Source organism: Saccostrea cucullata, unplaced genomic scaffold, assembly GCF_032062105.1.
Source record: "Saccostrea cucullata isolate Sc308-1 unplaced genomic scaffold, CSIRO_AGI_Scuc_v1 ctg2133, whole genome shotgun sequence".
Taxonomy (NCBI): domain Eukaryota; kingdom Metazoa; phylum Mollusca; class Bivalvia; order Ostreida; family Ostreidae; genus Saccostrea; species Saccostrea cuccullata.
In genome coordinates this window covers 33321-93490 of record NW_026924360.1, presented here as the reverse complement: position 1 = coordinate 93490, position 60170 = coordinate 33321, and the positions used below count along the sequence as shown (strand labels likewise).

At 37.1% G+C, this 60170-nt stretch overlaps 6 protein-coding genes across 6 annotated transcripts; 3 read left to right on the top strand and 3 right to left on the bottom strand.

The window, feature by feature from the left end:
* Positions 1–11480: 11480 nt before the first annotated feature.
* On the bottom strand, positions 11481–12260 carry LOC134266275 (uncharacterized). The gene has a single exon (XM_062748490.1). The coding sequence runs from the start codon at positions 12258–12260 to the stop codon at positions 11481–11483; it is 780 nt and encodes a 259-aa protein (XP_062604474.1).
* Positions 12261–12296: 36 nt separating this feature from the next.
* On the bottom strand, positions 12297–13669 carry LOC134266274 (uncharacterized). The gene is made up of 2 exons (XM_062748489.1): positions 13627–13669; positions 12297–13492 (listed from the first exon to the last, which is right to left on the bottom strand). The coding sequence occupies exons 1-2, from the start codon at positions 13667–13669 to the stop codon at positions 12297–12299; spliced, it is 1239 nt and encodes a 412-aa protein (XP_062604473.1).
* A 12441-nt stretch (positions 13670–26110) lies between these two features.
* Positions 26111–27169, top strand: LOC134266273 (uncharacterized). The gene has a single exon (XM_062748488.1). The coding sequence runs from the start codon at positions 26111–26113 to the stop codon at positions 27167–27169; it is 1059 nt and encodes a 352-aa protein (XP_062604472.1).
* Positions 27170–27442: 273 nt separating this feature from the next.
* LOC134266272 (uncharacterized) lies at positions 27443–28442 on the top strand. Its single transcript, XM_062748487.1, has 2 exons — positions 27443–27746; positions 27835–28442. Exons 1-2 carry the CDS (start codon positions 27443–27445, stop codon positions 28440–28442), a joined length of 912 nt encoding a protein of 303 aa, XP_062604471.1.
* Position 28443: 1 nt separating this feature from the next.
* LOC134266271 (uncharacterized) lies at positions 28444–28962 on the top strand. The gene has a single exon (XM_062748486.1). It carries the CDS (start codon positions 28444–28446, stop codon positions 28960–28962), a length of 519 nt encoding a protein of 172 aa, XP_062604470.1.
* Positions 28963–34399: 5437 nt separating this feature from the next.
* LOC134266266 (mucin-5AC-like) lies at positions 34400–37107 on the bottom strand. Its single transcript, XM_062748485.1, has one exon. It carries the CDS (start codon positions 36692–36694, stop codon positions 34997–34999), a length of 1698 nt encoding a protein of 565 aa, XP_062604469.1. The 5' UTR covers positions 36695–37107; the 3' UTR covers positions 34400–34996.
* Positions 37108–60170: the final 23063 nt, after the last annotated feature.

Below are 60170 nucleotides of genomic sequence, written 5' to 3'. Positions count from 1 at the left end.
CAAGGGCCTTGAATCACTCTTCTGATAAATTATACAACCTATCAATTGTATTTGAAGCCTCTAACCCTAAGTATTCTAAGACCCAGGTTGCATCACCTGACAAAGTTTGGTGATTCTTAGCCAATAAGGACTACTTTTTGGTCTACATTTTTGGAAAACACAAAATGCATCAACTGACAAAGTTTTATAATTCTAAGCCAATAAATACCTAAGATACTTAAATATAGCCATAAAATGTCACCGTGACCTACTTTTTGGTCGACACTCTTTGAAAACCCCAAGATGCATCAACTGACAAAGTTTGATGATTTTAAGCCAATAAGTACCGGAAAATATCAGGTACTTAAATATAGCCATAAAATGTCAAAAGTAGGTCATCGTGACCTACATTTTGGTTGACATTTTTCCCAAGATGTCCCAAGATGCATCTGCTGACCAAGTGTAATAATTCTTAGCCAATAAATACCTGAGATATTCAAAAGTAGGTCACCATGACCTACTTTTTGGACGAAATTCCCGAAAACTTAAGATGCATCAACTGACAAAGTATGATGATTCTAAACCAATTAGTACTAGAGATACATAAATATAGCCATAAAATGTCAAGAGTAGGTCACTGTGACCTACTTTTTGGTCGACATTCTCGGAAAACCAAAGATGCATCAACTGACAAAGTTTGATGATTCTAAGCCAATAAGTACCAGAGATACTTAAATATAGCCATAAAATGTCGAAAGTAGGTCACTGTGACCTAATTTTTGGTCATCACTTTCTTAAAACCCAAGATGCACCAACTCACAAAGTTTGATGATTCTAAGCCAATAAATACCTAAGATACTTAAATATAGCCATTAAATGTCAAAAGTAGGTCACCGTGACCTACATTTTGGTCGACATTTTTCAGAGTCCCAAGATGCATCGCCTGACCAAGTTTGATGATCGTAGGTTTGAAGGTAATCAAAATATGCCTTTTAAACAATTTGAAAACAAATGCCTGTAAAATTCTAAAAGTAGGTCATAGTGACCTACTTTTTCTTTAATATGTTAATAAGTCCCAAGATGCAGCAACTTACAAAATTTGATGATTCTAACCCTTTCAGTGCCTGAAATAATGAGATTAAATGTTTTAAAAAGGATAGGTCATAAAGTTCAAAAAGTAGGTCATGGTGACCTACTTTTAAGTTTACGTTGTTCAAGGGCCCAAGATGCATCAACTGACTAAGTTTGATGATTATAGGCCTTAAAGTGTCCAAAATATGCCTTCAAATCAATTTGAAAACAAATACCCATAAAATTAAAAAAGTAGGTCATCGTGACCTACTTTTGAGTTAACATGATGTGAAGTCCTAAGATGCATCAACTTACAAGATTTGATGATCCTAGTCCTTATAGTAAGCAAAATATAAACATTTTCATTAATTGTAAATTTAGGTCAACTTTAAAGTGACTTTGAGACCACGCCCTTTGCCCCAGGGTCATGCCTTGAACAATTTTTCATCTTCAACATATCCTGATCCTTGTAAGTAAGTTTGGTGAAAATCTGCCTGGTAGTTCTGGAGAAGAAGATTTTTTAGCAACCAGTACTTTTGGTTTTGTTTTCCTGATTATCTCCCCTTGTTTTAGGGTCCCAACCCTTATTTTAGTATAAATGGTAGCTCTTGGGCCAAGGATACCCTGTGACAAATTTGACACTGATTGGCCAAGGGGTTCTTGAGTTATGGCCCATATTCTACAAAGTTAACGCACACCGCACACCGCACAAATGGCCATAGCATTAGCTCTTTGAGCCTTTGGCTCAGAAGAGCTAATGATGGAACAAAACCGTGGAACAAAATTGGATTAGATTTCTTCCAAATCAAGAATCGTACTTACCTTGTCAGTGTTGACTATTTCAGCAACTATATTGACATTGCTCTCATGCCAACTACAACTTCAGTGAAGTTAATCAAAACCTTGAAGAAGCAATTCTCTCATTTTTGAATCCCGTCAGTTATCGTCACAGATGGAGGACCACAATTAACTTCAAGTGAGTTCAAGAAGTTCACCACTGTATGGGGAATTACACATGTAACTTCATCACCAAACCATCAGAGAGCAAATGGAAAGGCAGAATCCGCCGTCAAGATTATGAAACATTTGATCATGAAGTGTGACAAGGAATCGACAGACCAATTTGAGGAACTGTTGGAACAGAGAAATACGCCAAGACAAGACACAGGTCTTAGTCCCTGCGAGATGATGTTTGAGAGACATACGCGAACAAAACTTCCAAAGCTAGATCGACAAAAGACTTCGGCGAATAGGAAACGAGAACAACGGAAGAAGTCGGTGAAACGCTATTACGACGCTAACAGCACATGAGAAAACTCAACTCAAGAAAAACCAAAATGTGTTCTTTGAAAGAAAGTCGAATGAGAAATGGATTCTTGGTAAAATCGTTGATTGTCTATACAACCAAACCTACATAGTTCAGTCAGAGGATGGTACAACTTACCGTAGGAATCGTCTGCATGTCCTACCAACAAAATTGAAATTAGTTATTCGTGACAAATCTCCAGTACGTTTTGAAAGCAGGGAGCAACCAGTGGAATCTACACAAGAGGATATTTTCGATAAGCGAACGACAGATTTTCATCATGAGCCACGTGTTTGCGTAGAAAAGAAAAATCTGGTTGATCGTAACCCCAGTACTATGACCAACTTACCGCTTGACAATTCCGAATCACTAGATGAGACCGTACAACAATCTCAAGCAGATATTGTACCGGAACCTATTCCATTGCGTCGATCGGCAAGAGCTCGAAGGGAACCAGAAAAGCTCAAAGACTATGTGCGTTATTGACTGTTAAATTTATTTTGATACTTGATTAATTTTAGCAAACATTGTCTGATGATGTTAAGAAATTAACAAAGAATTATTTGAAGACAATTTTTATTAGATTCAAAGTTTAGTTCTAATGATGATCAAATCTAATCAGTTACAACTTACAAATGTGTTCTAGTCAATTCAATCTGTCTTAGTGTATTTAATGTATGTCCATATAATCAATTTATCATTTGAAAAGTCTGAATTGTTTAAGCTCTTTAAAGAAAAAGGGATGTTGATGTTTTATGTATTTCTGTTATGTCACAAATGTTTCTTCGTACTTGTGTTTTATGCGCATGCTCAGTCTTATATAAATTCATGTCTTCCGTCAGCTTGTTGTCTGTCTCTAACTTCAGTCTAAGTCAATCACTGGTCATTATCAACACTCGGGATCTCGTATAGGTAATTGTGAGTGGAATCGATTGGGACATTCCCCCTTAGCTACATCCTCTGCGGATGGAAAGACTGTGTCTGGAGGCACGTTCCCCCCAGAAGTTATCCATACGGGGATCATGCCTTACCTGTCTTTCTATCGCTGCTGCGTCAAATTCAATATTCTGTTCCCATGCAGGCAGCTGTCCAGTTGATGTTAATTCAACCATTACATTCTGAAAGTAGGTAAGACACAAAATTCAGCATGAACCCCTAGGACAAGTTCGGAGGAAACAAGGCCCAAAGTCACAGTCCTCGTGATTTACTCACTAGAGAATTAGTATCTCCGGACTGATCATAGGAACCTTGCAGATAATGATATACATGTGTATGAAGTAACCAGTCTTTATTTTCCTTTATTTTGATTTCATCATATATGTAGTTTATTTGAAAGAAAGGCTTATACACATAAACATTATCCTATTTCAATACAAGATCAGGCGAAGTAAAACCAGTTAACTTGACAAAACTAAAAAACATAAAGTTGATATTTAAAGTCACGTGCTATCGAACAATAAGCTCCTACAAACTTCTTGAAAATTGGTACTTAACATGTTTTCTGAAATAGATTGAATACGTTTCGCTAAATCCAAAGAGTAGTCGTGCAACACATATTCAATTCAATGAAAATGAACATTTTACTTCTGTTGTTTCATAGCTTTCAATTTTGCTCAGTCCTTTATCAGGTGCCCCATTCCATCACAGAACAGACACGGCCCAAGCTGTCGGGGTGAAATAATAGTAGATTGCTGTCTCCGCCCATAGGAAGGTCTAGGCTGGCGCATTCCATTGTAGGCGTAGGGGTAACCATATGTTTGGTAAAAGTAGGCATCGGATTCGGCTGATACTGATATGCATTCGCTAAGGGGGACTGCCATTCCCGCTTCGTCTTTTCTGCTGGGTTTCGTCCTTTTCCTGTTCTTTCTCTTTCATGTATTTTGACAGACCTTTAGTTATAATATCAGACGCTTTACCACATAATACGGTCAACGCAAGTGACACTATATTAATTAGGGCCCCGCTTGGCGGGCGCCCTTTAGTGATCAGTCTGTCCGTCCGTCCGTCCGGCTGTCCGTCCGTCCGTCCGAGATCTCTTGTCCGGGGCATATCTTCTCTCTCCTTGGCCCAATCTGGCTCATACTTCACCCACAGAGTGCCTTTGGGTAACCGGTGTGCAGTGACCTTGAACCAGGTTTCATAGTCAAAGGTCAAGGTCATAGCTGAATTATATGCAAAATCCTTGTCCGGAGCATATCTTCTCTCTCCTTGGCCCAATCTGGCTCATACTTCACCCACAGAGTGCCTTTGGGTAACCGGTGTGCAGTGATCTTGAACCAGGTTTCAAAGGTCAAGGTCATAGCTGAATTATATGAAAAATCCTTGTCCGAAGCATATCTTCTCTCTCCTTGGCCCAATCTGGCTCATACTTCACACACAGAGTGCCTTTGGGTAACCAGTGTGCAGTGACCTTGAACCAGGTTTCTTGGTTAAAGATCAAGGTCATACCCGAAATATATGAAAAATCCTTGTCTGGAGCTTATCTTCTCTCTCCTTGGCCCAATCTGGCTCATACTTCACCCACAGAGTGCCTTTGGGTAACCGGTGTGCAGTGATTTTGAACCAGGTTTCAAGGTCAAAGGTCAAGGTCATAGCAGAATTATATGAAAAATCCTTGTCCGAAGCTTATCTTCTCTCTCCTTGGCCCAATCTGTCTCATACTTCACCCACAGAGTGCCTTTGGGTAACCAGTGTGCAGTGACCTTGAACCAGGTTTTTTGGTTTAAGGTCAAGGTCATAGCCGAAATATATGAAAAATCCTTGTCTGGAGCATATCTTCTCTTTCCTTGGCCCAATCTGGCTCATACTTCACCCACAGAGTGCATTTGGGTAACCGGTGTGCAGTGACCTTGAACCAGGTTTCTAGGTCAAAGGTCAAGGTCATATCAGAATTATATGAAAATCCTTGTCTGGAGCATATCTTCTTTCTCCTTGGCCCAAACTGCCTCATACTTCACCCACAGAGTGCATTTGAGTAACCGGTGTGCAGTGACCTTGAACCAGATTTCTAGGTCAAAGCTCAAGGTCATAGCAGAATTATATGAAAAATCCTAGTCCGGAGTATATTTTCTCTCTCGTTGGCCCAATCTGGTTATTACTTCAGTCATATAGATCCACTGGTAAATGGATTTGCAATGACCTTGGTCGAAGTTTCTAGGTCATGGTCAGAACTACCCTTTCTGTTTAAAATCTTTGTTTGGTGCATAATTCTTTGCCTTTAATTCCAGTAAATTTATATAACTCGGGATACAAGATAACTAAATGACTTTTACTGTATAACACAAATGGTCCTCTTCAAAATAATCCCTTTTAAACGACCTTACATTTTCATGTTCATTGTTGAATGCGGGGCCCTTTGAGATGGCCACCATCTCAATGATATCTAGTTTTCCCTTGGTTTCTCGTCGCCTGTCTTGACAGTTCCTCAAACGTATCTGCATCCTCATGATTCAAGGATTTACCTTTGCAGCTAATTCTTCTAAAGTTAGGAGCAGAAGAGCTTTGCTATGTTTATTCTGTGAAGCAATAAGGCGTACCTTTTGTTTTAAGCCTTGCAGGTCCTCCTCTTTGTCGTTGGCTTTCTTCTTTTTCTTTGGTTTCACCTTCGTCCTCGTCTTCGCCATCTTCATCCTGAAGAAGACCCCATATGTTACAAAATCTAACTTCTACATAATAGAATACATAATTTTATTCATGTTATTACTATTAATAAGGTATAACTATCCAAAATAGCATTATATTTCTTATGGTTGTTCGAAGTACTGAAAATTCCCTTTCTGTTTTAGATCAATATCTCTGTCAGGCATTAATTTACCTTATTCTCTGTCAAATGTTGTCCGTCCGGAGCTCCAGTTTCGTTCGCAAAATGTAGTAGAACTCTGAGATTTTCTGCTGATATCTCCTTTGTGGCCATCTCCAGGATATCGCAGGCCTTTTCGCTGGTTAGATCCTTAAACTTCTGGGCCAATTCACCCCCAGAAAGTTCTTCAATAGGCATAGTAGATTTTAGTTTGGCAAAATTAAGCCGTTGGCCGGAATAATTCTTGACCTTTTCTACGACCGGTAAGATGTTCTTTCCGACTAACGTATGGCGTCGTTTCAGAATAACTGGAGGAGGCATTTCAAGTTATTCTAAAAGTATAAATAAATCAAATATGTTTATAACCATCGCCCACCAGTAGAACCATTACCTTGGTAAGACTGAAGAGGGGTTTGAAAATCTATCACAATTAAATGCATACACCGACATTAATCTAATCAACGTTTATTTATATGTGGATTATTTATTTTCCTTGTTAGTTAAATTAAACTTTAAAAAGTTCTCTAAAATAAGATGTAGAAAAAATGCAAACGAATATATATAATTTTTTTTTCAAAGCGCAGGGACAACGCTACATAAGAATGTCTGACACCTAGGGCAGCAAAAGATAACCCAATCGAGCATTTAATGCTTAAACCAAACAGCTCAAAGGAAAATCTTGTATTGTGTACAAATTCAAATACTTTTTAACATCCTCTAACAAAACTGAACTAATCATCTCAAGAAAAATAACATCATCTCACGAAACTGAACTAATCATCTCTAGCAAAATATGATTAACCAAAATGTGACGTCTTAATGTACCTATATCTTGTCCTGAGTGACAAAGTTTATGCGTACATGCAGTAAAATCATGCTCCCGTCCACCAATTTGTGTCTTTCTGACACCCGGCTATATATTGACCATGTGTGCCCGCTAAGCACTATACCATTCCAAAATACGAACTTATGCCATATACCACATAGCCTCAAGATGTAACTGTGTTTCTGAATCACTCTCATCGATATCACTGTTATCGGAATTTGCGTCAGTGCTTTGATTTGACGGACATGAGTTTCTTGCCGGAAAAAATTCCGAATGTAAATTGTCTAGCTCCTAAAATTACAAATAAAAAAAAATAAGTTCTGCTATTGGAAGGTCTCTGTCATTTCATGTTTTAAAATGTAATCTTGCGTTTTATGGTATGAAAATTAATTTTGAATTTTTAAATGTTAAGGAATGTTTCTGAAATATTTAAAAAAAAAAAAAGAATGGAAAATAACTTATGAAGAAAGGAAGGAATAAGTATTGAATAAGAATTATTCTTTTCGGTTCAGTGAATCATATAAAATTTTGTTTTATTTATTTCTACGATAATTATGTGGGTTATCCGTTTTTGTTTTGTTTTTTGTTTATAAACATGATAAAGTGAATATAGAAAAATTACCGAAACTCAAATCTAGCTAAAGAACCGTAGCTCTCCGAAAAAAATATACTGTAGAGAGCTAGGCGAGCTACAACGCAACCCATTGAAAAAAAATTGTATATTTATTTTGTTCTGGATCAACTCTATTACATTCTTATCTCATCAATCACAAAAAACTAGATTTCAAACGATTCCTTACTGTATCTAGTACTCTTGTAGCTGACATTGAATTGGATTGAAAACTAAAATGGCAGGTTATCGGTAAATAGACTAAATATTCGATTATCTCAATGTCAGGGCCATGGGAGCTATTATTTAACAACAATTGTAAGAAATGTTTTGTTGTGGAAACAGTGAAAGAATATGTTAGTAACTAAACTTTAAATAATATTTTGAGATTACAGTTTTATAAACACGGATAAATAAGTTGAGAATCATCGCACTTTTTCGTTTGCAATAAATATATAGTTTTTTTTTAAATGGGCGGCACTGTAACTCTCTGGTCTTTCAATTTACAAAGGTTGATAATGTATTGAAATATGCGGGGGCTGGTGAAATTATCACTAATCATTTTGCTGTGTTTTCTTTTTTTAAATTAATGAATTAATCAGAAACAAATAACGTTCGAAATTATTTTTGAACAAATGAACAAATCTACAAATTAAAATGCTACTCACAGACAATTCCATCATCAGAAATTATACATGACGCACCTAGAAGAAAACGTCGCGAACACCAGCTTTATGCCGTCACGCCTTGAAATTATTACGTTAACTTTAGCGCTCATTTTCTCGATAACGTCACAATGCAGATAAGGGTGGTTTTCGCTTGACGGGCATCATATGTAACATCAATACTTCAAGTCAATGTACTAAAATCGCGTGACTGCCGCATCACGTGACTAGTCCAAATATAAAATATAATCGTCCTCGATATGTAGTTATTAATCATAATTACAATTATCCGATATAAATAATGTACTAAAAATAATCGCCATCCCGATTATGAATACATTTTTAAATACAAAATTTAGCCGATATTTCCATTGCGCACCATAACTGTACTGCGTAGTCGCCATTTTAAAGTTACGTGCAAAAATATAGTTCTTACTCTCAACCGCTTTTGAGATAATACAAACGCTAAATAAACCAACAAAAATAAAACGAAGTTTTATCTATATAAAATAAACATTAGTAGTAATGACTTTGAAAACTTCATAAGTCAAAGAACATAGATTTTTAGCGTAAGGATTTTTGATATGCAGTGTTACCGTAGTTCTCAACACATACGAGGTAAAGCAGGAGAGGGAACCAGACTGGCCTGTTTGTTTACATTCAGCCGCGGTACCAGATTAATTCTGATTCTGACAAAATCGGACCGTGGTATTAGGATTGAAAAACTCACTGTCAGTGTCTTATCATTTATATTGATAGTTTTAAAATATTTTTTTCATCAGAATAAAAACGTGATTCATGTAAGAAATCCATTCTACTCTGTAAATGAGCCGGCCGTCTCTCTGTACTTCTGCCTCACTGATGGCACTCATCATGTTTCCAATCTTGTGCCTAAACACTACATTATTGAAGTATATGTTATACTTTGGTGCTGCACGCGACTGTTGAAATAAAAATGGACACAGTGGGTTCAATCTTCGGATAAGTTTCACAAAGCTCCTCAACGGACAGCGATCATTATTTTTGAAAAAAAAAAATTATTAGTACCAGTTTTTTCCGCAATGTTCTTACATTTTATGAAAACACATATTTTTTTGAACTTTTTTAGTATTAGAACATACCTTTAAAGGACTCCGATCCTCAGCCAGGAAGGACAACTCTGTAATTGTCAATTTAATTTAAAGAGTCTCAAAATGAAGCTTGAAATTAAAACTTTTCATGCAACAATTTTCATTATATTCCTCTCAATGTGCTTTAAGGTTCTTTGAATTTCTCAGAGAGATCTAATAAAAAGTTGAAATTTTTACCCCGCAAAAGCATTTTAAACTAGTGGGTACTGTTTTTTTTAAAACAAAAACACGTTTCCCCTTCTTTACCAACATTTGCAAATGCAGTTTTACTATCAAGGTAAAAAATGATAATGCATTGCCAAAAATGATCTTAAGTTATGGTCTGGTCTTGTTTTTTTTTTCTTAATATAACCTGAAATGAAGAAAGTGGTCAAGGTCAAATAATTTGATGTAGTGTATTTAGGCTTAATGTTGTCTTAATTTCTTCCAAATTTTAATTCCTAACGTCAAGAAAGGTCTCAAGCTATGACTTAGGATATTTTTCATATGAACCTTTGACCTTGACCCAATTATAATTTTTAAATCATACCTGTTGTAGCCTTTCCTTAATACTATTCAAAACATTATAAACGCATCAATAATAAGCGTAAATTAACTCAAAGCATGTGTTTACCCCATGTTAATGTTTACAGATAAACTCGATTACTTTAAATGATCCAATTTATCAGAATGAAGATGATCCAAATGAATCTTCAACTGGTACTTTTTTTTATTTCATACATCCATTTCATGTATACGAAGAACCGATATCAAGTTTAAACAAGACAATATAGGCGTTTAAATGTTTCAGTTGCATAAAAATTTTATTATGCACGCTTTTATTATCCATTGTTGCTTTATATCCTTTGTTTACGTCTTTTCTTTTTTGTGTAGTTGTATCTATCGTCATCAGTATATCGTCCTCCCACCCTTGTATTTGTCGTCATTTGTGTACTGTATCGCCTCCGCCGCCACAATGTAGTGGCGTTGGCTCCAATGGACGACGATGAAGAGGAAGAGACCGAGTTGATTGTAGAATTTGGCATTGGGAACAAATAAGAGAAACCCCGAGAACCCTCTGAGGCCAGCCCAGCGGTTATTCGATCTCTGTCTAAATATAAGCTCCTGTGATTTTTTTTGTCTTTTTTGGTCTTCTGTTAATTTGTTTTATAGTAAAGTGATCATATAAGTTATATGCGATTTATACAGTCTAATGTTATATTCCTTTTTTTCTTAGTTTGTGTAAAGCCTTTTTAGTGAAGAACTAATGTGCTTTTCTTCATTTGATTTATTGTTGAATAGAAAATGTATGTTGTAGTAAGAAATTGAAAAATAAACAACACAGTTATACAGTACAATGTTACAAAAACATCAAGTAAAACAGCACAATAAATGCAACTCAGGCAGACTAGTACATATCACTATGTGTTTCATTCTATAAATGACTCAATAAAAATATCTCTCTTAATACAAACTTGATTCTTATGACATTTTGTAAAAAAAACAAATTGCTAAACTTAATATGTAATGAGACTTAATGTTTTGATTAGATAATTCGAATTGACAATACTTATAATCTGTCGTACATGAATTATGCGACTGAGTACGTGACATACAAAGACCATGTGCGCCGTAACCTTGACATTAGCTACCGTTTCTAAATTTAGACAAAAGTACCGAATCATGTTTCATAAAATTCCACACATACTACAAATGCATACATCTTTAACTTGCACAAGGTTTATAATAAATCACTAAGACATATAATAAACAAGAAAAACTTACTCTATGCGGGACTAAAACAGCCAAACATGACATAAAGCTTGCAGATTTGATGCGGGCGCCATGCCGTACACAAAACTCAAACGGAAATAGTATGTAAAAATCAAACAGATAACGGATTCAATCCGGAAAGCTATCAAAGGGAAACAACTCAATTTCATGTAACACTACACTCCCCGTCTGATTTATCACTCTTTACAAACTCTGCCCTACATTTACACTGATAGCACAAAAAATACTACTTGTATGTAGAAAATACATGTTAAACAAAAATATCAAAACATGGTATACACAAAGAACGTTACATGTAAATCAAGTTCGTGTACTACATGGTTACACAGTAATTAATGGAATCACTTCCGTAGCGGGCCTGATGAAGACGCATGGCTTTCCTTCCTTGATGATACGTACTTCGATTTTGCGTACCCGACCGTCCGACTCACTTGGAAATACACGGTTTATGATACCTACTGGCCAGTCATTGCGCGCACTTTCTTTGCATTTCTTTACATTCCCATCCTTAAGATTGTCCGTTGAATCCTGCCATTTCTGCCGAGGTTGTGGCGTGGAAAGGAACTCGGTTTTCCATCGCTTCCAGAAAGTGTTAGCCATAACCTGGACCATTTTCCACTGACTTCGGTACATGTCCTTGACATCAAGATCCTGGAATTCACTTGGTACTTCATGAGTTTTCTGTGTCAGTAAATTCTGTGGCGATAGAACGAATGGTGCTTCAACATCTGTTGACATAGGCACCAAAGGCCTTGAATTCATTATAGCCATGACCTCTGCCATAAAGGTCGTCAAAGCCTCATGAGTCAGCTTCCCATGTTTGGTATCCATAAGCATTGCCCCAAGGATGCGACGGGCAATGCCTATCATCCTTTCCCATGTGCCTCCAAAATGGGATGCGTGGGGAGGATTAAACCTCCATACAATCCTCTTGTGCGCTAGAAATGTCTTCAGACTGTGGTCTTCCACGTTCACTACATTCATCTGCAGCTCAGCAGCAGCCCCTACGAAGTTAGTCCCTCTATCTGACCTGAATTCAGAGACCGCACCACGAACTGCAACAAACCTTCTTAAGGCGTTGATGAAAGAAGACGAGGTCATCTCCTCAATGACCTCGATGTGGACTGCTCTACTATACTAACAGGTGAACAACACTGCCCAACGTTTTGAGTCTGCGCTGCCCCCTCTTGTTCGTCTCGTGATGACACTCCAAGGGCCAAAAACATCCACATCAACAAAGGTGAAGGGTGTTGACCTTGTAAGGCGGACTTTAGGAATGTCAGCCATTTTCTGACATAATGGCTTCCCTCTCATCTTGCGGCAGGTCACGCAGTGATGAATGATTGATGACACGAAGCGTTTCCCTCCAGAGATCCATAGGCCCTCACTTCGTATAGCACCTTCTGTCAGATGACGCCCTTGGTGGTAGATTTTCTCATGATGATGATGCACCAATAGTCGGGCAACATGGCTCTTGCCAGGTATAAGGATGGGTGTCATCTCCCCTTCAGGTAAGTCCGACAATTTGATTCGTCCACCAACTCGCAGCAAGCCGTCATCAAGGTAAGGAGACAGAGTCAGAATTGTACTGTCTCTTGGAAGGGGTTTTCCTGCACGTAATGCGCATAGTTCTTTCTGATAATACTGTTGATGAACCTCTTTAATGATCATCATCTCAGTTTCTCGACGAGATATTTCATCCACCTTCCCTGCTTTCTTCCTGATGCATTTTTTGATGAAGATAATGGCCCTCACAAGGCTCAGCCAACTACCAAAACGACTGAAACGTGATGTTCCTAAAAATGGCTTGGTTGATACTGAGACAGTCTTAAGGGTCACTATCTCTGGTCGTACTTCACTATCTTGATCTGGGTTCACCAAAGAAAATGTCTCATTCTGGAAATTGTTTGTATTTACTTTGAGGAAGTCTGGTCCCTTTAACCACAAACTATCACTGAGTTGTTCTGGCAAAAGTCCACGAGTTCCTTGATCAGCAGGGTTTTCATCTGTTGTTACATAATTCCATTGGTGTTGAGAAGAACTCTTACGTATCCTAGACACACGGTTGCATACATATACATAAAAACGTCGGCGCTCATTTGACAGATACCCCAGCACTACTTTGCTGTCAGAGTAATACCTGATGTCCTCTAAGGGTAAGTCAAGTTCTTTTGAAAGCATCTCACCAAGCTCCACGGCTAGGACGGCAGCACAGAGTTCCAATCTTGGAATCGTGTGTCCACTTTTTGGTGCAACTTTACATTTGCCGAATACGAATCCTACAGAGATCTTCTCATCCACGGTTCTACCTCTCAGGTAAGCACATGCAGCTACTTCCGATCAAATAAAAGATATATTTTATAAGTAAAAGGATTTCAAGTTGTCCTCTCAGAATCCACTGTTACCAGCATTTATGTCCCACAACCTTAAACGTCTGCACAGAATGCAAAAATAGGCCTGTCAATACTTCTGTCAATTTCAGATGTGTTTCCTGTGCTACTTAGATTCATTTTAGTCTGACCTTAGTACCATTGTTACATATATACCACTGTTAGCTTCGTTGGTGTGATTTCTACGTACAAATTAGAGAATATTTCTACTTGTATTTCTTTTTCTTGACTTTAAGTCCACCACTAGATAAAACAATACAATAAAACGTTTAAGGAAGTATCGTTTGGAAAGGTGGAGACTTTCATCAAATTAAATGTTGATGGAAGGGGTGATTTCTTCCTGGCTGTGGTGAGGATTATGGACAAATACGATACTGTAGCTGACCATCCTCGAAGTTCTTCAACCACTCACAAGGTTCAATTGAAACCACCATCCGGACACCTGTAAGCAGTTCTTGTTCAGGACATTTTGGATGTGTGCGTTTGTGTTACTTTGAGTGACGCTCTTAGTTTGTGTCCATAGATCCCAACAGGGTCGAACGCGAGAGAAGTGTGAACTCAGTAAACAAAAACATTTCATGGTCATACTGAAGTTGCCATTCAAGATCACTCACTATGAGATAGAGACATTTATGAATACTTATTTTTGCCTAACCAGGTGCCAAAAAAAAAATCAAAAACAAAAATGACGGCACCTACACATCCCGACATGTCTTAAACTTAAAACAACCCGACACTGTTAATGAAGCATTTGGTCAGTTGCTCATATTTCGAAATTAATTAAGAGTGTTTCGGCAGTATCAATAACAAATGTCATTACATATATATGATAAGGTCTGCCATCAACAGGGGTTCATCTTATGCAAAAATCATTTAAATTCCTTGAATCTTATTTCATTTTAATTTGGACATAATGATAAGATCGCCTATATTCTTGTGTTTGCTGTATGCCACCATAGAGGTTGATGTGCATAATTCTTTGCAAACTTCACCATCTAGTATGCAATCCTAATATTTCATAAGTCGTTTCCTTAACCCTTTTATACATGGGTTAAACTTGGTGACCAGAACGTTGGGCACAGTATTTTGTTGTTTTTCTTCTTTGATTTTTTTTAGAAAGTCCGTTCTATTTGCAGAAATAGTTTCCTGCATGATAGGTTCAATTTCTGAATGTATATATTCTGCGGTATTGGTGAGAGTATCGTCAACAATTTACTGGCTGCCTTGGAACTCCCTAATATTCCCCAACCACCCTAAAGAGAAGGGAACGAGAGGCAGGATCTGCATTTGAAGCAGTTGCTACTGAGACATGTGGTGATGCAATTGCAGCTGAAAGTAGAAGGTAAAAGAAATATATGTCAAAAGTGTTTTGGTACAGAAGTAAAAAAAATACATAATTATAGTATCATCTACGTTTATTACATGAAAGTTATACTTTGTAATGCATCAAATTAAACTATACATACATATTTTCCTTTCCTGCTTTATTTGAGAGAAATGTTTGTTCATTTTCAGTTGTCAGAGTGAAGATGACCAGGCCGTATCCTTTAATGCTGGCTGGCAAACCAGGGGAAGTGGAAGGGACTATGTTAGTTAATCTGGTGTGAATTTAAAATACTTTTTTTGTTCCAACTTTTATTGCAATTTTGATATTATGCATGTTTAACTGTTTGTAAATGTAGTTATACTAATTTTTTTTTTAATTTCAGGTCATAGAATTATGATGAGAGTAAATACTGGAAAATTGTTGAGTTATGCTGTTCGCTGTAAACAGTGTCGATTTTGTGATAAGGCTGTGGATAAAGAGAATCCAAAAGAACATGATTGCAGAAAGAATTTGGAAAAATCCTCAAAAGCAATGTAGTCGAATATGGCAGAGGAAATGCTGCATGAATTTAAATCCAAGGAATTCCATGTTAAAAAACTAATCATAGAATTGATACTACTACTTTTTTAAACACCCAATTTTATGTTAACGCCCCCAAAATCTACCTGATTCAAGATCAATAATTTACTGCCTGTCAATCATTAAAAAAACAATAGCTTCTGAATTGATTGACAGGTCAGCAACCTGTGCTTACCGATAATCTGAGTTTGCATGTTTTGAAAACAATTACCTGGTCACGCGTCAAACGCTTTCATGTACCCGCATAGTATACACGCAGAGAACTCCAATATGCTTGTATTTCATTAAAAAAAAAATTGAAAGTAGATTATTAAAACATTGACATAATAACATATTTCTTTTCTATCGTCACTGCTGTTTGTTACTTGTAAGTGTTATATCGTCCACGTTTATCTGTAGAAAAAAGACCGCGTCCACAGAAACCGGCTCTATTTGCCGTAATTAGAAGTCCAAATCCGACGAATTAAATTATTTTTTAAAGAAATGGAATATAAGGAAAATATTCAGCACTAATAAACGGCACAGCGTAGTTTTATTTTGTACTATGGCTACAACCCGCTCGATGTTGCACAGAAATTGATGTCAGTATTAATGCTCGAATTTTCTCTAGATAGCGTCTGTATATATACGTAATGAAAATTTGAAGATATTTTATATTGGTCGATTCTGAAAAGAAATCTGTCTAACAATTAAATTTTGTTAACATACGAAGAATAAAAAATATTGAATATTTTGGACAAAAACACCACTGTTACATTGACCACTTCCCCTCTTCAGGTAACCGTACGGTAAAAAATTGGGTCTTTAAGGTTATAATTTTATGCTATAAAAATAGTGCATAACCAATGGTTTCCTATCCACAAAAGTGGAAAATCAAATTAGCTGATGAAAATAAGGTATCAATTCAATTCATGGTAATCACGAACAGTATTCAAACTCAGGTATATTAATCCAATCAAATCAAGGAACGGAACAAAAACGGACATTTAAATCATTTAATGTAGGATCAGGTGTCTTGGAGGAGAGGACAACGCTGCCGACTAGTCCCATGCGCTGTCCTGTCAAGATCGAGAAATTAAGGAAGAATCTGGCTTACGTCAATCAGTGTGTAAATTATGACCGAACAAAACTGTGGGAAGGGGGGGGGGTTATTGTCCGAGAGGAAATGTTCTATACGTTAACGATGATGACATTAAGGCCCACCTAACCCTTACGGACACCACACACCCTAAGTATCTAAAAACGCGAAGCGTACCATACGCAATGCGGCCAAAGATAGAGAAGGAGTTAGATCGACTCCAAAACGAGGGAATAATAAGACCTGTGGCGCACAGTGATTGGGCAACACCCATTGTTCCAGCCCTGAAAAAGAATGGTGACATTCGCATATGTGGGGATTACAGAGTCACTGTCAACCCGGTATTGAAGGTTGATGAACACCCGTTGCCTAAAATCGACATCTTCGCAAACCTCTCTGGAGGAAAGAAGTTTTCCAAAATCGACCTTACACAAGCATAGCACCAGATGGAGCTTGATGAAGCATCGAAACAACTTCTCGTGATCAACACTCACAAAGGGCTGTATTTATATAACCGACTGGTATTTGGAATTCCTTCAGCCCAGGCTATGTGGCAGCGAACCACAGAACAAGTTCTACAGGGCATTCCACACACTCAGTGCATCTTGGCATATTTCGTATATCATTTATTTAGTATTTATTATTTCTTCACGATTGGGTAAGATATGTAATAAAAAATTGAATATAAAGTGGAGAAGTACATTTTTCAGCCAATTGAAATTCAATGTTTCATTTTCCCTATACTTTTAAGCAGAATACAGTTTGTGCATTGCATTGCATCTTCCTGAGTGAAGATCCTAATATTTTTACTTTTACTCTGATTGTTAAACTTGACATGATAAAACAATATTAGCGTGATTTATTACCCTCATCATTGGTAAGAATATGAACTTAATTGGAGACAAAAATATATTACTAGTATTGATGTCATACGATCTGCACTATACACTTTCTTTTGGGAAATACAAATGCAAATTATGGACGACAAACAGAAAGCTCTGAAGAGAGCTTCCCTAGTGAAACTGGATTAACAGGGACTCTCAAAATGGCAGTGAAACCTGTAGAAAATGCCAATGACTGGATGAAAAGATAAAATCTTCAATTCGGATGTAAGATCTGATGATGGAAACTTTATTTTTTTCAAAGCATATGCATTACAAAATATTTCTATCATCTACCTCACACATCATTGGTCAACTGTTGTACAGTTTCCGATATTGATGTCCTCCGTTTTACGTTGAGGTAATATACTGCAGAAGAAATAACTCAAAACCATCAGAGTTACAATAGATTCTTCACAGAAGATGATACTTTACCAAACATTCAGATATTCAGAGCATCTGACACATTTGAAGGTAATTTAGGAGATTTCCTTATGACTGCTTTGTGCAATTTCCTATGCATCCCTATATGTGTGATCACACCCAGGAGTGAAATTGAAGTAGAATAGAAAACCAAAATGAACATATTTCCAATCCATTGTTCATTGCTTACAACCATTGAGGTCCTAGACATAACAGTGCCGTTAGTAGTATCGAGAAATCCACAGGTGAAAAACATGATGAAACAAAAACATACAAACTGAATCAGAAATTTTGAGGGAAATGAAACGCATGTTAAATATCGCTGTTGAAAATCCAAACCAAAATCTGCTGATGGAGACTTGAAGTTGTGCATTATAAGCAGATGTCCCTGTTGTAAAAGTAACAAGCTCTGCTCGGACCTTTGTATTTGCCTACAATGCGACAACCCATTTGAAAAAAAGAAAAACTGGAAAAATCAACCTTGACCGTCTCATCCAGAAGGAGGATTGAATGTATATTATATCACGTCTCTTTCTTCATACTTCCAGAATCTACTGATGCGCCCGACCCTCAGAAACGCCACCTGTTGAAGAAAATATGTCGGGGAATTGTTCCAGAATAAAGGCATATCAATATACACTCAAACATTCTCATCTGTCCTCTTTGGTATTTTGTACTTTATTTTACATGAACTAAATACTTCTGTTACTTCTGTCTTCTCTTTCAAACATCTGATAATAGAATTATACGCACGCAATCGTAAAATAAAAATTGAGAAAAAAATACCCCTTTTATATAGTATAAATGTCCCTGAACTGTTTTATATAAATTGTTTCTTTTCAATTTGTTTACTTAAAAAAATTGGATAACAGTAGAGAAACCTTTGCATAAATAATCACCCCACCAGCAAACTTTTTTCTGTACACTCTACAAGATGCTTATTTGATCATTTTGTAGGTAAACAACATTTTTAGTAAACAATATAATTACACTTCGATCACGACTTGATGAAATCTCATCATGAAGTTGCTTTTCTTACGTAGACAATGGGACAAGACATCTCACCGTACACTCACATAAACAACAAAAATTCTTTTTTAAAAAGTACAAGAAACTTGTAGCAGCGGGACCAAAAAACCATTTTCAAAAGTTCACTCACACTAGCAACGAAATGTTGTTGCAAGAAATAGTACAGCAGTAAAAATTGTTTAACATCCCATCTAATGGTCTCGTACACACGACCATAAGCCTAACCCCGCCCCTTTTCCAATATAGCCCCCCCTCCTTCCAACATCCACGTACACACAGTTGTTTTTATGAAATTTCATTTTACTGATGAATCAGTAGAACATATAACTGTTAACAACTCTGTTAATAAATTCACGCTTTATCGTCTTTACATAATATATTAAGCAGCATGCATTTCTTTAACATTCTTCAATGGATCAGGTCTCTCTCAGGTGCAGTTTGGATTATTGTGCAAGGATAACGGTTCATGTATACACTGGATGCTTGTCCGATGATGTAACTGTTTTCACATTTGTACGTTTTGATTCAAGCAGTCAGTCACGTAGTGTTATCCTGCACGTCAGTACAATTGATTTATATTGAAAATACAGAGCTCGTTTTACAACGCCGAGACCTCTTTTAGTTAAAATCATCCCTAACAAAAAAATACTATAGTTAACTATAGTTAACTATAGTTTACTATAGTTAACTTTAGTAAATCAAAGTGTCAAAGTTTTCGTCAAAGTTTTTCAAAGTGTCAAAGTTTTCGCCAAAGTTTTTCAAAGTGTCAAAGTTTTCGTCAAAGTTTTCAAAGTGTCAAAGTTTTCGTCAAAGTTTTTCAAAGTGTCAAAATTTTCGCCAAAGTTTATCAAAGTGTCAAAGTTTTCGCCAAAGTTTTTCAAAGTGTCAAAGTTTTCGCCAAAGTTTTTCAAAGTGTCAAAGTTTTCGCCAAAGTTTTTCAAAGTGTCAAAGTTTTCGCCAAAGTTTTTCAAAGTGTCAAAGTTATTGTCAAAGTTTTTCAAAGTGTCAAAGTTTTCACCAAAGTTTTTCAAAGTGTCAAAGTTTTTGCCAAAGTTTTTCAAAGAGTCAAAGTTTTCACCAAAGTTCTTCACAGTATCAGAATTTTCGAAGTTTTTCAAAGTATCAAACTTTTCGATAAATTTTTTCAAAGTTTTCGATAAAGTTTTTAAAGTGTCAAAGTTTTGGATAAAGTTTTTCATTCAAAGTGTTTAAGTTTTCGCCTAAGTTTTTCAAAGAGTCAAAGTTTTCGCCAAAGTTCTTCAAGGTATCAGAATTTTCATTAAAGTTTTTCAAAGTATCAAACTTTTTGATAAAGTTTTTCAAAGTTTTCGATAAAATTGTTAAAGTGTCAAAGTTTTCGATAAAGTTTTTCAAAGTGTTAAAGTATCCAAGTTTTCGACAAAGTTTTTCAAAGTGTTAAATTTTTTGATAAAGTTTTTAAAAGTATCCAAGTTTTCGATTGAGTTTTACAAAGTATCAGAGACTTCGTTAATGTTTTTCAAAGTGTCAAAGTTTTCGATAAAGTTTCTCGAAGTATCAAAGTTTTTGATAAAGTTTTTCAAAGTATCAAAGTTTTCGCCAAAGTTTTTCAAAGAATCAAAGTTTTCGCCAAAGTTTTTCAAAGTATCAAAGTTTTCGTCAAAGTTTTTCAAAGTATCAAAGTTTTCGCCAAAGTTTTTCAAAGTGTCAAAGTTTTCGTCAAAGTTTTTCAAAGTGTCAAAGTTTTCGCCAAAGTTTTTCAAAGTGTCAAAGTTTTCGCCAAAGTTTTTCAAAGTGTCAAAGTTTTCGCCAAAGTTTTTCAAAGTGACAAAGTTTTCGCCAAAGTTTTTCAAAGTATCAAAGTTTTCGTCAAAGTTTTTCAAAGTGTCAAAGTTTTCGCCAAAGTTTTTCAAAGTGTCAAAGTTTTCGCCAAAGTTTTTCAAAGTGTCAAAGTTTTCGCCAAAGTTTTTCAAAGTGTCAAAGTTATCACTGTAGTAAATCAAAGTTTTCAAAGTGTCAAAGTTATCACTATAGTTAACTATAGTAAACTATAGTTAACTATAGTATTTTTTTGTTAGGGATCGACCCTTCGTCTTGCGTGAGTATTGACTTTTCCCTGTGCTTCGGAAACATATATTTGTTTCATCTCCGATTGCATTGGTCCGAAAAGTGATCATTCCTGCAGCAATGAATTCCAACTTTAGTAGTTTAACTTTTAGTGACTCCAGTTACAATCTTAGTGCTGGTAATTATGTGATCTTTAACTTTTAGTGACTCCAATTACAATCTTAGTGCTAATAATCATGTGATCTATAAGTGACTCCGATTACAATCTTAGTGCTGGTAATTATGTGATCTTCAGTTTGCAACGAAGTGACCACTTTCTTGGACTTGGACTTTTAACTGTTTCTGTTGTGCAAGGATTAATCTTGGACTCTTGAATGCGTGCAATACCTCCAAAGTGAGTTTCTACCCAGACCTACAGCTTTGATTTTCCCCCAAGATCACCTACTGGAACCTCACAACATGTGGAAACGGGGAACCTTGGAACATGGGACTGTACAGGTAATTTTTTTTATTTATGTCACGATACAAACAAACAATAACAAATATATCTGGGGCCATCCTTTAAAAACGTTGTTTGGAATTGCCGCCTGGGGTGTTTTAGACCTTGGAGGAAGGGGGATAATTTTTTTCCAAATTGAAGCTAAATGATTTAAAGTAAAAATGAACAGTGGTGATTTAAATTATTTTCCTGTTTCTTTTATTCAATTAATATTTTTTTGTGTGTTATTGAAAAAAAAATATTTATAGCACTACACAGAATGGTACTCATATATAAATCTAATTCAGATGTCAGCCTTCTTTGTCAAGCGAACTACACGAGTCTCTGTCCCAGGCAAGTGGATTCAAGGAGAGTACAGCAGCCTTCTTCATCAAGCGAACTGTCTCTGTCCCAGGCTGCTCGAAGGACAGCACCAAGCCATGATGAGAGCTCTCCCGAGAATTCAGACATGGAGGCAGAAACAGACCTACCTCAATTACAGAGGAGAAAAAGTCCACGATGCAACATCTAGTAAAAGAACTGGTGGATACCCTATGTCAAGTGAGAGTACGCATAAATAAATTCATTTTTTTTTCGTAGAAGTTGCAATTTATATATAATTATATTATATCAAAATTCAATAGGTATATATTAAGACACAGCAATTTTTATTTGTATAAATACATGCTTATGTTTATTATACGCACTAACTACTTTGTATTCAATAAGTAAATAACGAACTAAATGCGGTATATTGCATATATTTGCCCCCACAAAAGTCAAATTTTGAAAATTCTGGAAATGTGCTGAATTCCATAAATTGTATTTAAAAAATGAATTAACAGAACATATTATAATTTCAAAGGAGTTCATGGACTATTTTTGTTTCTATGACGTCACAAACTCGTCCGATTTTATATCATTTGTTGTAATGTTCAAGAATATTTTTGGTACGACTTAATCGTTTTCGGTACGAACTAATTGAATTAATGCACTTCCGCCCAAGAGGGCTCATGTTGTTTATGCAGTTTTTTCATAACATTTTCGGTTATTTGGAGCCCATCAAAGTGTAAGTTTGTTCTTTTATTGGTATAAAGGATTGAATTATTACATGTATTTGATAATGCCAGTGATAAATATTGATGTAGATCTGCTGTTAATGTCAAACTAGTACTTCGCACATGCGAACTTTTTCGCGCCATATTTCATCATTCATAATGTCGAGATAATTATTGTCCATCAATTTAGGGCTGTTAGCTTATGATTCTTTTCTGTTTTTTGTAGCTTTCACTATTTGTATGTATAGATGCCTATAGATACTGTGCATGACGCACTCGAATAAAGCATTGTCAACACAAGTGCAGGGTTCGACACTAACGGTAGCCCGCTGGCCCGGGACAACTGAATATTGAGGTCTGGCTACCAAACATGCCTTTAAACTTGCCCTGCAGGGCTACTAAGAATTTTACTAAGTACTCACTCAGAGCAACAAATATAATTATCAATTACACATAATGTATCTAATAATTATTAAATCTATTTTCAAACCTGTTTTATCATCATAATTATTATTTTTGTATGTCAAAATTGTAAAATTTAAAGGTGATTCGAAATATCCTAAATGATTATATATGTGAACTTCGAATAGAAAAATGTCTAAGGTACAATCATACGGTGACATATAATTTTTACCCAAAATACAGCCAGAATGCAGGATTTGGCATCTCTATTTTCAAAATTTCCCGGGGGAGGCCCCCCGTACCCCCACCAGCAGGAGGGGGAAACCCCCTCCCGCACCTACCCCCCTCGTCGCTTCGCGACTCAGCCACCAGCCTTCGGTTGCTGGACAACTAACACATGAACAGGGCTACTAGAAATTAGAAATGGCTAGCCCTGATGAAAACTATGATTTAAAAGTTAGTGTCGACCCCTGAAGTGTACTGACTCGGGCTTTACAGTGAAAGACTTTGTACGCAGCTCACGCATCATGTCGGACGTCTCCGTAAGCGCGGAACTCGCCAAAATCCATCTGAAATATGCAGATGAGGAAACTGCATTGAAGAAAGCTCAAGCTGAAATCATATATAAACAGCAATTAATCAAGATGGACCTTGATCTTTTGGCAGAAAAACGTGCTATTGAAGAAATGTATGCTAAGGACAGGACTACTAGTTCAGAGAATTTAACAGATGTTAGTTCGTGGTGTTCGAGCGATTACATGCCAACATCTGTGAAAGCTGAAGAGGAGAACATTCAGTCAGTTTATTTATCAGCTGAGACACCAGCATTCGTTCCTAGACACGTGGAGCCACATGCGCCTAAACGTATTAGAGATGGACTCACCTATCACCCTGCACAGCCATTGGTAACAGACCCATCTGCGAGAGAACTCTTTCCAGATCGACCAAAAGTTGCATCGTCAAACTACGTACCTTTACGAGCTAACACACAAGATAACAGACTTATCGACACTCATAAAGCACCTTGTCTACCAGAACAAGGATGGAAAGACACCGTTCGTTCATGGGATTATTCTCCAGAACCTACCTCAGCGTTTGATAGGAATCTGCTTCCTCCCGAAGTAGATCATACGCAACATACAGGAGCTCGTCATGTAGATCAGTGTTCGGACTTTGCAAAATTCCTTCTTAAAAAGGATCTTGTTCTTACAAGACTTTCTAAGTTTGATGACCGACCTGAAAACTACCTAGCTTGGAAACACAGTTTCAAATCAGTGATGAAGGAGCTTGACATTAGCGCATCAGAAGAATTGGACTTGCTCGTGAAATACTTGGGCCCTAGTTCTACTGCTCAGGCAATAAGCGTTAGATCATCGAATCCAACAGATCATCAGAGAGGACTCGTTCGTATATGGAATCGACTAAATGATCGGTATGGCAGCCCACAAGTGATAGAAGCTGCACTAAAGCGGAAACTGAAAACTTTCCAAAAATCGGTGTTAGAGAAAAGGAGAAACTTTACGTATCCTCGGATATTCTCTCAGAGATTGAGTCAGCGATGGAGGACCCACAGCTCAGAGACTTGTTATCGTACTTTAACACTTCCTCTGGTACAACGCCTATTGTCGCAAAGTTACCGCCATCTCTGCAGTCAAAATGGAGAGACAGCCGTGAAATATAAGAACAGACACAAGGTGGCTTTTCCTCCCTTTAGAGAGTTCAGTGAATTCATTCGTGAACAGAGTATTATCTGAAACGACCCTGGATTTGTATTCACATGCATCCACAGCCAGTTCAGACAGGAAACAGGGGACTCGGTGTGAATAACAGGAAAACAGCTGTGAGAGACTCTATCAATTCTGTGGGATCAAAGTGCCCTGTACATAATGCAGATCATAGCTTACAGGACTGCAAGAGATTTCTAAAGCTCTCTATGACAGAAAGGAAGAAGTTCTTGCGAGACCGCAATTTGTGTTTCAAGTGTTGTGAGTTTACGAATCACCGTGCAAAGGACTGTAATGTGCCGGTTAAGTGTAGAATGTGCTCGAGTGATAAACATTCCACAGCACTGCATGTCGGTGTTACCCATAGGACTCAAAGCAATCCTGAGCCTTTGGTCCGCGAAGCAGCCGAGCTCCATGGGTGGGGAGCCACAAACATCATTGTGTACGGAAGTATGCGGACCAGGATTTTCTGGGAAATCCTGCGGGAAAGCGGTACTTGTGCGTGTTTACTCTGCTGACACACCTCAGAACTATTATCATACTTGCGCTCTTATCGACGACCAGAGCAATAGGACACTGGCCCGTTCAAAACTTCTTGATGCTTTGTGTAGCCCTAAGACAGAGTCAGTGCAGTATACCCTGTCAACTTGTGCTGGGCGCTCAACCGTGACTGGAAGGCAGATATCTGGACTTACTATAGAATCAATAGATTGGACATTTAGAATTGGTCTTCCACCAGTTATCGAATGCAATAACATTCCAAACGATCGTCAAGAAATCCCTACACCAGATGTGATAACACATTTTGAACACTTGAAAGGTATTCAGATCCCACCTCTTGATGAGAAGGCAACATTTTACTTCTTATTGGAAGAGACTTACCAGAAGTACACCATGTATTGGAACAGAAGACGGGGCCAAGGACTGCTCCATTTGCCCAGCGGCTACCACTCGGTTGGGTAGTGATTGGTAACGTTCGTCTAGGAGACACGTGTACACCATCAACTGTAGCTAGCGTCAACAAAACTACAATCCTGAGTAGTGGACGACCATCTGCATTTGAACCATGTGATAATCACTTAGCTGTTTCAATAAATACTGGAAAACGTGACAGAATTGGACAGGATGTGTTTGTTCGGACAAAGGATGACGAGGATGAGGGATACTCTGTCGACGACCGACGGTTCATGAAAATCATGGATAAGGAGTTTAAGAAAACACCAGATGGTCATTGGGAAGCCCCATTACCCTTTAAGGAGTCACGTTCTGCTTTACCCAACAATAGAGAGGAAGCGCTGAAACGTGCACGGATCTTACAGAAGAGTCTTCAACGAGACCCTGTGAAACGGGACCATTTTCGCACTTTCATGACAAAGCTGCTGCAAAATGGACATGCAGAAGTGGCACCACCACTTGATGCAGAACAGGAGTGCTGGTATCTACCGTTATTCGGAGTGTACCATCCACGGGAAAGGGACCAAGTTAGAGAAGTTTTCGACAGCTAACTACAAGGGAATCTCGCTAAACGCTGTTTTGATGTCAGGACCTGTGCTAATGAACAGTCTAGTTGGTGTCCTACATCACTTCCGCAAGGAGCCATTTGCTGTAATGGCGGATATACAGCAGATGTTTTATGGATTTTTTGTGACAGAGAATCATCGCAATTTCTTGCGTTTCTTTTGGCACCAGGACCATAATCCCCACAAAGAACTGATTGAGTATAGGATGTGTGTCCACGTTTTTGGAAATTCCCCTTCTCCGGCGGTTGCGACCTACGGTCTCCGTCGTTGTGTGGAACATTCTGAGGATCCGGAAGTGAAGGAATTCGTTAACAACCAATTCTATGTGGACGATGGTTTGGCATCCTTCCCTACAGAAGAGGAAGCTATAAGTGTACTACAGAAGACATGTGAGACTCTGTTTCAAGAGGGACAACTCAAGCTCCACAAGATAGCGTCCAACAGTAAGACTGTCATGAACAGTTTTTGCACAGAGGACTTAGCAAGTGACTTGAAAACTTTAGATATTGCTAAGGCTGACTTACCTTTGCAGCACAGTCTCGGACTGGTATGGGACCTCAACACAGACACATTCACATATCGTGTGCGAGACGATGAGAAGCCATTTACCAGAAGAGGTGTGCTGTCTGTGGTCAATAGTCTATTTGACCCCCTCGGAATGATCGCACCATTCGTACTCCAGGGAAGGATCCTGATGCGTGACTTGATAGCTGAGACTATAGATTGGGACGACCCATTACCAGAGTGTCGCATAAAGGACTGGAGGAATTGGAAGGACTCTTTAAAATCTCTGGAACATCTACAGGTTCCCAGATGTTTACTTCAGCATTCCTACAAGGACTGTGATGTGAAACGTTTGCATGTGTTTTCAGATGCCTCAGAGCAAGCGATTGCTGCTGTCGCATTCCTGCAAGCTATTGACAGTAATAGAACTATTCGTATAGGCTTCACATATGGGAAATCCAAGATAGCACCAAAACATGGCCACACCATACCGAGGCTTGAACTCTGTGCGGCAGTGTTGGCTGTTGAAGTCGGTGAGATGGTATCTACATCTCGGACTGGAATTGAGTGACATTCAGTACTATTCAGATAGTCGAGTGGTGTTAGGATATTTACAGAACACGAGTAGAAGGTTCTACATTTACGTCAGCAACCGTGTTGCAAGGATCCACAGGTCATCTCAACCTGATCAGTTGAACTACATAAGGACCGAGATAAATCCTGCAGACTCAGGAACAAGAATCATGTTGGCATCTCAACTTCAGGATAGTTCATGGCTGAAAGGTCCGGACTTCTTATACACAGAAACTAAGTCCGATTTGAGTGGTTTTCATCTTGTCAAGGCATGGAAACAGTAGGATATCTCAGAACATCTCGTTTCAAGCGATTTTCCATTTGGAAATCTCTCTTATCTGCAATAAGAGTGTTGCTGCGAATTGCAACAAAGTTCAGAAAGAAGAACAAAGAGACTAAAACTAATGACACAGAACTCATCACGCAGGCTGAGAACCAGATCCTTAGAGCTGTGCAGTTAGACACCTACCCTAGAGAGACTGAAGCTCTAATGGACAATAGACCCATACCGCGGACAAGCTCCATTCTAAAGCTTGCACCCTTTATAGACGACGAAGGGATCATAAGAGTGGGAGGTAGACTCCACATATCAGACCTACCATATGGTGAGAAACATCCAGTCTTGATTCCAGGAAAACATCATGTTGCATCATTGATTGTTAGACATTTCCATGAACAGACTGAGCATCAGGGAAGACATCTCACAGAAGGTGCTGAGAAAGGCAGGATTCTGGATCACTGGAGGAAAACGCCTTATATCCTCCATACTCTTTCATTGTGTAATCTGTCGTAGATTGCGCGGGAAGTTTGTAGAACAAAAGATGAGTGACTTACCTAGAGACCGTTTGACACCTTGTCCACCGTTCACATTTGTTGGTGTTGACGTGTTCGGTCCGTGGGATGTGTTAACCAGACGCACACGTGGAGGAAGTGCCAACTCGAAACGTTGGGCTGTGATATTTACTTGCTTGTACTGTCGAGCAGTACACTTTGAACTCATTGAGGAAATGAGTACAGGATCATTCATCAATGCTATGAGGAGATTTTATGCTATTCGTGGTGAAGTCAAAGAATTTAGATCCGATAGAGGTACCAATTTTGTTGGAGCCGCCGACGTACTACACATGAAGGTCATTAATGTAGAGGACTCAGAAACGATCTCAATGTTGGAGGACCATAGAACTGGGTGGAAAATTCAATCCCCCTCATGCGTCCCATATGGGTGGGGTATGGGAGCGGCTTATCGGAGTTGCGAGACGCACTCTGGATAACATGCTCAGAAACCCAGCCAATCAGAACCTTACTCATGAAGTTTTGTCTACCTTAATGGCAGAAGTCGGCGCAATAATCAACGCAAGGCCTATCGTACCAGTTTCCACTGACCCAAACTCACCGTTCATTCTTACACCATCAGTTCTGTTAACACAGAAGACTGGGACCATGACACAGCATCCTGCGGAGTTGGATACCAAGGAGATGTATCGTTCCCAATGGAAATACGTTCAGATCCTGGCGAACACCTTTTGGAAACGTTGGAAATCTGATTACTTGTCAACTTTGCAGTCAAGACAGAAGTGGGAGTCCGTGAATGAGAACTTGAAAGTCGATGACATCATTCTCTTACACGACGGAGATGTACCCCGTAATCAGTGGCCCCTGGGAGTGGTGTTGCGTGTGTTCCCTAGCGACGATGGCATGGTCCGAAAGGTGGAAGTACAAGTTGTTCGAGGCGATGCAAAGACTGTATATGTTCGCCCTGTGTGTGAAATTGTGAAACTCTTGTCTGTGTAAGGTGCAAACTGTACATTTGGATGTGAATTCATGTTTACATTGATATTATTTTATTCTAGTCACTAGTAGTGATGTTGATTGAATTGCAATGTATGTTGTGATATTAGCATACCAGGCGGGGAGTGTAATGTTCAAGAATATTTTTGGTACGACTTAATCGATTTCGGTACGAACTAATTGAATTAATGCACTTCCGCCCAAGAGGGCACATGTTTTTTATGCAGTTTTTTAATAACATTTTCGGTTATTTGGAGCCCATCAAAGTGTAAGTTTGTTTTTTTATTGTTATAAAGGATTGAATTATTACATGTATTTGATAATGCCAGTGATAAATATTGATGTAGATCTGCTGTTAATGTCAAACTAGTACTTCGCACATGCGAACTTTTTCGCGCCATATTTCATCATTCATAATGTCGAGATAATTATTGTCCATCAATTTAGGGCTGTTAGCTTATGATTCTTTTCTGTTTTTTGTAGCTTTCACTATTTGTATGTATAGATGCCTATAGATACTGTGCATGACGCACTCGAATAAAGCATTGTCAACACAAGTGTACTGACTCGGGCTTTACATTTGTTATAAAATGGACAAAATGGACGAAATTTCAACAATTTCAGCTATAGAATTTATAGAGCGCAAGTTTGTTCAGGAACGATATTGACATATTTCAGTGATATAATCATTTTACACATTAAATTAAAATATTGATCCTGAACACACATGCGCTCGGTGATTTTTTCTCAAAATATCGACGTAAAATATTTCTTTTCTGTAGAAATAATGAAAATTTTAAATTGACGTCATTTTCGTGACGTCATTGGAAACATATGACGTCATAGCTGATGAAAATATTCAGTGCTTTAAAGTCAGCATATATCTCTCTGTGTTAGAACATAATTACAGACCCTGAGACGTGCTACTACCCCAAAAAAGCGTGTAAGAATCGTGCGCTTTCCGTTTCGTGCAAAACGTGTAGCGTTTCGTGTAAACCGTGCAGCGTTTCGTGCAAACCGTGTAGCGTTTCGTGTAGGCTCCAAAGCGTTTCGTGCAAACCGTGTAGCGAGCGTGCGAGAAACGTGTGAGTTTCGTGTAAGAACCGTGCGAGAAACGTGCGATTTTCGTGTAAGAACCGTGTGAGAAACGTGTTGCGATCATTCGGAACTCCCAAGCCCCTTCATTTTGAAAATGGCTCCCAGACGAGGTGGAAGGAGGTTGTCGTTGTCGATGAGAAACTGTATCCTTGATTATCATAAAGGGGGGAAATCGACTGTGCAAATCGAAAGAATTCTTAAGAGCAACCATAAATTCCAAACCACCCGACAGAGTATAAGGCGGTTCCTCAATCGATATAAACGGACAGGGAGTGTGCATGATCAAAGGTTTGTACAACGTTTTTAATTATAAAAAAATACTAAAGAGAAATTTATTTGTAGACAAGGTAAAATTATAGAAATGAAGTACTTAAGCGATACATATTTAGTATTTTGTAAACTTTTTAACATCTTTAAGTTGACATCGTCAAGTAATTTCCTATTTCAACATGTTCAAATCAAACGATCGTATTTTATTAATTTTGGATGCGTAAATATACTGTACATGTAAGAGTGATGATGTATGTCTGGTAGTCTAATTTTAAATCACAAGTTTGACTATTGTGGGTTTTTTTAATTCTAAAAATATCTATAGACCTCCTAGAATAGATACATGTATATAAACAATCAAAATGGCCGCCATCGGAGATACGCAAAGCGTTTGTAAAGCATGTAAAAGGCTCATCCGAAATTACCGAAAAAAGTTCTACAAGGTGTAAGGGGTTATAAGGTTAATGTGACGATAAAAATAAAGTTACATGGCAGTATTTAGTGAAACCATGACTAACTAGTACATGTACAGTACCTGGCCATAAGTGAGTCATAATTTTTTTTTACACTATATACTTCATTAAAAAACCTATTTTCATAAAAACTTGTTGTGAAGTCAATTTTAGCTCAATTTTCATGATTTTTTCACTGAAACATGCAGAATTATTCAAATTTTCTTATCTTAAATGATAAACAAAATGATACTTAAACTATTGAGAATAAATCATAAAATATTGTCATGACAAAATTTTCTAACCTCAATTACTATGATTTCTTAACAAATTGAAGTCTTAAATTTTTTGTTTTGCACTTGACCTGTGATTTCACGGTAATGCATAAAGATAAAACTATTTTGAAATAATGTGAAGAAACTACAACAAATTCTGCATTTTCTGGTGTTTTAGACATTAAAAAGAAACAATAAATGACACTGCAAGAATATTTTAGAAAAAATGTGTTTCCTAATGAAATATATAGTGGAAAAATAAAATTATGACTCACTTATGGCCAAGTACTGTACAATATGTGCATGATGTACTAGGCCTATTCAATATCTGTTCGATTCGAGTGAAGAACTTTTCCACTGTAGCTTTATTTAAAATTTATTTTTTAATGCAACGCATTTCTCTTTACACGTATCATGGCTATTCCTCACTCAATGTGTGCGTTTTTTTTTTACAGGAAGCCCAGAGGTAATGAATTCCACAAGGTCACTGAACTACATCTACAGTTTGTGAATATGTGGATGTCTTGTAATCCTGAGATGACAGCCCAGACCGTTTTAGAAAAACTTGAAAAACATTGTGGCATTAAGTTATCCAGAGAATATGTGTGTGAAATAAGAAGACGCCTGAACTGGTCTCCAAAGAACATGAAATATGGACAATTAATTTCCCACAAGAATGTGAAGCATCGACTGGAGTGGTGCATTACCCAGCTGATCCAGAAAGACTCTTTTCAGGATGTGATATATGTGGACGAGTCAACTGTTGAGATGTGTTCCTCTGGTAGACTGTTCTTTCATCAGGATGGCTCAAACTTGGATCGCTTACCGGCTAAAGCACCCAAACCAAAACATTCTTACAAGGTGAACGTCTGGGGAGGGATCTCGTATCGAGGCAGGACAGATATCTGCATATTCACTGGGATAATGGACTCCGAAATTTACCAGAAAATTCTTGAGGATAATCTGTTGCCATTCACAGCAGTGAAATTTCCCAATGGATTCCGACTGTACCAGGTAATATTGAATATCCAGTCATTATATTTGTCATCATGGTCATTTAAATATTTGCATGTTAAATCACTTCATGTACAATATATACATGTATACACATCTGTAGAGGACAACTCTCTTGAAACATCTGTGAAATGCATTGAAATACCATTATTTTAAAAAAACCAACTTTGAATATGATTTTTCCCCAATCTGAATCATTACAAGTTCCAGGAAATCATGCAGGATTTTATTAGACATTTATGAATAACAAATAAATTCCATACTCCTTGTTTCACACTTTTAATCATTAATTAATACCTCAAGATGTATTATACCAGTTTATTTATGACAGAATTAAAGTTGAATGTGTATATGCATAAACATGATAAATTTGAGTACTTTTGTATCTCATTGATCAATATTACTGTTATAGCATGCAGATAAATGTATGTTTTTCTTTAATGTACTTAATTTTAATTACTTATTTTTTATTCATAGGATAATGACCGAAAACACACAAGCAAGTCAACAAAGGAATGGATGGAACAGAAAGGAATATCAGAGAGTGTCATGACCACGCCCGCATCATCCCCAGACCTAAACCCAATCGAAAACGTTTGGTCAGCCATGAAGACTTACTTGCGGAGTGTTGTTAAGCCAAAGAAGAAAGAAGAACTTGTCAACGGAATTACATCTTTCTGGGAAAGTCTAACTGCAGAGAAGTGTGCTCGCTACATTGATCATGTGCATCGTGTGATACCTCATGTTGTTCTGAATTCAGGAGGACCTACCAAATTCTAAGGATGCATGTGCATTAAGCGTTAAGTGTCCAGTTAGACATATTGCCAATTTACCTCACTCAGGTGACACGAAGTGCCTTAAAATGTACATAGACTTTACACAGTTCAGGAAACCAGTGATGAACTTGATGCAAATTAAGCGACAATTATTTTTTTGTGTTAATATTGGGTGCGATTCATCATTCTGATCATCTGATCACTCTTATAATATGTGCGTTAACATTTATATTCAAGTACATTAATTTTATAGATTAGTGTTTATTAAGTCGACATATATTATTGCCCCAGAGTTTAAAAGAATGGTGGACATTCATCTGATTTGTCAGAATTGTCACAAAAATTGTAGCTTGTGTTACTTAATATGATTCAGATTGGATGCTCATCATGTTAAGCATGATACAAATTATGAAATGCATTATCTGTGATTAAAACTTTGCTAAATGTTTTTAGTTTAGATGTTGTAACACTGATAACCTTGACATTGTTTTGACTTTGGATCTTGTATCACTGATAACCTTGACATTATTTTGAGTTTGGATCTTGTAACACTGATAACTTTTACATTGTTTTGTTGACATTTTACTTACAAATAAATATAGTCTTTGAATAATAAACATGATAAAAGATGTGGAGCTTGTATTTCTTATGTGCATCACCATGATCATGATGATCACAGATCACTTGTGCCATTTCTCATTCATATGTTCTAATACTCCAATCCACACTTTGCAAAAATTGTGTCCCTTTGCAGGGTCAACCAAAAAGTCAAAAGGGAATGAAGTGATATTTCTCCTTTGAATGCTTCCAAACATTTGGATGTGGTCCAATAAAACCACTGTGTTTAATCTTTTTTTCTTGATATATGGGTAGCCTCAGTTGGGAGTAATAAATACATTTGTATACAAAATGCACAAAACCTTTTTATTTAGGTGAATAAGTTACAAATCAGAAATTATAAAGGCTACAGTGATGATTCTCCCAAAAGCTGGTGTCAAAGGGACATAACTTTTGAACAGTGTGGATTCAACTATTGGAATCTACTTTCGGAAAGGACATCAAATTTAATAAAAAAAAAAAAACTGGTCGCATTTTAAAATTGGAAAAAGTAGTAACCCTGACAAATATTTATGACAGAATCATTTTTATTCATGGGGGTCAATGTTCATTCTTAATTTTGTGGTATATTTGTTTATATGGTAGATTCAATGAATCTCTGCTTTAAAAAAAAATGTTCTTGGGGATGAAAATGCAAGTTAGTTTATGAAATCCACAAACATTAGTCCCCCATGAGCAATAATGATTCTACTTAAGTTAAAAATCCCTGGTGGATCAATATCAGGCCAAGCTTAAAAAATTATTTGTTTTCAGTTGCCGACCCATAATCTTTAGAATGGGCAGATTTTTTGAATTGCATGTATATTTAAATGTAGTTTTCTAATTGTTAGATAAAAAATAAGTACAAATAGGTATTTAACACAAATACATGTAAACTACACTTCTCAGAAACCATTGATTGAAAAAAGATGATAATCAAATTTAAATAGAATGCCAAAAGAGCTGATATCATGGAAACTTGAACCTGAAAAATTATAATACATACAAGCTGGAAAAAAGCTAGGCGGTAGGCAACTGCAAACAAATTTTTTATCTAAGCTTTGTTTAGGTGTCACTGAAATACCTCCACAATCAACAAGATTAACTTGGACTGGGAGTATAAACAAAATGCAATCATGATGATACAAATTACAATTTATTTTTGTTTTGGAAAAGCAAATGAAATAATGAATACATTTGATAAGGAATATACAGTACAGTTCTGCAAGTGCAAATTCATAAATCATCGTTAAAACTGCAATAGGCCATAATGAAAAAAATAGTAATTTATTTATGTTATGTCGAAGCAAAGAAATGATATCATGAAGATTATATAGTCCATACACATTCATAAATAAAATAAATACTTTCATCCTTCTATAACAAAATATTGTGTTCTCTACAGATGCATTTTGAATATGTTAATAATCTGAAGTATTGATATGTACATGCACATTTTACAAAAAGGAACACTACACTTGTCTTGTATTTTGACATGCACCGAGTTGAAAGTCTCCTTCAAGATCCAAATTTACATAACCTTGTCAAATGGACATTACATTGGAATGTTAGGGTCCTGTGGGGTGAATGGCAATCGTCTCCTTAGACTTCTGAGTCCCGTGTTGATTCCATTCACTGCCTCCTTCATGTTTTGGTTGTACATCCCATAAACTTCAGCTACCGCATGCTCAAGGGCATGGCGACGTCGTGGGGAAATGGGAAGAATGTTCTTCCTGTTGCCAAACACATTCCTGCCCATCAATTCCTCCCTTTTGTACATTTGCTGCGCAAGAATCCATCCAAAGTTGGCTTTTGAACAGGCATTCATGGCAGCTTCCGATGTTACTTTCTGTTTTATTCGGATCTCTGCATTCTCTGGTATCCCTTGAATGTCCTGTGGTCCCTCTATCTCGACTATGGGTCCCGAAAAACAGTTCAGCTTGAACGATTTTTTCTGTGCACAGGAGCTGGTGGATGCTGGCTGGCTCTGCCTTCCTATCAAAGTGTCTGCTGATGCAGGGAGAATAGCTGCTGCTTGATTAATGTCTATTGTTGTCAGTATGGCTGTAGAGGTTTGGCTGGCAGGGGATGGTGACGTTGTGTCTTCAGCTTGTAGAGTTGATGGTACTGGAGTAGTGTTGATAGGTTGGGTAATGACTGACGAGCAGCTGGTGTTGTTTGTTGATGCTGGAGTAGTGTTGATAGGTTGGGTAATGACTGATGAGCAGCTGGTGTTGTTTGTTGATGCTGGAGTAGTGTTGATAGGTTGGGTAATCACTGATGAGCAGCTGGTGTTGTTTGTTGATGGTACTGGACTACTAGTGTTGATAGGTTGGGTAATCACTGATGAGCAGCTGGTGTTGTTTGTTGATGGTACTGGAGTACTAGTGTTGATAGGCTGGGTAATCACTGATGAGCAGCTAGTGTTGTTTGTTGATGCGGTGTTTACTGTACAACAGGTAGTGGGTGATGTATTTGCCAAGTCTGGGGATTCCAGGATTGATGAGTAAGCTGTGGATGTAGTATCAGTACTGGTAGTTGTGACAGACGTGGCTGAAGTAGCAGTAGGTTCTTGATTGATGCACTCGGTATTGGAAGGTGCGCTTGTTGTTTCCGTAGTGGTTGTGGTTTCTGAGACTGACGTATTCGATTTGTTGGCTGGTGACGAGGTGCTTGTGGCATTGGATGTCGGATTGTTACTTGTCACTTTTAAGGAAGTTGATGGATTGCTGATGACTTCCGGTTGATTTGTTTGAGGTGATACCTGTATATCTCTGACAACTGATCTGTTGGTTGTTGTTTTTCTAAAGCTGCTGGTCTTGGAAGAAAGGGGAGTGTTTGTAGATAAGACGACTGGTGCAGACTTTCTCTGATCTACAGTTGCTTTTTCCGTCTCCTCTGAGTTTGTGGCTGCTTTGGCATGAAGGCATTGTTCCAATCCTTGGGCTGTTTCCACAGAAACATCAAGAAGATTGCTGACAACCAGTTCTGGGAGATCTTTTGATGTTTGCAGAAGGGAACCAATGGACATCCTGGTGTTTTGCTGATTTTGTTTCATCTCCTTCATTTCCTTGGACAAGTCCTGAATCATTTGTTTACTTTCCTGTTGGGATTTCTGAAGTTCTTTCAAAATCTTCAAGATGTTGTTGTAAGATGGTGGATTCTGAGAAGGCAACACATCATCAGGTCCAAGAATAACAACTGTGTCTGTTTGAGAAGAAACACTCTGTTGGCCTTGCTGCTGCTGCCTCATCTGAAGATGAATCAAGTCAGCCTCATCTTGAAAAAGTTCTTCTAAGAAGCAAGGTGGTCTATTTGGTTGAGAAACATTGGTCGAGTAATCTCCAGATCCTTCATGGAGGACGGTGATTTTCCTACCATTAGTCCCCTGGAAAATTAAACAATGTTTGAACTAAAATTCATGTAATTTTGTACTTTTATTTGGGAGGCAGGTGTGTTGGTGTTGGATGGGGTTGGTAGAGGTAATTCAGAGAAGAGGCCCATGGGCCACATCGCTCACTTGAGCACTGTACCATGAAAAAAAGCAGTAATCAGTAAATTATTTAGAAGTTTTAACCTAGAAGTGCAAGTCCCATCCAATCCTTAAACGGGAAAGGGCATGATATGAACAAAGATGAATCTACACAAACCTAAGGGATGCTTGCACATTTCTTGGTCAACCTGTGGCATTTATTGCCCTTTACATTTGAACTTACACTGTGGCCCCGCCCTACCCCAGGGGTCATGACTTGAACACACTTGAATCTACACTACTTGAGAATGCTTCCATATGAATATGATCATTTATGTCTCGGACATTCTTGAGAAGAAGAATATTACAGAATTTCCATATATATTTCAATATAAAACTTTGATCAGCCATTGTGGCCCCGCCCTAGCCCCAGGGGTCATGACTCGAACAAACGTGAATCTACACTACTTTAGAATGCTTCCATATATTATGATCATTCATGTCCAAACTATTCTTGAAGAGAAGAATGCTACAGAATTTTCCATATATATATTTCAATATAAAACTTTGATCGGCCATTGTGGCCCCGCCCTACCCCCAGGGGTCATGACTTGAACAAACGTGAATCTACACTACTTTAGAATGCTACCATATAAATATGATCATTCATGTGAATCATGTCTTTGATATTCTTGAGAAGAAAAATACTACAGTATTACAGAATTTCCCTATATATTTCAATATAAAATTTTAATTAGCCCTGACCCTGGGGCCATAAAATTCACAATTTTGGTAGAGGCACTCTTGCTCATCATAACTATGCACTTACTGTAGAATCACAAATTTTTGTTCGGATAAAATTTCGTTGATTCGGCATCAAAAATAGTTTCGTTGGCATTTAATTTCGTTGTTTTGAAAGTAACCCTATTCAAAATATAGTCAATCATATAAAATTTCGTGTGGGATTTAATTTCGTTGATAATTGTTAACAACGAAATAAACGAAATTTAATTCCCCACGAATATTTGTGCTTTTACAGTAGTTAGTTTATTTAATACCCAGGAGCAGAGAATAAGATTTTCAAAGAATTCATGTAATTTCACTATTATAATCTATAGAGTCTTGCCCTTACACCAGAACCCCTGACCCTGGGGCCATAAAATTCACAATTTTGGTAGAGGCACTCTTGCTCATTATAACTTAGTGCTTAGTAGGTTTATTTAATACCCAGTAGCAGAGGAGAAGATTTTCAAATAATGCATTTTCACTATATATTTGGCCCCGCCCTAGCACTAGAACCCATGACCCTGGGGCCATGAATTTCACAATTTTGGTAGAGGACTCAAAGCTGATTACAATCATGCAAACAGTTTGACTGCCTGATGTCCAGGAGTAAAGAAGAAGATTTTTAAAGATTGCACTAATTTTAGTGGTTTTTGCCCCACCCCTCAGGCCCCAGGGGGGCAGGGACTATGAAATTCACAATTTTTGTTCCCCTTTACCCATAGATGCTATATGCCAAATCTAGTTGAAATTGGTTCAGTCGTTTCAGAGGAGAAGCTAAAAATGTTCAAATGTTAACACACAACTAACGACGGATGAGGAATGACAACGGATGAAAAGTGATAGCAATAGGTCACCATATTTTACTCAGGTGACCTAAAAAGATGAAGATGTGAAAAGTTAAGGATAACAACAACAATGACGACAGACAACAGACACATTTTTATTAGAAATGTCTAAAAATATTCAGGGGAATGTGTGGACATTTTTTTCAATCTGTAAGTGAAGAGAGACTCTTTGGTCAATATTGAGGCACATGTGAGCATTTCTGATTGCTAAAATCGCTACCGCTCTAGTTTATTACATGATTTTAGAAATATCTGATATATAAACTAATGAGTCAAATACTGCATGTGTAACTTAGCACTTTCGGCACTACGTAATACATGTAATAAGCATCTGTCAAATTGCTAACACATTCTCATTGGTTAAGAAATAACTGGTGTTGTCAACGAGTACCTGGTTAACCAGTCAACTGTCGAACGATGTGAGTATTAGGTAAAAAATTACATGGATTCTTTAAATGCCATGAATATATATTGTACCCTATACTAAATATATGAGAAAAATACTTTATTTCACTAAAATTTGTCTGCCGTATGAATATAAATCTCTTCAAAGAACAAAAGCATTCAAATGACTCGGGAAAAAATAAATGTGATTATATGTACGTATGCAGGATATTCCCACCAGCTCACAAAATTACAAGTTGTCATGAAATAATTCTTAAGGATTATAATTTTTTTCTCTTTGACAACTGTTTGAAAGTTGGAGGAATTTATTTCTTGATAATTCTGCCGGAATGTAAATTAGGCAGGTCGATAGGTCAGCAGCTATGGAGGCCTGATATACATGCAAATCTTGTGCGCATCTGTCATTGTAACTGACACTAAGGAAGCCAAATATGTAAATCTCGTGCGTGTGTGTGTGATGTGTGTGTGAGGACTATTGAAATTGGCATGGAAGTCCTCGTGTAATTTAAATCTATTAGTCTACATTTTAAATGTCTACAATTTTATTTCACAATGAAATTGAAATATAAGGAATCACTGTCTAGTTATGAGAGTATGCCAGGGACATCAACAATAGCGGGAAACATGGGATAATTTTAGCATAACCTGCTTCGCCCGTTATGCAAATTATCCCATGTTTCCCGCTATTGTTGATGCCCTGGCATACTCTAAAAACTAGACAGTGATTCCTTGAACATACACCAACTTCAAATAAACTTTTTTAAAAGGGGGAATGAAGTTCATTAAACACATACTGTATATACATACATCTACAATTATCAACACTGAGGACAATTCATGTGAAGTGGCTGATCAACGCACACCTGTTCGTTCAAAGAGAAGAAAATCGGTGAATCTTTGAAATTCACATGTAAAAGCAAAGTTATTCAATTCTTTTTCTTTTTTTCTAAATTAGTTTAACATCAATACCTTTACTAATAAAATGTGCTGCAATGTGTAACAGTAATTTTTCAGAGATGAAATGTAAACGATTTCAATGACCTGATTCTTCTTAATAGGGTGTTGCTAAAACGCGGAACGGAAAACGGAACGGAAAGCGGAACGGAACGGAAAACGGAATATATTATTCTATATTAAATCACTTAAAATACACAATATTTATCATAAACGATACATTTTATTCCTATTAAATCCCCTTTTATTAAAAACAGGTTATTATGTCATTTTAGTCTCTTATTCACGAAAATTGCTGACATAGCAATGACGTAGAATCGAATTTGAAAGTGTGTGTGTAGGAAGCCCCCAACATTAAACTTATTTCAAAAGAGTTTGAGAAGCGAAAAATACAAAAGACAATTTCGTTCGGGTGAGGTGGGATATGTTCAAAGTCCAACTTCTTTCAGTACTATTTTTACACAATCTTTCTACATGAAATGCATCAATTTAATAAAAACTGTTAGATTTCAATGAACATTTCAATAGTAAAAAGGTCTGGCGCTAATGTCAAAAGGGGAGGTGCGGACAATTTGCAACTTTTCAGACCTTTCCAAAGAGCCGAAAAATAATCTAAAGTGTTACATCATTCATATCATCACCCCCCTCCCCTTACACACGCACACATGTACCACAAACTATAATTCACAAAATGTAAAGATGCTACATTTTTAACACAGAAAAGTTTTCCAACTATATTTATCCAGAATTTTAATAAATACAGTTACTCATATATGGAGATTTTGTATAAAATTTAAAGAACAAACGAACTTTACATGTTAGAGGTGAAAACTCCAGTAAGTAAGTGTACAAATGAAAGAAAAACTGAGCAAGCTCACATACCGCACGCTCCCCCAAAACTCAAAGTGCTGAAAATCCCGGGAAAAATGAAAGAATCGGAATTTCCCGGTAATATGCACATCTAAAAATCGTGTCCTAAATATCTGCAAAGTTTGACGAAATTCTGTGCAGTGGTTAATGAGGAGTTGCGCTGACAAAATGTTCATCTCTATATTCAAGGTATGGCCAAATATCTCAGTTAAAAAGTGTGGAAATTTTAAGAAAAAATAAAGGAATCAGAATTTCCTGGTTACATGTATATGCACATCTGCATATTGTGTCCTAAATATCTGCAAAGTTTGACGAAATTCTGTGCAGCGGATTATGAGGAGTTGCGCTGACAAACTGTTCATCTCTATATTCAAGGTATGACCAAATGCCTAAGTTAAAAAAAAAGTGCGGAAATTCCCGGAAAAAATGGAATCGGAATTTCCTGGTAATATGCACATCTAAACATTGTAAATACCTGCAAAGTTTGACGAAATTCTGTGCAGCGGTTTATGAGGATTTGCGCTGACAAAAAGAAGAGGACTGACCGACTGACTGACGAACGGGTCAATAACATTATACCTCACGCAACTAGTTGCGTGGGGTATAAAAATGTATTGAAAGGCATTGGAGTAGGAACTGATTCCCCCTCCCGAATCATAAATTTGTGGGCGGGGGGGGGGTTCGCTTGAAAAATTCTTTCAGATAAGTTTAACGCCCCCCCCCCTCTCATACATACACGCACACAAAAACTTTCAAATTCAAATCTATGTCGTGAATGAATGATATTGAGATAACGAACATTATTCAAAATCAAAAGTCTATAAAACAATGGAGAGCAAACACGGGCCTCCTATATATCAGAGGTGGGATCAGGTGCCATGGAGGAGTGAGCATCTCCTGCGGACCGGACACACCCGCCGTGTGCTCCTTGTCATGATCGGGAAATAACGGGAAAATCCGTCGTCGATTCATTGTATAAATAATGAACTACATATAACATTAAGTATGAAAAACGTAATTCAGCATTTGACTCAATGATTAATTGTGTTTGCTGATAAGGTCATTGTATCGACCATAGAACTTACGAAATGATGACTTTTAAACGAGGCTATATAATGATATTCTTGTTTCAGCAACTTTGTTTGTCAATAAAAAAAAAAAAAGAGGCTGAACATGACTAAATCAACTTACTTTTGATAATAGGGGATTGGGTGTGTTTAAAATATATTATTTATGACAAAATTTGTGTATTTTAAGTAATTTAATCGAATGTGATATATTCCGTTTTCCGCTCCGTTCCGCTTTCCGTTCCGTTTTCCGTTCCGCGTTTTAGCAACACCCTTCTTAATATGCACATGGCAAGTTTCTAAATATTAAAAATTGTTACTGAACAGGATTTAGGCTGACTGCAGTCAACTGAAGCTCTCAGAAAATATATTGACAGACTGTAGAGCTACAGTGTCACCCACTGAGCTGAACCAGTTTCAGACCATAAAAAACTAAAGTTAATATTTGTAAATAATGTAAAAGAGTGAAACATGTGCCAATTCAGAATGAAGGAAATCTTATTTATTATCCCGATGATGCAGCTTTCTTTTAGCAATGGATCACTTCAATATAATACTGTAGAAGATTGATGGCCTATGCACTTGTACATGTATAAATCAAGTGCCCCTGAATCAAAATATTTCTGCTGATCTTCTGCAAAAGGTGGTTTTGATGACATTCATTTCTATATTTGGAATTGGGTGATATTTTTGTCTTAAAACAAATATTTTGATGACTCAAAATACACGTAGTCAAATCTCTCTGTTATACGGTAGTTAAAACATGCTACATGTATAAAGTGCTCATAAAAGCCACACCAACATTTCTTGTTCATTGGACACACATGCTCATATTTTAGACAAACATAGAAAATAAAAGTATTTTAACTTTCCCGCTTCCAACTTTCACAGAATCTTTATTACATATTGCCATTGTGCACCTCCTATTTTGCTTTTTGATCCAACTTATATTTTGGGTTTCCCGGCTATAGCAAAACATGGATATATCAGTCAACTCTTGAGAATAGAAACAAGAGGCCCATGGGCCACATCGCTCACCTGAGTAACTTGGGTGATGCAGATCTTTTTAAAAGATTTGTTCTATATATGTTTCTATGTAAAACTTGGATTCCCCATTGTGGACCTGCCCTACGCTCGAGGGTCATGATTTTAACAATTTAATATCTAAACTACTCAAGGATGCTTCCACATAAGTTTCAGCTTTCCTGGCCTAGTGGTTTTTGAAAAGAAGAGTTTTAAAGATTTGTTCTATATATTTCTATGTAAAACTTGGATTCCATATTGTGGCCCCGCCCTTCCTCCGGGGGTCATGATTTTAACAATCAATTTAATATCTAAACTACCCAAGGATGCTTCAACTTAAGTTTCAGCTTTCCTGGCCAAGTGGTTCTTGAGAAGAAGATTTTCAAAGATTTGTTCTATATATTTCTATGTAAAATTTGGATTCCCTATTGTGGCCCGGCCCTACCCCCGGGGGTCATGATTTTAACAATTTAATATCTACACTACCCAAGGATGCTCCAACATAAGTTTCAGCTTTCCTGGCCCAGTGGTTCTTGAAAAGAAGATTTTCAAAGATTTATTCTATATATTTCTAGGTTAAACTTTGATTCTATATTGTTGCCCCACTCTACCCCCGAGGGTCATGATTTTTACAATTTAATATTTACACTACCCAAGGATACTTCCACATAAGTTTGAGCTTTTCTGGCCCAGTGGTTCTTGAGAAGAAGATTTTTAAAGATTTGTTCTATATATTTCTATGTAAAACTTGGATTCCCTATTGTGGCCCCGCTCTACCTCCGGGGGTCATGATTTTAACAATTTAATATCTACACTACCCCAGGATGCTTCCACATAAATTTCAGCTTTTCTGGCCCAGTGGTTCTTGAGAAGAAGATTTTTTAATGACCCCACCCTATTTTCTTGATTATCTCCCCTTGGAAGGGGTCTTGGCCCTTGACATTAACAATTTAAATTCCCCTTTACCCAAGGATGCTTTGTATTAAGTTTGGTTAAAATTGGCCCAGTGGTTCTTGAGAAGAAGTTCAAAATGTGAAAAGTTTACAGACGGACGGACGGACAGACGGACAGCTGGTGATCAGAAAAGCTCACTTGAGCTTTCAGCTAAGGTGAGGTAAAAAAAAGTTTTGTTTTAAATGATGTCTTAAATTCTATTTTTTTTATCTGATGTTCAACTTTGTTATTTTGGGGTCTACTTTTTTCTACAGTTATGAGTAGGTCTACTATTATTTAGGACCAATAAGAGAGTTTCAAGATTGTAACTCTCCTGCAATAGAGGCGCAAAAAGTATCCATTTCAGCAAGAAGGTGGGACAGTTAATGTTATAGAAAGATAAAAATGTTAACCAGTTAAGCATTTTATGACTTTAACAAGCTCAACTGTGTATATTTAATTATTTATAAATCCACTTTCATTTATAGGGTACTTGAAAACGAAATAAACGTTTTTATAAAAAGTAAAAGATTTTCTTGATTGTACGAACATTCTCTAAAAAGTTGGTGGGTATTTTTAAGTTATAATAAGGTAAAAAATCAATGTGTCATTTAGATTCCCATCATGTAATGATCAGATTAATAATAAATATCTGTCCCACCTGTTTGTTTACGCAGCAACCAAACTCCCCTCCTCGACGCAAGAGCGCGCCAAGGGAAGAAATCTCGAAACTTGCGTATTATATACCTTTGAATTTGTGAATTACTATATAATTATGTAGTAATGGCATCAAATGTAAATTATAAATAGTATTGAGACATACTTGTTGACAGTTCTACTACCTTTGTCTTTTTTTAATACGGGAATTAAAATTACTGAACATGTTAAGCTTCTGCTATTGTGCATATATACAGAAAAATAATAATTATTATAACAGATACTGTAGTGCTGCTGAATTGAGACAGTTTTTTTTTTATAATTTGTACATAGTCTTGATCACATCACATATCTTTAATACTGTTTTCAAATATATGTAAAAGATGGAGGTAACAAACACTTTTAAATGGTGATAAATCTCATAAATGTATATATATGTAGAAAGCAAATCTTGTACAGGGCAAAAATATGCATCCCTGCAAACACCAAAGGGTTGGGGTGCAACGGTGAGTTAATACTCTAAACTTGTTAGGGAATCAATGTATTTTAAACAGTGAAATGTAAAGGGAACAAAAATAATATCCCTTACTCCATTATTTTTCTTCTTTTTCAGGGATCAGTTGTCCAAAGAACAAGAAATTTTATTGGTGTGGTCTAAATTAAAATTTTTCAGCACATTTTTTCCTAAAAGGTGGTTTTGATCACATTAATTTCTGAAGTCAGATTTTTGCCTTATAACAAACATTTAGATGACTCAAAATAGTAAATGTCAAAACCAGGCACCAAGACATACAGTGGAGCCTCATTTATCTAGACGCTTTGGTTCCTAGTCAATTTGTCCGATATGTGAAGCATCTGGATACCAGATTCATCAGTAAAACATGATAAAATAACATTTAAAAATTCCGACCCGATGAAAAATTGTCTGGATACTGAAGCATCCGGATATCTAGGGTCCGGATATCGGAAGGTCCACTGTATTTTGATATTCTGGTCCGGTGTTAAACAGTGTAAACATGGTAAAAATGGCTTTTGCTTTTGACAGGCTGAACAAACTTGAATATACATCAATTGATGGTCCTGTCGGCAAGGCCAGTAAAAATTTGTCTTGACCAATAACATTTGAGAAATGTCGGTCCAGAGGACCGTTTGAAAAATACTCGAGTGTATTCTAAATTTGATAAAAGTCGGAATCAGGATGCGTAATTAAAGGTAACAAACACAGAAAAAATGGCTGCGCATGCGGCATGTTGACGATAGCCAAGTAAATTTGTTAAAACAAAGTCATAAAACTTGTCATTTATGTCTATGTTAAAGACTCTCTATCCCAAGAAAGGAAACTTGTTAGATTGAAGGCTATTGAAAATAATAAGGGGCTTTTTGATACTGTTATTCATATGAGTTTTTCAGCATCAAAATAAGGTACAAGTTTCTGGTCTGACAAAAGTTTGACTGGTCCGACAGAACACTTGACTTTGTCAAACCAAATGTCTGACAGTGATTAAAAAATTTCAACAAGTCTGCTTCAATATTTATATGATCTAATTACTATCATGGCTTCATAATTATGGTGCTTTTATTCAAAGATTTTCTCTTAAAACCCTATTTAATAGTTTGATCTTCTATTACATGTATTATGGCCCTGCACTACCACCAGGGAAAAAAATTGAAGAAAATATATCTACACTAGATGAAATAAATTTTCTAGACTAAATAAAATTTTCAGGGTCAATTGACTCAATTTTTAGGGTCATTCAAGGAACTGGAAAGTCAGAACACATAATTTATTTATCTAGTAAGACCTCAGGCTTACTCATAGTTAGAATAATTTAACTGTGTCGAGGTACAAGCCCTCACCACAGTTAGAATATAGGTGCAACAGAATTCAGTAAAAAAAAAGACCTTTAAATGAAAAATTGAACTCTCAAAAATAAATAATAACTGTGATTGAGTTACTAATTCATTTCAGGGTTGGAAATTAAAGCCTACCCGACCACCCAACACAGGCCACAGTCTGTTTCTCAAGCAGGCGGGTACAAAACTTCAGATGACAGCCCAGTGGTTGGGCTAATTTTAATAGCCAAATCTTATTTTTTGCCGATAAATTGTATTTTTATCTTAATAACAAAATAATAGCGTCATGTGTCCTTGATTATCAAACTAAACACTCTTTGATTTGATAGCACAATCATACGTTACAGTTTGTGTAGCCTTTCCAAAATAAGTTCATAAAACTAAAGTATCTGAGTAGGTGCAAGTAGGTGAGTGTCGTAGGGGAAACAAGTACCTACCCTAAATGAACATGATAAGGAAATTGAGCATATCCAAATCTAAATAAATAGGATTTTTGAGGGACATGCAATGCCTTGCATATTATTTCAGTCTAATATAGGCCTACCTCAGCACTAACAGCAGCCATAGTTAACGAACAGACTAGTTTTTCACTGACCATTATGTTGCTTTATCAGACTATCAGTAATATGCGTAAAACTATATATTAAACATATGCTAAAAGAGCATGGCTTTCCCCTTCATCTACACGTGTACTTTCAGTTTCACTTTGAGACAGGAAAGGCAATCATGACACGTTATATCCGGTAACACTTTTGCCCCCCCCCCCCCCAACTTTAATAAAGATTTTAAAAAAATTTAATTTCATCATTTGGAGGCATATAGAATGGAACAGAACAAAAAATATATAATATCTATTTTAGATCCCATAACAGGCAAGTATGAGACAGCAATGCTGGAAAAAAAGTGGGACATGCAGCCCCCCCCCCCCCCCCCGCGTTGCTAACTGTCTGTAATTTAATATCAGTGGCATTTGGCTCACATGCGTTTTATATTAAAATGAAATACTGGACAGTGTCTGTACATGGCAAGCATTGGTTCAAAAGCAAGGGCTACAATACAGTCTAACACCTCCCCATCCCCCCGAATGAGTTTCGTACTTATGGATTATAGGGGACTGTTATAACTTTGGAGCTTTCTGTACATGTAACAAATACATCTGATTAGATCGATACCATTTTTTAAGGGGGGGGTGTTTTTATTTTCTCGACAATACCCAAAATTTTAGTGTTATCATTCATTTAATTTGTAAATCTTGGATTTTTTATTTTAGTGTTTTTAATCAAATAATTCAAAATAGTAATAATTATGATATACTTTCATAAGAAAACAATCAAACATATATTAATTTTGTAATGAAACAAATTAAAAGCCGGAAAAGAAGATCGATCGAGTTCGCTTTTTCACATACTACTATATTTCATGTTTTAATACATTGTTAAAAAATGGAAAAAGGTCAAATAACAAAGTATACCAACTACTATTCTTGTTTGTTTTTCCTTTTTAAAATGAAGTTAATCTCGTATTCCCACCATTTTTTTTTTGAAATCTCCACAGGGAGCTACGTGATAAGTACAGTGTACATGACCATACTATGCATACGCCCCTCATTTTCACCGGATCTTATTTAATGAAATTAATTAGTAAACACTTAAAAATAATACTCAAATATATATACATGCATTCTTAAAATTACCAAATTCATACACAACATAAAACATACAAAATGACAGAACAATCCACGTGTATCACCATCATTACCATCTAATGTACGGTACAGGCGTTTTTTTGTTTTTGTTTTTTTTTTTGAGTTACATTCATTGTCTGTTTAATGTGAAAACATTCACAATGATACAAATGTATAAATATTGTAGTAAAGATTGAAAACAGATCGTAGTAACTTACGTGTCAATTCTTCGGCTCGTCGTCTTCGAATGAAGGTGAAAAGCCAAGAAGTTGGGGAGTCGCTATGGTGACGGTTGACTAGTTGCGGATGAATGAACTAGGGGTGGGTGGGGCATGGAATTGTTAAGGGCTTCGAATGTTGACCCTCTCTTGGCAGCCGTTCTCAAAACAAGTACCTGGTTGTGTTTCCTTCAACAGGTGACATGTACAAACCCAGGCACGCGTCCGTGTATACCTTGAAATTCATGTGTTTAATTACCCCCCATCCCCCCCCCCCCCCAAAAAAAAAAATAAATAAATGAATGTACATGTATGTATGAATTTTAAACAGAGAGGGAAAATAAAATTCATTTTCAGGGATAAAATTTAAATTTATTAAAGAGAATAATTATCCCAATATGTAGAATACAACGAACTACATGGTTTATTCATTTTAACCCGGTTTCCCTCATCATACTTTTTGCCGTGGAAAAGAATAACAAATAATTTATTACATTGTAAATCGTGTACCAAATCGTTTTCTTCTTCTTTTTTTTTTTTTAAATTACAATTTCCCACATTAGCAGTATGGAATGAACGATAAAAAATACAAAATAAAAAGACAGGATAAATAAGTCGTATTTTTATTACTTAATTAATAAAAGTAAAGAAATGGTGAAGTAAATAAATTCAAACACCATTACATATTACTGCAATTTTAGCTACATAATGATGTATGTTATGTCATAATCATGATAATGTACACCACTCCCTTTGACGACGTAAAGATTTAATTTTATCCTCAAAATATAAACGAATTAATCAATTCAAATAGCACTTAACTCCGTACAATATTGTGTGCATGGTTAAAGTACAGGGTTTTGCCTTTTTGATAATCTGAATTGTTGAAAATGCTTTTATTTTGATTTTGATAACCTGAAATGCACTAATATTGTTTTTCCGTGGCTTAAGAACTATGCGCATGTCTATTCAAAACGTCGCTGAAAAGAACAGAGGAATTCCGAATAGAAAATCGATAACGAGGCCAAAGCGTGTGGAAATCGTGTACAAAGCGTGTGAGAACCGTGTAGAAAGCGTTTCGTGCAGCCTTTCGTGTAAACCGTGCAGCCTTTCGTGCAAAGCGTTTCGTGTAAACCGTTTAGCGTTTCGTGCAAACCGTGTAGCGTTTCGTGTAAAACGTGCAGCGTTTCGTGCAAACCGTGTAGCGTTCGTGTACCGTTCGTGCAGCGAGCGTGTGGGGTAGTAGCACGTCTCAGGGTCTGTATATAAAGCCTGAATCGCAGTATCGAGCGTTCATTCGAGTTCCAGTTGAGAGACAAACAAGAATAGATCGTGTGCGAACATAACAGTGGTAAGTAAGACTTGCAAGAAATAAAGTCAGCTTACTTGATTTGAACATATTTTATTGTAATATAATTACAAAGGGATTGGGCACAAGTACTGAATACTTATAACGCCCTCTCCCTATACATATAAATTACACACTGATATTGTCACAGTTAAGCATGCTATATAAAGTATTCAGAATTTGCAAAAGTAAACAGATTGATGCATTTTGCACATATGTATAAATATATAAAGTTGAACTTACAGCTTACTTAAGAGGTCGACCTGAAAGAAGTAGGGTTTAGTCTACAAAGATTATTAATAAATAAAGGTTGTTGTGTTTTCGAGTGGCAAGCCACTCAGAGGCTAACCAGGAACAGAGGTTAGCCACCACACTTGTGATAAAGCTTGTCGACCTGTCTGGCAACCAGGCTGTTGTGTGCAGTGTGTCTGCCTGAATAAGCCTAGCAGTGTGCACAGCAGTTGAAGGGCTGTCGCTTGTACTGACTGTGTCCTGAATAAGGCTGCCCGAGGTTGGCCAGCATTAGAAATAGCCTACCCGCTGCCATTTGCTTAATCATTTGTAATTATTTGATTTACTATTAAATCTTAACGTGATTATTAACCTAGATAAGGTTGGCCATTTATTTGTATATTTTGCAGGCCTAAGTAATAAATCATTTGTCAATCATTTATTAAGAAAAATTATATTATATTGGAAATCATCCCCCAAAACCTTGAATCGACAAGGTACGACCCCCGATTGCTATTATTATTCCGCTCGACACGTTACAAAATTTGGTGGCATCGTCGGGATTTAGGGTACTTAATTTTTCTTCATACTTTGTTTACCGTTTAGTAGTTACCAATAATCATATTTGTTTACAATGAGTAGTATGGATGACCTTACTAAAATCGAAAGAGAGCTAAGTAGACTTCAGGCAAGCTTTGATGAAGATAAAAGAAAGACCGCTAAAGATTCAGGTCTACCTGATAGCAGGCGGACAACCTTAGATGATGAATATTAAGAGGCAATGGGTGCGAAACCTAAATTAGTTGGGACGACCACTCTACCTACTGATATATCAGAAAGAAGAGAGCCTAAGAGCCGCATTAGCTTAGGTAGGTCAGATGACAAGCCTCTAGATAGGTTTTCCTTGACAAGTACGCCTTTTGTTAGAAATAGACAGGATGACCCTCTGTTTTCAAATATTACAACACGCAGACCTGATGTAAGGGCAAATGCTGATCAACATAAGGGTAATCATGTAAAGCCAGATAAGTTTGATGGTACTACCTCATGGCTAGACTTCAAATCTCATTTTGATGTATGTGCTGAATTGAATGGTTGGACAACCTCTGAGAAAGACATGCACTTAGCTGTTTCCCTACGAGGTCGGGCACAGGCTGTGCTGGGCAGTCTTCCAGAAGGAGAAAAATGTAACTACAGGTTATTATCCCGGTCATTGGAAGAGCGATTTCTGCCACCTAACCAAACAGAGCTGTACAGGGCACAATTACGAGAAAGGAGACAGCGGGCTTCTGAAACATTGCCAGAGCTTGGGCAGGATGTACGCAGGCTGGCAAACCTCGCGTATCCTACTGCCCCGATAGATATCAGAGAAACCCTTGCGAAAGAGCAATTTATTGATGCATTGAAGGACAGCAACATGAGGATCCGCATCAAACAAGCCAGGCCAGTTGACCTTAATGATGCGATACGTCATGCTGTGGAGTTAGATGCATTTAATTCTGCTGAAAGACGTCTCCAAGAAGATAAAGGTTATTTGAGAGAGGCCAACCAGCCATTGGAATCAGACAAAGACACCGTAACCACGCTGTTGAAGGTAGTACGTGACATGCAAGAGGAAATGAAATCAATCAAGATGACAGTACAGAACTCAAAATCTACAAAGCGTACATCGTCAAACATAATTTGCAACTTTTGCAAGAAGAAGGGGCACATGAAGAAAGATTGTTACTCTTATCAAAATATGCAGAAGAAGTTAGGGTTAAAAGAGAAGGAAAAGCCCACCTCTTTTTCAAGACAAGGAAAGGGGGCAGACAAGGATGCAAGTAGAACTGGCATAAGTCGGAAGGCAGGGGAAGCCAGTGTATTTGTTGATGCTACGATAAACGGTAGTAAAGTGAAGTTTCTAATCGACACAGGGGCAACCGTTAGCATCATTTCACCATCAACATTGTATTCGGTGATGGGTGATACAAAGCCAGTTCTTGACAAGGTCAACCAGGACGTTCTTACGGCAGATGGTACTGCAATGAATGTAGAAGGTTCTATCTCAATTTCTTTCTTGTTGTCTGCCCTGACAATTAATCAGAAATTTACAGTAATTGATGTTGGCATTGATGGCATATTAGGGCTTGATTTTCTTACTTCTAACAATTGCTCACTTGATTTGCCAAATTCTTCCATACTGATAGGAAGCAAGCGGGTAAAATTGTCATTCGAAGGGAGGATAGGTTGTTGTAGGGTAACCTTAGCTGCCAATATCACAATCCCTCCATGTAGTGAAATAATTGCCATTTGTGATGTTGTTGCACCTGTGTATGAAAAAGTGCCAAACCTGGGTGTTATTGAACCCTCGGATCGCTTTATAGAATCAGATCGGGGTTTAGTAGCCAGGACCTTGATCAGAGGTAGCAAAGTCACTTCAGTCAGACTTATGAATTTATCTACTGAAACAAAGAATTTGTATAGAGGGACTTTTGTTGCCACCCTGTCGGCTGTCGACAATGTGTATGAAAAGAGCAGCCACGTTAACAAGATAGGAGAGCTGCCTTCTCATCTACAGGACTTGTATCAGCGGTCAGTCAAAGAATTGACCATAGTGGATGCCAAGGCAGTCAGAGGACTGTTAAGAAAGTATTCGAGTCTATTTGCTGCGACTGATGCTGACCTTGGTCAAACCAAGATGACGGAACATACTATCGATTCCTAGGATAGATGACTCCCTAGGTCAGTTATCGGGTGCCAAGTATTATTCCACATTAGACTTAAATGCCGGGTATTGGCAAGTGAAAGTTGCAGAAAAACATCGACCCAAGACTGCATTTGCAACCAGAAAAGGGCTTTATAGTTTTAAAGTTATGCCCTTTGGGCTTTGTAACGCCCCTGCGACGTTTGAGCGTCTCATGGAGCTTGTATTAAGAGGTCTGCAATGGCAGATATGCCTTGTATACCTGGACGACTTCATTGTTGTTGGAAAAAGGGTAGGAGACATGATTTCAAATCTCGCACAAGTGTTTGATCGATTGTTAGCTGCGGGACTAAAGCTCAAGCCTCGCAAATGCACTCTATTTTCAACAGAAGCAGAATATTTGGGACACGTTGTATCTGAAAAGGGGATTGCAACACACCCCGATAAAATTAAGGTCGTTCAGACATGGCAGGTACCCTCAAATGTATCAGAGTTACGATCATTTTTAGGATTCTGCAGTTATTATAGGCGATTTGTCAAAAACTTTGCCAATATTGCCAAGCCACTGCATGATCTGACAAAGAAGGGTATTAATTTTACATGGTCTGATGAATGCCAAGTATCCTTCGACAATCTTCGAAAACAGCTATCAACAGCTCCTGTCTTGGCTCATCCAGATTTTAATGAAAGATTCATCCTGGATACTGATGCCAGTCAACATGCAATTGGCGCAGTATTGTCACAGATAAAAGATGGTGTTGAACGACCGATTGCCTTTGCCAGCAGAAGCCTTTCTAAATCCGAAAGGAAGTATTGCAGTTACCCGAAAAGAGCTTCTGGCTGTTGTACATTTCATCAAGTATTTTAGACATTACCTATACGGCAGACAATTCACGATAAGGACAGACCATAGCGCCCTTAGATGGCTGATGAACTTTAAGGACCCCGAAGGGCAGCTTGCTAGGTGGATGGACGTGTTATCCACATATGACTTCACAATAGAACATCGGCCGGGTAGACTACATGGTAATGCGGATGGTCTGAGTCGAGTGCCATGTAAGCAGTGTAAAGTCAGCCATAATGAATCGACTCACCAAACCGTAAACAAACTTGAGGCCCAAGACAAGTTAATCCTAGAAAAGCCTTTGAAATGTCTTCAGGATGAAGATAAGGATATCAAAAAGGTAAAAGATTGACTTCAAAGGAAAAAGCAACCGAAAATGATAAGATTGCGTCCGAATCTGTTGTTGTTAAATCCCTTTGCTCTCAGTGGAAACGGCTGGTCATTGAAAATGGAATATTATATAGAAGATAGTCAGACCTTGTTACAAAACAGGATACTTTGCAAGCCATTGTCCCGAAGCAGGAGCGATGGAATGTTTTGAAACGTTACCATGACTCGAGGACAGCGGGCCATCTTGGTATCCACAAAACACTTGCGAGAATCCGTCAATTTTACTATTGGCCAGGCCTCCAAAGGGATGTTCATTCTTATGTTCGCGGCTGTGAAGTGTGCACCAAGAGAAAAGCACCTAGACAAAACAACAAGGCTCCAATGCATTTAGTCTTCACAGGGTGTCCAATGGAAAGACTAGCGACTGATCTTTTAGGTGAACTGCCAATGACATCAAATTGGAATAAGTATATCCTTGTTGTGGCAGACTACTTTACAAAGTGGACGGAAGCATTTGCATTGCCAAACATGGAGGCAGAAACCGTCGCAACAAAGATTGTTGAAGAAGTCGTTTCCCGATTTGGAGTACCAGCCACCATACATTCTGATCAGGGTCCGCAGTATGAAAGCAACCTTTTTAAGGAAATGTGCAGACTGTTGGACATCCAGAAAACCCACACCACTCCGTACCACCCACAGTCGGACGGAATGGTGGAGCGGTTCAACAGAACGTTAACAACAATGCTAAGTGGTTTTGTTAATGAGCACCACACAGATTGGGATGTCCATCTTCCTTTTGTGATGATGGCTTATCGAAGCTCGGTACATGAGACTACAGGGTTGACACCAAATATGATGATGTTTGGGCGAGAGGTGTCGACACCACTGGATTTAATGTACGAGATGCCTCTATCAATAAAAGAGGTGCCAAGCAATAAATGGGCATGGTATTTACAAGAACGCCTGGAAAATGCTCATAAATTTGTGAGAACAAGGATGACTCAGGCAATGGTCAGGCAAAAACATTACCATGACCGAAAATTGAAATGGCATAATTTCGAAGCGGGTGAAGAGGTTTATGTTTTCTTCCCACGGAGAAAACCAGGTACTTCACCCAAGTTCACAAGTTATTGGCGAGGTCCATTTAAGGTGGTAAAACAAATGTCTGATCTGACATATCTGGTCAACTGTGGTCCAAGAGGATCAGATCAGGTCATTCATGTTGACAGAATGCGGAAAAAGCATGCACAGACTTTGTCAGGGGACAGCGACGAGCCGTTGCCAATATCTGAAATTCCTAAGAACTCTGGTCCAATAAATGATGATATTGATTTAAGTGTAAATGAAGAACTACCAGTGTCTCATCGCCCTAGGAGAGAACGCAAACCTCCTAGTTGGTTGCATGATTATGAGACAGATTTGTAATTTGCTATGTTGTATATATTTCAGAATTGTATTTGGAATATTCAAGTAACTTAATTGAAACTTACACTTAACACATATAGTGTTCAATAGTTTGTTGGTTATCTTTATTGCTGTTCTTGTTCTGTTGACTATTTGGTCAGCCATATAAACATGATAAATACAGTTTTGTTGTTAAAAAAAAACACAAGGTAAATAAATTAAAAAGAAAAAATGATCTATTGATTTTGCATGCGGGACGCATGTCATCGGAGGCGTGGGTAGTGTAATATTCCGGAAATTTATATTGTAATCATTCGGGTTCGGTGATTAGGATGTGAACGTAAACATCCGCTTTAAGAGCCATTCTCTGTAATGATTTGAAATTTTATATAGGAGCTGTGGCACGCATAGTCTCAGAATTTCTCCAAACTCTCTATGATAAAAGGCATTGATACCACAGGCACTTGATTCTGTAATAAATTTTTGACCCATAGTATAATAATAACACTACTATGGGTCAAAAATTTATTACAGAAACAAGTGCCTGTGATTGATACCCTGAACTGAAATCTGGCAAAAATTGGTTGCTATGTTTTATAGTTACCATGGCAACATGTCTTAAAGTTCGAAAAATGGCATTTTTTAACATGTTTAGAGCCCCTTAGTTAACATTTGCGGCAAAGCAAACAATTGTTAATGACTGTTTCTAAAAGTTGAAGGTAAAATATCTCAAATGCATGATAAACATCTTTGGTAAATCAACTATTACATACGTTACTATGGTAACAAAGTATTCAAAAGTAAAAAAATATTCATTGAATTTAATGAAATCATACTCGTAAAAATAAAAAGCAATTATAGGATGAAATGTTACCAAATAATAGAAAAAAGAGCCTTGAAAAACATTCCAAGAAAAAATATGATATTTCATTTTGGTTGGCAATGGTTGCCAAGGTTTTTATGCCCCAGAGAGCCTTCAAAGTAACACTATGTATGTTTAAATATGATCTTATCTTTTAAAAAAAGCACATTTCCTCATAACTAATGATCAATTTTATAAGATGTTGGTGTGCTTAAAATTTTCCAATTTCAAAAAATTCAGATTAGATTCTTTAAATAGAGCGTTGCTATTGAAATAAGCAGAAAATATATGCTTAAATACCTGAAATTTTTTTTGTTTCCTTAGATACGTACCCTTAAATGTAGATTCCCAAAATTTTTTTGATTGATATTTATTAACAGCTAACTTGACTTTTAATTTTGACTATCATCCAATCTCTAAGTGGATGCAAGAAGTTGGCACACAGGATTTAATATTGATATAAAGTTAAAAAAATCGAACATTTTCCCTTCTTCGTAACCATAGCAACAGTGTTGTTTTAGTCATCAAATTTTATCAATATATGATATTTAACTTCAGTTCTAACAGATGAGACTATTTTAGTTGAGCTCTTTAATTTGTTTCTTGATTAAATGGCAATTTAATTCTTAATGCAGCGGAAAAAATTCACTTTTAAGCACTAGTACTTTGTTTCCATGGTAACACTACAAAGTAGCAATTATACCCGATTTTTCTTATGGTTTTGGTGTTGCAAGGTCCTAAGGATGCATATTTGCCAGTCTTGCATTTTCATGTTTTTCCTCAAAACAGTAGCATTAACCCAATCTTAGTTACTGGTTTTGCATGGAAACACTGTGTTACCATGGCAACCACAAAAGTTATTTATAGAATAATATTGCTTATACTTATATACTTAAGGTCAAACATTTTCATTGTTTTTCTTAAGTTATTGATTGAGTTTTAGCATGTTACACCTACCATTAGTGAATATGGAGTGTTTTTCAGCATATTTCAGCATTTTAAATGTATTCCAAATGTACCCTTGGTTACCACTTACTTAGAGATATATTCTAAACAGTTTCTTCACAGTATAAGTGACATCAAGGTGTCATGTTTTTGTTAGAATGGTTTGTTTGCTTTTTCTAGTTTTTATTAAGCCACAGTCAGGATTTAAAGTGGCTGAAAATCTCAATTTTTCAAACTTTCCCGGCTGTTGCCATAGCAACCGAGACACTTAGCAACGAAATTTTGTTTGATATTTGTTTCTGGTGTCAAGTACTAAGCATGGGTGAAGTTTCATCAAAATCGGTGACCATGCGTGGCAACGAAGTTTAAGTGGTTACAGAGAATGGCAATTAATAGCCATTCTCTGTAACCACTTGAACTTCGTTGCCACGCATGGTCACCGATTTTGATGAAACTTCACCCATGCTTGGTACTTGACACCAGAAACAAATATCAAACAAAATTTCGTTGCTATGTATCTCGGTTGCTATGGCAACAGCCGGAAAAGTTTGAAAAATCGAGATTTTCAGCCACTTTATATCTTTACTGTGGCTTAATAAAAACTAGAAAAAGGAAACAAACCATTCTCACAAAAACATGACACCTTGATGTCACTTATACTGTAAAGAAACTGTTTAGAATATATCTCTAAGTAAGTGGTAACCAAGGGTACAGTTGGAATACATTTAAAATGCTGAAATATGCTGAAAAACACTCCGTATTCACTAATGGTAGATGTTATATGCTCAAACTCAATCAACGACTCAAGGAAAACAATGAAAATGTTTTACCTTAAGTATATAGGTATAAGCAATATTATTCTATAAATAACTTTTATGGTTGCCATGGTAACACAGTGTAACCATGCAAAACTAGTAACTAAGATTGGGTTAATGCTACTTTCTAGAGGAAAAACATGAAAATTCAAGACTGGCAAATATGCATCCTTAGGACCTTGCAACACCAAAACCATAAGAAAAATTGGGTATAATTACTACTTTGCAGTGTTACCATGGAAACAAAGTACCAGTGCTTAAAAGTGAATTATTTTTCGCTGCATTAAGAATTAAATTGCCATTTAATCAAGTAACAAACTAAGGGACTCAGCTTGAATAGTAGTTATCTGTTAGAACTGAAGTTGAATATCACATATTGATGAAATTTGATGAAGAAAACAACACTGTTGCTATGGTTACCAAGAAGGGAAAATGTTCGATTTTGTGAACTTTATGTCAATATTAAACCCTGTGTGCCAACTTCTTGCATCCACTTAGAGATTTGATGATAGTCAAAATTAAAAGTCAGGTAAGCTGTTAATAAATATCAATCATAAAAGTTTTGGGAATCTACATTTAAGGGTACGTATCCAAGGAAAAGAATATTTTTAAGGTTTTTAAGCATATATTTTCTGCTTATTTCCATAGCAACGCTCTAGTTAAAGAATCTAATCTGAATTTTTTCAAATGGGAAAACTAGGAACACACCAACATCTTTAAAAATTGATCATTAGTTATGAGGAAATGTGCTTTTTTAAAAAGATAGGATCAGATTTAAACATACAGAATGTTACTTTGAAGGCTCTCTGTGGTATAAAAACCTTGGCAACCATTGCCAACCAAAACGAAATATCATATTTTGTTCTTGGTATATGTTTCAAGGCTCTTTTTAGGTCACCTGAGTAAACTCAGGTGACCTATTGCTATCTGTTTTCGTCCGTCGTCGTGTGTTGTGTGTTGTGTGTCGTGCGTTAACATTTGAACATTTTCATCTTCTTCTCTGCAACCACTGAACCAATTTCAACCAAATTTGGCAAAAAGCATCTATGGGTGAAGGGGAACAAAAATTGTGATTTTCATGGTCCCTGCCCCCCTTGGGCCTGGGGGGTGGGGCAAAAACCCCTAAAATTAATGCAATCTTTAAAAATATTCTTCTTTACTCCTGGACATCAAGCAGTCAAATTGTTTGCATGACTGTAATCAGCATGGAGTCCTCTACCAAAATTGTGAAATTCATGGCCCCAGGGTCAGGGGTTCTAGTGCTAGGGCGGGGCTAAATAAGTATATAGTGAAAATGCATTATTTCTTTTTAAATCTTCTTCTCTGCCACTGGGTATTAAATAAACCAACTAAATACATAGTTATGATGAGTAAGAGTGCTTCTACCAAAATTGTGAATTTTATGGCCCCAGGGTCAGGGGTTCTGGTGTTAGGGCGGGGCTCTATAGATTATATAGTGAAAATACATGAATTCTTTGAAAATCTTCTTCTCTGCTCCTGCGTATTAAATAAACTAACTAAGTGCATAGTTATGATAAGCAAGAGTGCTTCTACCAAAATTGTGAATTATATGGCCCCAGGGTTAGGTGTTCTGGTGTTAGGGCGGGGCTCTATAGATTATATAGTGAAAATACATGAATTCTTTGAAAATCTTCTTCTCTGCTCCTGCGTATTAAATAAACTAACTAAGTGCATAGTTATGATGAGCAAGAGTGCTTCTACCAAAATTGTGAATTTTATGGCCCCAGGGTCAGGGGTTCTGGTGTTAGGGCGGGGCTCTATAGATTATATAGTGAAAATACATGAATTCTTTGAAAATCTTCTTCTCTGCTCCTGCGTATTAAATAAACTAACTAAGTGCATAGTTATGATGAGCAAGAGTGCTTCTACCAAAATTGTGAATTATATGGCCCCAGGGTGAGGGGTTCTGGTGTAAGGGCGGGGCTCTATAGATTATATAGTGAAAATGCATGAATTCTTTGAAAATCTTCTTCTCTGCTCCTAGGTATTAAATAAACTAACTAAGTGCATAGTTATGATGAGCAAGAGTGCTTCTACTAAAATTGTGAATTTTATGGCCCCAGGGTCAGGGGTTCTAGTGATAGGGCGGGGCTCTATTGATTATATAGTGAGTATACAGTAAATCTTTGAAAGTATTCTTCTCTGCTCCTGGGTATTAAGCAGATGAACTACCTATATAGTTATGATGAGCAAGGTTGCTAATCTTCCAGAATTGTGAATTTCAAGGCTCCAGGGTCAGGGGTACCATAGGGGGGACTATACTTATATATACTGAAACTGGATGAATTGTTTGAAATCTGCTCCTTGGTATTAATCAAATATTTTTGAAAAGCAAGGGTGCCTTTTCAAAAATTATGCAATGTGTGTATCTAAGCTTAAGGGTCAGGGGTTGATGTGTGATAGGTGCATTACTGATTATTGCTGAATATTACTGATTACTTGAAATGCATTTTTTGTTCCCCTACCCTGCCTATG

Excerpts from the sequence above, each read along its gene's own strand:
- LOC134266271 (XM_062748486.1), top strand. The coding sequence starts at position 28,444 with ATGCTCAGAAACCCAGCCAATCAGAACCTTACTCATGAAGTTTTGTCT.
- LOC134266275 (XM_062748490.1), bottom strand. The coding sequence starts at position 12,260 with ATGACCTCGTCTTCTTTCATCAACGCCTTAAGAAGGTTTGTTGCAGTT.
- LOC134266274 (XM_062748489.1), bottom strand. The coding sequence starts at position 13,669 with ATGAATCTAAGTAGCACAGGAAACACATCTGAAATTGACAGAA. Across the intron at positions 13,493-13,626 it reads CACATCTGAAATTGACAGAA|TAGCTGCATGTGCTTACCTG; the intron begins GTATTGACAGGC and ends TTTGATCGGAAG.
- LOC134266273 (XM_062748488.1), top strand. The coding sequence starts at position 26,111 with ATGTCAGGACCTGTGCTAATGAACAGTCTAGTTGGTGTCCTACATCAC.
- LOC134266272 (XM_062748487.1), top strand. The coding sequence starts at position 27,443 with ATGGAAACAGTAGGATATCTCAGAACATCTCGTTTCAAGCGATTTTCC. Across the intron at positions 27,747-27,834 it reads AGGGATCATAAGAGTGGGAG|ACATTTCCATGAACAGACTG; the intron begins GTAGACTCCACA and ends ATTGATTGTTAG.
- LOC134266266 (XM_062748485.1), bottom strand. The coding sequence starts at position 36,694 with ATGAGGCAGCAGCAGCAAGGCCAACAGAGTGTTTCTTCTCAAACAGAC.